This window comes from Aegilops tauschii, chromosome 6 (genome assembly GCF_002575655.3).
Source record: "Aegilops tauschii subsp. strangulata cultivar AL8/78 chromosome 6, Aet v6.0, whole genome shotgun sequence".
NCBI classification, from domain to species: domain Eukaryota; kingdom Viridiplantae; phylum Streptophyta; class Magnoliopsida; order Poales; family Poaceae; genus Aegilops; species Aegilops tauschii.
The window spans coordinates 63597259-63669347 of NC_053040.3; the positions used below are offsets into that span (position 1 = coordinate 63597259).

General features: G+C 48.2%; 1 protein-coding gene across 1 annotated transcript; it reads right to left on the reverse strand.

Moving 5' to 3' along the window:
- Positions 1 to 5225: 5225 nt before the first annotated feature.
- Positions 5226 to 8848, reverse strand: LOC109734324 (zinc finger BED domain-containing protein RICESLEEPER 2-like). Its single transcript, XM_040393933.3, has 3 exons — positions 8516 to 8848; positions 5934 to 8177; positions 5226 to 5691 (listed from the first exon to the last, which is right to left on the reverse strand). The coding sequence occupies exon 2, from the start codon at positions 8175 to 8177 to the stop codon at positions 6186 to 6188; it is 1992 nt and encodes a 663-aa protein (XP_040249867.2). The 5' UTR covers positions 8516 to 8848; the 3' UTR covers positions 5226 to 5691; positions 5934 to 6185.
- Between the last annotated feature and the right edge of the window lie 63241 nt (positions 8849 to 72089).

Genomic DNA, 72089 nt, shown 5'->3' on the forward strand with positions numbered 1-72089 from the left:
ACCTAAAAGTTAAGGGAGCCTTAGAATTCAGGATCCTGAGATTAAAAACATCACTCTTTTGAGTAAATGGGTATACAAACAACTCATTGAGAATGGAGTGTGGCAGAAAATCATTCGTAACAAGTATGTGGGGTCCAAAGCCATTTCTCACGCTCTTTGGAAAAGCCGGTGATTCACATTTTTGGAGTGACGTGATGAAGGCCAAAGGAATTCCTTTTCCAATTTGGCACATTCTTGGTTTGGGATAGTTCTCAGGTTTGATTTTGGGAAGACACCTGGTTGGGGGCCACTGCTACCTCTTGAGCACTGCGTTGGTTTTCCCTTGAAGAGGAAACGGTGATGCAGTAAAGTAGCGTAAGCATTTCCCTCCGTTTTTGAGAACCAAGGTATCAATCCAGTAGGAGACCACGCTCGAGTCCCACACACCTACACAAACAAATAAGAACCTTGCAACCAACGCGGTAAAGGGATTGTCAATCCCTTCACGGTCACTTACGAGAGTGAGATCTGATAGATATGATAAGATAATATTTTTGGTATTTTTATGATAAAGAGTAAAAGTAAAGATGCAAAGTAAAATAAACGGCAATAAACATAGCTAAGTGTTGGAAGATTAATATGATGGAAAATAGACCTGGGGGCCATAGGTTTCACTAGTGGCTTCTCTCAAGAGCATAAGTATTACGGTGGGTAAACGAATTACTATCGAGCAATTGATAGAATTGAGCATAGTTATGAGAATATCTAGGTATGATCATGTATATAGGCATCACGTCCGCGACAAGTAGACCAAAACGATTCTGCATCTACTACTATTACTCCACACATCGACCGCTATCCAGCATGCATCTAGAGTATTAAGTTCATAAGAACAGAGTAATGCTTTAAGCAAGATGACATGATGTAGAGGGATAAACTCATGCAATATGATATAAACCCCATCTTTTTATCATCGATGGCAACAATACAATACGTGCCTTGCTACCCCTACTGTCACTGGTAAAGGACACCGCAAGATTGAACCCAAAGCTAAGCACTTCTCCCATTGCAAGAAAGATCAATCTAGTAGGCCAAACCAAACTGATAATTCAAAGAGACTTGCAAAGATAACCAATCATACATAAAAGAATTCAGAGGAGATTCAAATATTGTTCATAGATAATCTGGATCATAAACCCACAATTCATCGGATCTCGACAAACACACCGCAAAAGAAGAGTTACATCAAATAGATCTCCAAGAGAATCGAGGAGAACTTTGTATTGATATCCAAAGAGAGAGAAGAATCCATCTATCTAATAACTATGGACCCAAAGGTCTGAGGTAAACTACTCACACATCATCGGAGAGGCTATGGTGTTGATGTAGAAGCCCTCCGTGATCAATGCCCCCTCCGACGGAGCGCCGGAAAAGGCCCCAAGATGGGATCTCACGGGTACAGAAGGTTGCGGCGGTGGAAATAGGGTTTTGGCTCCGTATATGATGTTTCCAGGGTATATGGGTATATATAGGAGGAAGAAGTACGTCGGCGGAGCAACGAGCACTACAAAAAAAGACACATCCGTGACATTTTGGGCCGAACGAATTTTTTTTCTGTCATACATATGACACTTCTATGACGATAATTGTGACAAAACCCGATATCATCATAGATGTGGTGGGCTCCTACTTCTATGAAAAAAAATCATGACAGAAAATGGGCTTTTCGTCCTGGGCGGGCCGGAGACGCAGCTGCATGACATTCTTTGGGCCGTCCATGACGGAAAAAACCATGGTAGAAGCGAGGGCGAGGAAAATTTCGGGGAGTTCCCGGTTACGGTGGGAGGTCGGGGGCCGAGTGATGCGCGTTTCTCTCATACACGTACGCGCGTGTGTGCGAGGCGTTGGCTCTAACTGAACCCGAGCGAGGCGTTGGGCTCTAACTGAACCCGAGCGATTGCACTGCAGGCTACGCGTTACTGAACCCGAGCGATCGATCGATGGCTGTTAACTGAACCCGATCGAGCGATTCCTTCACTACTGCTGCTAACTGAAGCCGATCGATTGGATGAACAGTGAGCGTTGCGGGGGGGGGGGGGGGGGGTTAGATGAACAGTGAGCGGTGGCGTTGCCTCTGGATGAACAGGACCCCGTGGTGTGGAGGGCTGGATGAACAGTAGATGGTGGAGGGGTGCCCGTGGAGGGGTGGTTGAACAGGACCCCGTGGTGTGGAGGGCTGGATGAACAGTAGACGGTGGAGGGGTGCCCGTGGAGGGGTGGTTGAACAGGACCCCGTGGTGTGGAGGGTTGGATGAACAGTAGACGGTGGAGGGGTGCCCGTGGAGGGGTGGTTGAATAGGACCCCGTGGTGTGGAGGGCTGGATGAACAGTAGACGGTGGAGGGGTGGTTGAACAGTAGCCGGTGGAGTAGCGCGCGGTGGAGGCTGGATGAATAGGAGCCCGTGGAGGCTGGAGGAGGTCGACGGTAGCCCGTGGAGGCTAGAGGAGGTCGACGGTGGAGATGAACAGTATCCCGTGGAGTCCCGTTTTGCGGTACGCCACACCCCTCCCGATGAACAGGACCCCCATTTCGACCGTAGGAGGTCTGTTTCGTCCATTTTGCGGTACGCCACACCCATCCCGATCAACAGGACCCCCGTTTCGACCGTAGGAGGTCTGTTTCCTCCGTTTTGCGATACGCCACACCCCTCCCGATCAACAGGACCCCCGTTTCGACCGTAGGAGGTTCGTTTCCTCCGTTCTATGGTACGCTAGGCCTCGTTTCCATCGCCTGTTCCATCCAAGCCCTCCCGATGAACACGACCACGCATTCCGTTCCGACCCAGCCGGTTGGCTCCCACGCGTTCCGTTGCCTCCCGATGAACACGACGCATTCCATTGTCTCCCCATGAACACGACGCATTCCGTTGCCTCCCCATGAACACGACGCATTCCGTTGCCTCCCCATGAACACGACGACGACGCTATTTCTCCGTTCTGACCCATCCATGTACACGAGCCCTGGCCGTACGTATGGGCGAGTAGGCGTTCGAGACCCCGCCCGTATGTACACATACGTGGCCGTATTTTCTTTCTTGCACCCTGGCCGCTGTACGTACGTGTACATGCTACATGCGCGCCTCTACTACGACACGTACGCGCCTCTACTACGACACGTGCGCGCCTCTACATCCAACAGTATATATGTACGTACACGTTCGCGACCAGAATGACAACGCTACGTACGCTTCGACCAGGTGGGTCCCGACTGTCAGGCACTTCCTTGCGTGCGAAGATGTAGCTGGTGGGTCCCAGCAGTCAGGGAGGCGAATCGTTTTGTTTTTTCCCCGGACGCACTTCCTTGCGTGCGAAGGTGTAGCTGGTGGGTCCCAGCAGTCAGGGGAAACGTTTTTTTTTGCGAAATACGGTGGCCCGTCCGGTGGGTCCCCGCTGTCAGGTGGAGGAATAATTATTTTGCACGTAATAAGGAGGCACTTCCTTGCTGCGGCCGTGGACCCAGCTGTCAGCCTCTCCACGTACAGTCCATGTCCGATGGAAGCCGTTCCTTGACCACGTTGACCACGCCGCGCCGAGAGCACCAGGGCGGTGGACGACGGCGAGGCCTAGGAAGGGGACGACGCGGAGCCGGGGAAGACGTGGCAGTGGATGCCCACGCATAGAGGAGTACGAGGGTTCACTGGTTCGCTGCGGTGTGAGGCTGCCGTCGCCGCAGAATAACAGGGGGTGTGGGTGAGTAGAGGATGGCCTGGCCAGCGGTGGGAGTAGTAGGGGGCGGTGAGGCCTCCGCCGCATCGCAGCCGGCCACAGGAGGCAGGAGCACGAGGCACGACCGGCGCTGGTTTGGGCGACTGGAGCAAGAATACCAGAGGTTGAAGAAGCACTACGGCCGTTGGATGGACATCGTACGGTCACTGGAGCTAGAATCGTGCATATTGACTAAGTTGACAAAGCCCTCCGTCCCCGTCAACTTAGTAGGCCCACAAGTCAGCCTGCCACTATACTGGGTCCCAGCTAACAGGGGGAGTATTCATTTTTTTGTGCGTAATAAGGAGGCACTTCATTGCGTGCGAAGATATAGCTGGTGGGTCCAAGCTGTCAGCGGCGGTAACATTTTTTTCGTGAAATACAGAGGCCCTTTCGGTGGGTCCCTGATGTTAGGTGGAGGAATCATTATTTTGCGCGTAATAAGGAGGCATTTCCTTGCGTGCGGCCGTGGACCCAATTGTCAGCCTCTCCACGTATAGTCCACTTCAGATGCATGTCGGTCGTTGACCACGTTGACCAGGCCGCGCCGAGAGCACCAAGGCGGTGGACGACGGCGAGGCCTAGGAAGGGAACGACACGGAGGCAGGGAAGACTCGGCAGTTGTTTCCCACGCGGAGGGGAGTACGACTGTACGAGGGTTTACTGGTTCGTCTGCCGTCGCTGGAGAATAACAGCAGGTGTGGGTGAGTAGAGGGATGGCTAGGCCAGCTATGGGAGTACGGTGGGGCGGTGAGGCCTGCGCGGCAGCAGAGCCGGCCGCGGGGAGGAGGGAGCAGGCAGTCCCACGGGCGCTTGTTTGAGCGGCTGGAGCAGGAAGAGCAGAGATTGAAGAAGCACGACGGCCGTTGGATGGACATCGTACGGTCACTGGAGCTAGAATCGTTCATATTGACTAAGTTGACAAAGCCCTCCGTCCCCGTCAACTTAGTAGGCCCACAAGTCAGCCTCCCACCATGGTGGGTCCCAGCTAGCAGGGGGAGTATTCATTTTTCTGTGCGTAATAAGGAGGCACTTCCGGTGGGTCCGAGCTGACAGCGGGGGGAACGTTTTTTTCGCAAAATAAGGTGGTCCGTCCGGTGGGTCCCAGCTAGCCCCGGGCGTTTGGTTTTTTTGGTTTGTTCAGTCCGGTCTTTTCGGTCTTTCAAAATTTCGGTCTCCCATAATTGAAGACCGATATAATTTCGGTCTTTTCGGTTATTCACTATTCGGTCTTCGGTCTTTACTATTCGGTCTTCGGTCCTGACCAAATAGACCAAATTAAATGCTAGAACCTAGATTTATGTTACTTCCAGTACCAATTGTATACAAACTACATAGAGTAAAGAGGTACATGTGTGCAGAAAGCTGTGTGTATAGAGATAACATATGTCTGTAAATTGGCGCATGTGTACATAAGAAAAATTCAAACAAGTAACACTTGTATGCAATCTGGATGGAATACAGTACACCATATGAAAATCTTTAAATAGAAAATTAGCACTATATATAATCACCACTTCACCAGCAACAAGATCCATGCATGCATACTCATTTATATTTGACACCAGAAAGTAAGAAGATCCAGTAACATCAGCGGATCAGCCCATGGAGTCGACAAGCAGCAAACACCATCACCACTTAGTACTTGACATGAAACAAATCAAGTTTAGTACATGCTTTCAATTCAGCAGCAAACAACAAACATTAAGGTCTCACACTCTCACTCTCAGTTCTCAATTCTCAAGTCTCGAGTCACAAATTAAAAGCAAAAGATGATAACTAAAACAACATACATTCAACATCATTTTAGTTCAGCCATGAGTAGACGTGGATGTCACTTTGTTGGTCGACTTGCACACTTGTTTGACTTGGCCATGGAAGAAGCAACAACACCACCATTGAACTTGCGCTTTCCCTTCACCTTGTCACCAAATTCTTCAATCAACTCTACAACAAGTCAAGTATTCAATCAAATTTCATAATCTGCTAGCTATGGTGATATACTGATAGTGACAAATGCAATGTGATTTTGTTGAGATCTACTAGCTAGGTCTAGTTAATGAAGAAGTTTGTCAAGTCATGCATATAAAGTTCTCCATGCATTGGTTTGGTACTGATGCATGTCATGCATATTAATATCTCTACAATAAAAAAAACAAATGTATTGACAAGTTGGCTGATTTTTTTACCTTTTTCTAGCACTTCTAATTCTTCCAAGTTCTCCTTGTTGTCGACCGGATCTGTTGACCTTCTCAGCTAGTCTTGCGTACAAACTAAAGCTTGCACCATAAATGGAGTTAGAGATGTCCTAAAGTCATCAAGTATGCGTCCACTTGTGCTAAAGGCAGACTCAGAAGCCACAGTTGTAATGGGGATAGCAAGAATATCACGAGCCATATTTGCCAAGATTGGAAACCTAGATGAATTCTCTTTCCACCATCCTAGGATGTCAATTTTTTGTCAGGGTCTTCAGAGTCTTCAGCAAGGTATTTTTCAAGCTCAGATTTACTACTTGCACTTCCTCCACTATTATTTTGCCTCAACCTACTTGCAATTAGTTCCTTCATCATACTTGCTCCTCCTCCTTCTATTGTTACTTGGCTAATGGCTGGTGTTGTTGGTTCTGGTGTAGTCAATCTTACTCGGTATTCTTCAAACAACTCGCGAACACATTTGTTGACAGCATACCACACCTTCTCTCCAGACTCAACACCAAATATTTCCAAAGTAGTGAGCCTAGTGAAATCAGAAAGCTTATACCTTGGATCAAGAGCTGCAGCAATAAAAATGAGCAAGTTGAGATTTTCCTTCTCCTTCTCCTCCTTCTCCTTCTTCTTCCCTTTCCCTCTTTCGTTTACAATAGGACCCTTATCCTTCACCTTTTCATTCTCATGCCAAGACCCCCAGTATTTGTCAAACTTTTCTTTCATCCTCTCTGCCATAGCTTTTTGCAAAGGATCTGTACTGCTCATCCAATTTTGAACCAATATGTGTATATTGCCAACCTCGAAAAGAAAGTTGTTGGAAGTGACATGAAGTGAGGATGACACACGAACAGTAAGATCATAAAAATGAGCAAGAAAGGCAGCCATTTTCCTAGCATTTTCCCAATCCATTTCATCTGGATACCCAAATCCTCCTTTTTCTTCAGACAAGTCCAACGCATACAATGGGTCATCCTCACAGTACCTTGTAAACACCTTCGCGTAGGTGATGGCAGCCTTCAACATTATGTAAGTTGAGTTCCACCGAGTGCATACATCTAGGTTCAAGAATGCTTTGCTCTTAACTTTTTCTTCCAATGCTAGCTCTTTGAATTTTACCAACCGAGAAGTCCCATTCTTGATGTATCGCACAGCAGCTCGGACACGTTTGATTGAAAGTTCAACTTCTTTTAGGCCATCTTGTACAATAAGGTTGACAATATGTGCCGCACATCTCATATGCAAAAACTTTCCAGCAGCTATGCTAGTTTTGGCCTCAACCATGCACTTTCTCAAGTGAACAATGCAGCCATCATTATTGCTTGCATTATCCACGGTGACTGTCATAACTCTCTCTAGCCCCCATTCCATCAAACATCTCCGCAAGTTCTTCCCAAGATCCTTCCCTTTGTGGCCCTTCACCATAATGAAATTAATAATCTTCTTATGATACTTCCACTCTTCATCAATGAAGTGTGCAGTCACTACCATATAGCCATCTTGCTGCTGAGAAGTCCAACAATCAGTGGTTACACACACACTTCCACAATTCTCTTTGAAAAACTTTTTCAACTTGCATTTCTCATCTAGATAGATTTTGACAGTGTCCCTAGTACAAGTTCTTCTTGATGGTGGACTAAAGCGGGGGCAAGCGACTGAAATGAACTTTCTGAATCCAGATTTCTCACCAAATGCAAAAGGCAGTTCATCCTCTATGACCATCATAGCAAATGCCTTCCTAACTTTTTCTGCATCATATCTCCAAGTATTGATGCCATCTCCTGGAGTTGCTTGCAAAGTGGTCTGATTTGGATCCATTTTCTTATTCGGACTGCGCTTGCATGTACCAAAGTGCCTGCGCATTGCTGTTGTTCCATTGATTGATGTAGTAGCTTGAATTGGTCGGTCACAATACTTGCATTTTCCTTCCTTTACTAACCCCTTGTCATCAAAAACTTTGGTAAAATGCTCCCAGATTTGTGATCTTGACGCCATTTGCTTCCGTCCTTTTGGCTTGTCATCTTGAGCAGCTTCTGGATTGGCACCTTCACCAACTTTTGCTTCGGCATCTTCATCTTCAATGATGCTACGTAAGAATGATTCGTCTCCTGCTTCTGCAGCCGCTGCTTCTGCATCTGCTTCTGCATCTACCTCTGCATCTACACTCATAAATGCATCATCTTTGTCCTTCAATCCCTCATCATGTTCAGATTCCAGTATAGAAAGCATCTACAAAAAAACAGGTTACTCGTTACTGAACCATTTCTTCATCTAATGGTACACAGGAACATACAAACTAACAAAAAGATACTACTTATAGCCTAGTTAGTACATAAAGCAGCATGGCACGAATCTGTCGTGAATATATACAAGCCAAAAAAGGCAAGCCACTATATCAACCTTAATTTGAACATCACAGAACTTGAACAATATAATTGATTCACATAAAAGAATGACAAACTAGACATCACATATGCACATAGAGAGATGAAGTATCTTGCTCGCCTTCAGGATTCAGCTGCAAGGTACAACACCGGAAGAACAGCAGGCGACGACCCAGCACCAACCTCAAAGAGGACGAGAGGTGGTGACGAACTGCAGCAGCCAGGAGATGGAGCACCGTCGGCGGATGTCCCCGTCACTGGCAGTGGAGCGACGAAAGAGGGTCGGGCTTGGCGGCGCGACGCAAGGGGCACGGTGGTCGCGGATGGTGGTCGGCTCGTCGTCACCGGTCAGGGCAGCAGCTCAGGGCGCCGGTCCTCGTCGCTCATCGGTCAGAGGCGCGCGGCGCTCCTCGGTCACGGCTGACGGCTCACGGCATCACGCCACCGCGAGGGACGGCGGCTAGGGTTCGTGGTGGGAGAGAAAAGAGGAATTGTGCAAAAGTGGGCGGCGGCTAGGTTCTGTGAATCGATTGCATCGTGAGGTGAGGACGAGGTGTGTTTGTGTGTTATCTCGCTTGTGACCTTGGGCTGGCCAGATGGGCTTTTCTAAATTCGGTCTATACGGGCTATTCGGTCCACAACATCAGATGACCGATCAGACCGTAACTAGTTCGATCATACAGTAGTGCAGACCATTTTTTATTCGGTCTTATTTAGTTCGGTCATTTCGGGTTCGGTCTCGGTCTTTTCGGGTTCGGTCTTCGGTCTTCGGTTTTTATGCCCGGGGCGAGTCCCAGCAGTCAGGGGCAAACGTTTTTTTTTGCGAAATACGGTGGCCCGTCCGGTGGGTCCCAGCAGTCAGGGGGAAATGTTTTTTCCGTGAAATACTGGTGGCCCGTCCGGTGGGTCCCTGCTGTCAGGTGGAGGAATAATTATTTTGCGCATAATAAGGAGGCACTTCCTTGCGGCTGTCGTGGACCCAGCTGTCAGCCTCTCCACGTACAGTACTTTTCCGATGGAAGTCGGTCGTTGACCACATTGACCACGCCGCGCCGAGAGCACCACGGCGGTGGACGACGGCGAGGCCTAGGAAGGGGACAACGCGGAGCCGGGGAAGACGCGGCAGTGGATGCCCACGCGCAGAGGAGTACGAGGGTTCACTGGTTCGGCTGCGGTGTGAGGCTGCCGTCGCCACAGAATAACAGGGGGAGTGGGTGAGTGGAGGGATGGCCTGGCCAGCGGTGGGAGTAGTATGGGGACAGTGAGGCCTCCGCGGCAGCACAGCCGGCCACGGGAGGCAGGAGCATGCGGCACGACCGGCGCTGCTTTGGGCGGCTGGGGCAAGAAGACCAGAGGTTGAAGAAGCACTACGGCCGTTGGATGGACATCGTTGACCACGCCGTGCCGAGAGCACCAGGGCGGTGGTCGATGGCGAGGCCTACGAAGGGAACGACGCGGAGCCGGGGAAGACACGACAGTGGCTGCCCACGCGGTGGAGAGTACGAGGGTTGACTGGTTCGGCTGCCGTCGCCGGAAAATAACAGGAGGTGTAGGTGAGTAGAGGGATAGACAGGCCAGGGATGCGAGTATGATGGGGCCGTGAGGCCTGCCCGGCAGCACTGCCAGCCACGGGAGGCGAGAGCAGGCGGTTCGGACGGTGCTGGTTTGGGCGGCTGGGGCAGGAAGATCAAAGACTGAAGAAGCATGATTGCCGTTAGATTGACATCTAACGGTCTGACGCTGATAGAGTCGATTGTTGACTAAGTTTCTTTTTTGAGAAACCTTGTGTACGCATGAACTTAGTAGGCCCACAAGTCAGCCTCCAAATCTGTGGCAGACAACATAAAGCCCATTTGCTATTTTTTATAATTTGCAGCCCATTTGCTAATTCTTAAGTAATTTATTACAGCCCATTTTCTGCCCAGGACCACGGTCAAAAAGTTCAACCTTATTTTGCATATTTCGGTGGAGTCCGAACTGTTGTAATCCCGAAATGATAAACATTTTTTTAAGAACTTATTGATTTGCCAAAAAAATCATTTTGTTTTTGTAAGAAAATAAGACGTGGGGCAATTGAGTTGGTTTAAGGGAAACCAGTGGTAAAAAAATCAGCGCTGGGTGGGAAAAAACAACAAAAATAAGGATGTAAATATGAAAAGGGAATTTTATGTGTTTTAAATATAATGATACGTGTATATGAACTAGTAAAACTATAGGTAGAGATTAGAAAACGGATGTAGGACATGCGTTTCAAGAGGAAAATAGAACTGGGTTGTGTGTTTGATTCAGTAAAAAAAACTGCCTGCGGATGTTGTAAGACAAAATATAACTAACGCTGGCGGGCCAGAGGCCAGTAGATACCTGCTGGATCTTTGTGCCCCGTTGTCGTCATGGGCTGGGCCTGTTAAAAACAAAACCAACCCTGGGCAGTCTACAGCCCAGTTGAAACTTGCTCGACCTGAAAAAACAATATACGTGCTCAATAAACAAGAGAATTCTGCAAGTACAGATTGATAACTGGGATGCAGCACGGATATTATTTTTTATCGTGATAATAAGTGCATGCACTTGTTTCAAAAAAATTGGAGAACTTGGAATTCGAACGGCGGGTGCTTATGCTACCCATCACATAAAAATCAGGTGCCTGAAAATTCGTTTTGAAACAAATGATTCAGCTTTATATCCACGTTGACCCTCGGCATGATGGTTGGAAGCAAATGCAAGTTCATACCAAAAGATCGTTAACAACAATACCAACTTGCGGACGACAAGGTAGTACAACTACCAATACCAAACTAACTTATAACCTTTTTACTCCTGGCCCTAGTGTTCGTCTGGTAGGAAATCTTGCAGAGGACCAGCTCCCGCTACTTCTCTTGCTCCAGGTCCCCGAGGTGGTACTGGTGCATCACCTAGTTGGTCCTCTGCTGGTCGAAGTTCTTGTTGGTGTGCAGCACCAGAACCTTTTTTGCTGCCCGTCTGCCGGCCGTTGACCATCACCGGCAAGGTATTGCCGGTCTTGTGCCACATCGCGTGCATGCCGCACTCCGACTGTATCTTGCGACGCGTCCACGTGCCCCTTTTGAATGCCCTGGAATTGCGCTGGAAGAAATGCTTCCTTAGGCCACTCAGTGTGATACCTGCAGTATTGTGGAATACAGGTTTTAGTGTACCTAGTTGGCATTTTCATAACATCTTTGGCATGTTGCAGTCACTTGTTTCACTTTTTATTAACTGTAAAATTGTAATTGCTTCACCAGGTCTGCGTCTAAAAAGAAAAATAGAGCTATAAACAAAGGAATATGTTTGTGCAAGTAGACGGCCGATCGGTGTCTTACCTGGAAGTTTCTCAGGTTGGGTGTAGCATATGCCGTGCTCGCTGTCGATGGTTGGTATGAACAAATCGATGAGAGACTGAAATCTCGCGCTGTCAGCACTCACTTTGGCCTCAAGGTGCTCGATCAGCTCCTGATCCGTGGGATCAAACTTGACGCCAGCCGGCAGCACCGGCCAATCCTTCTTCGACTTGCATCGGTAATTCCAGTTATATGGTACTCAATGTATGATCAATCGACTGTTTTAAGTGAATGATGAAAGATTTCGACAAATAAGTGGTACTCCAAATCTGAAGTCCAGAATACCCGAACACGCCGCCGAGATTCTTGTGTCACCTCACGCACAGCGTGTTGTCACGTCAATTCAATGTGTGGACATGATGAATAATTTGACCGGCGTATATGTTGGGAACGTAGTAATTTCAAAAAAATTCCTACGCACACGCAAGATCATGGTGATGCATAGCAACGAGAGGGGAGAGTGTTGTCCACGTACCCTCGTAGACCGACAGCGGAAGCGTTATCACAACGCGGTTGATGTAGTCGTACATCTTCACGATCCGACCGATCAAGTACCGAACGTACGGCACCTCCGAGTTCAGCACACGTTCAGCTCGATGACGTCCCTCGAACTTCGATCCAGCCGAGTGTTGAGGGAGAGTTTCGTCAGCACTACTGCATGGTGACGATGATGATGTTCCACCTACGCAGGGCTTCGCCTAAGCTCCGCAACGGTATTATCAAGGTGTAATATGGTGGAGGGGGGCACCGCACACGGCTAAAATATCGTATATCAATTGTGTGTCCTTGGGGTGCCCCCTGCCCCTGTATATAAAGGAGCAAGGAGGAGAGGGCCGGCCAAGGGGAGGTGGCGCGCCCAAGGGGGGAGTCCTACTCCCACCGGGAGTAGGACTCCTCCTTTCCTTGTGGGAGTAGGAGAAGGGAAGGGGGAAGGAGAAAGAAGGAAGGGGGCGCCCCCCCTCCCTAGTCCAATTCGGACTAGCCCATGGGGAGGGGTGCGGCCACCCTTTGGGGTCTTTCTCTCCTTTCCCGTATGGCCCATTAAGGCCCAATACGAATTCCCGTAACTCTCCGGTACTCCGAAAAATACCCGAATCACTCGGAACCTTTCCGAAGTCCGAATATAGTCGTCCAATATATCGATCTTTATGTCTCGACCATTTCGAGACTCCTCATCATGTCCCCGATCTCATCCGGGACTCCGAACTCCTTCGGTACATCAACGTACATAAACTCATAATAAAACTGTCATCATAACGTTAAGCGTGCGGACCCTACGGGTTCGAGAACTATGTAGACATGACCGAGACACCTCTCCGGTCAATAACCAATAGCGGAACCTGGATGCTCATATTGGTTCCCACATATTCTACGAAGATCTTTATCGGTCAGACCGCATAACAACATACGTTGTTCCCTTTGTCATCGGTATGTTACTTGCCCGAGATTTGATCGTCGGTATCTCGATACCTAGTTCAATCCCGTTACTGGCAAGTCTCTTTACTCGTTCCGTAATACATCATCCCGCAACTAACTCATTAGTCACAATGCTTGCAAGGCTTATAGTGATGTGCATTACCGAGTGGGCCCAGAGATACCTCTCCGACAATCGGAGTGACAAATCCTAATCTCGAAATACGCCAACCCAACAAGTACCTTTGGAGACACCTGTAGAGCACCTTTATAGTCACCCATTTACGTTGTGACGTTTGGTAGCACACAAAGTGTTCCTCCGGTAAACGGGAGTTGCATAATCTCATAGTCATAGGAACATGTATAAGTCATGAAGAAAGCAATAGCAACATACTAAACGATCAGGTGCTAAGCTAACGGAATGGGTCAAGTCAATCACGTCATTCTCCTAATGAGGTGATACCGTTAATCAAATGACAACTCATATCTGTGGCTAGGAAACATAACCATCTTTGATTAACGAGCTAGTCAAGTAGAGGCATACTAGTGTCACATCCCTAGCTTCTCGTATTGCACTAGGCTAGCTTCAGGTGTGCATCATGTTTGAATTTTGCAGAAAATTGAAATGGGGATTGCATAAACCCTAGCATCAAAGGAATTCACTAGGCTCAACTAAAATATTCTCAGTGTTTCCAAATGGCTTTCAAAAATGTTCATCATTTCTGGAAAATGTTGGAAACAATAACCAGAGGTGCTGCACATTTTTCCATGACATATTTGGGCTCTGGATTAAATCATACTCTATTTGCATTTGGGCATTTAAATGCTATTAAATATTTTAAATGCTCAAATAATCATAAACTAAAATGTTTACTGTAGGATATATTCCCAACAGTGATCATGAGTAGTTTCATGATTTTTGGAAGTGTCTAAGTATTTTTAATAAAGCCCTAAAGACTACAGAATATTAGAAAACAGAAACAAATAAAAAAAGAGAGAGAAAGGAAACCTACCTGGGCCACTTACCTGGCCCAGCTCCTCCAGCCAGCCCAGCCCACCTGGCAAGTGCCAGTCGTCTTCCACCTCGCGCCAATCGGACGAGGAGCGCGTGCCCGACGCGCGCGTGCCCGTAGCTCGCCACCTCCTGCTTGCCGCCGACCGCCTGGAGCTGGCTAAGGGCGCCACGCAACCCCTCTGGCCCTCTCTCACTCTCCCCGTGGCTCTCTCCCCTCTGCCCCCTTCCTCTCACCCGCGCCGAGCGCAGCCGTCGCCGCCGACGAGCACCACCGTAGCCACAGCCACCCCCTCGCCCCTCCGACGTGCCCATGAGCTCCGTGACGTCGTCCTCGTCACCTCTACCGAGCCAAGCAAGCCGGGAAGCACTGCAGTGACGCCATCATCATCATCTACACCGACGGGCGCCCGAGATCGCCGTCGTCAATCCGTCGCCTCCGACGCTTCCCCGAGCACGTTGACCTTCTCTACCGCATCTTTGTGAGCTCCTACACCTTCCCCCGTGCTCACCCCTCTGTTCCCGCTCTCTAACCCCATCCCCGCCATGGCCGAGCACTCGCTGCCGCCGCCGTGAAGCTCGCCGCTGCTAGCTGCCCCGCCCGACCAACCCAAGCATGGAGTCGTGCTCCGGGTTTCTCCAGGAACCCGTAGCGCGCCTTAGGTCGCCCGCTCGTGCACCGTGGCCCTCGCACCCGTGCAAGCCGCAGCTGCGCCGCCGCGGAACTCGACGCCGTCGACGTTCCCGGCCACCCTAGCATCGCCTGAGGCCACCAACCTACGCGCCTCCTTGCTCCGGTTCCAACGCGCCCAGCCACGCGAGCTCTCATCGCCGGAGATGGCCAGACGAGGAGCGCCGCCGCGTCCTGATTAGCACCGGCGGCTAAACGCCGGCTAGGTGACGTGGCAGATTAGGTTAGCCACTAACCCCATGGTTAGTTTAACCCAGTGTCACTGACACCGGGCCCCACGACGGGTCAAAGCTGAGTCAACGCGGGGTTAACCGGAGTTCAACACTGTCTCAATGACATGCGGGTCCCACCGTCAGGTTTGACCGTGGTTGACTGCTGACGTCGCTATGACACACTGCTGACGTCATAAATACATTTGCTGGGATTTTCTTATTTAGTAATAAATCTGAAAATTCCAGAAAATGTTTAAAACTTCAAAAAACCCATAGAAATTCAACCGTAGCTCCAAATCAAATAATTTATATATGAAAAATTATCAGAAAAATCCAATCTATCCATTTATGCTACTTTCATGCATGAAAAACCAACTTATACCTGCTGTATAAGTGAAAACATTCAAATGGCATTTTAAATGCTCAAACTAGAGTTTGCATTTGGTTCAAATGGACTCCCTTGCACTTGTTGCTAGCTGCATTAGGTCAATTCACAGCATATTTCCATGTCATGATCATGCATCATATTGTGCATTGCATTGATTGATTTCTTCTCTGTTGCCGGTATTTGTCCCCCCGGTAGACGATGTTCCGGCGTTGTGATCGTTGACACTAATGAAGACTCAATGCTATCTTCAGAAGTGCCAGGCAAGCAAACCCCCTTGCTCATTCCGATACAATCCCACTCTCTCGCTCCTGCTCTCTTTTACTGCATTAGGACAACAACGTTTCAACTGTTACATGCTGCGGTAGTTGAACCCCTTTCCTCTGCATGACCTGTCATTGCCACAGTAAATAGATGAAACCCACTAGCATGAGTAGGAGTTGTTTGAGCCCTGATGTGCCTACTCATTCATGCTTGTTTGTCATGCCTGCTATTGCTTAGAGTTGTGTCAGGTCTGATTCATCGGGAATGAATTGGAATATGGTGCACATGTCCTACTGTTGAGAGCTAAGTGTGTGAACACGATTTGGTAAAGGTAGCGGTGAGAGGCCATGTAGGAGTACATGGTGGGTTGTCTCATTGAAACCGTCCTCAGGAACTGAGTTCTGTGTTTGTGATCCATGAACAGTTACTACCACACATTGGGTTCCGGTAACTCGACCCCTCTCGGCTTATTAACCGCCTCGATCTCTGTCCAGGAGTTGCAACTAGTTTCTGGTGTTTGTAGGTTGTGTTAGTAGTCTACCAAGTGGTACCCGGTACAGGTGGGCTTGGGACAGACTAGGCACCGTGGCATGGTGTACCAAGCGTAGATCCATCCGTCGAGGTGGGCTTGGGAACCCTGTTCACATCGTTTGGGGCCATGAGCGACACCCCGGCCGGATCTCCTTGCGGATGGAACCCGAATAGGCGATAAACCTGGACTAGAGACTTGTGTGGTTAGTCAGGTCGTGGCCGACTCCCTCGCCAGGCTTCCGCTTGAAGGTTGCCGAGGTACACGAGGTGTACATGGTGGTAAGTGGCGAGAGCGTGTGTGACGAAGTACACCCCTGCAGGGTTAATATGATCTATTCGAATAGCCGTGTCCACGGTAAAGGACTTCTGGGTTGCCTGTACAGTTCATAGACAAGTGAAAGTGGATACTCTAAAATGCGCAAGATAAGCGTGAGTGCTATGGATGGTGTTCTCGTAGGGAGACGGGAGCAGATCCATAGTGGTGTATTGATATGGTGAATATGTGGACTCGTGTGCGCCACCTCAAAAGAGTTACTTGCAGTCATAGTTTAGGATAGCCACCGAGTCAAAGCTGGTTTGCTGCAGTTAAACTCCACCACCCCCCTTTGTTGATACCGATGCATATGTAGATAGTTCTGATGTAAGTCTTGCTGGGTACATTTGTACTCACGTTTGCCTATTTTATGTTTTGCAGAGAGACGTCAGTCTCGCTAGTAGTTCCGTGTGGACTTCGACGTTTAGCTTGATACCTCAGCTACGATCTTGTGCCCTCGGCAGGATCTAGTAAATAGTCAGGCTTCTCAGCCTTTTCCATTTGTAGATGTCTGTACTCAGACATGTTAAGCTTCCGCATGTGCTTTGACTTGTATGCTCTGAATGTTGGGTCATGAGACCCATGTTTGTAATATCTGGCTCTTCGGAGCCTAATGAATAAATACTCTGAGTCGTAGAGTCTTGTTGTGATGCCATGTTGTATTTGCACATATCGAGCATATTGTGTGTATGATTGAAATGCTTGGTATGTGTGGGATCCGACAATCTAGTTGTCTATCCTTAGCAGCCTCTCTTATGGGGAAATGTAGTCTAGTGCCTCCTTGAGCCATAGTAGTCCGCTACAGCCCGGTTCACCGGAGTCCTGCTAGCCCAGCACTACTGCTCTGGACACTTGACTGGCCGGCATGTGTTTCATATTGTTCCTGTGTCTGTCCCTTCGGGGAAATGTCACGCGGTGACATCCGGAGTCCTGCCTAGCCTGCTACAGCCCGGGTTCCCGGAGTCCTGTTAGCCCAGTGCTACAGCCCAGATTCGCACGCTGCTGACCGACACGTTCGATGTTGATTCATGTATGCCTGTCCCCGTAAGTTAGTGCCACTTTGGGTTCACGACTAGTCATGTCGGCCCGGGTTCTCTGTCATATGGATGCTAGCGACACTATCATATACGTGAGCTAAAAGACGCAAACGGTCCCGGGCCATGGTAAGGCGACACCCGTGGGAATACCGTGCGTGAGGCCGCAATCTGATATGAGGTGTTACCGGCTAGATCGATGTGACTTGGAATCGGGGTCCCGACAACTAGTGACACTCTGTTTGTCTATGTATTCACACATGTATTATGTTTCCGGTTAATATAATTCTAGCATGAATAATAAACATTTATCATGATATAAGGAAATAAATAATACTTTATTATTGATTCTAGGGCATATTTCCTTCAGTCTCCCACTTGCACTAGAGTCAATAATCTAGTTCACATCGCCATGTGGTTTAACATCAATAATTCACATCACCATGTGATTAACACCCATAGTTCACATCTCTATGTGACCAACACTCAAAGGGTTTACTAGAGTCAATAATCTAGTTCACATCGCTATGTGATTAACACCCAAAGAGTACTAAGGTGTGATCATGTTTTGATTGTGAGATAATTTTAGTTCAACGGGTCTGTCACATTCAGATCCGTAAGTATTTTGCAAGTTTTTATGTCTACAATGCTCTGCACGGAGCTACTCTAGCTAATTGCTCCCACTTTCAATATGTATCTAGACCGAGACTTAGAGTCATCTAGATTAGTGTCAAAACTTGCATCGACGTAACCCTTTACGACGAACCTTTTGTCACTTCCATAATCGAGAAACATATCCTTATTCCACTAAGGATAATTTTGACCGCTGTCCAGTGATCTACTCCTAGATCACTATTGTACTCCCTTGCCAAAATCAGTGTAGGGTATACAATAGATCTGGTACATAGCATGGCATACTTTATAGAACCTATGGCCAAGGCATAGGGAATGACTTTCATTCTCTTTCTACCTTCTGCCGTGGTCGGGTTTTGAGTCTTTACTCAATTTCACACCTTGTAACACAGGCAAGAACTCTTTCTTTGACTGTTCCATTGTGAACCATTTCAAAATCTTGTTAAGGTATGTACTCATTGAAAAAACTTATCAAGCGTCTTGATCTATCTTTATAGATCTTGATGCTCAATATGTAAGCAGCTTCACCGAGGTCTTTCTTTGAAAAACTCCTTTCAAACACTCCTTTATGCTTTGCAGAATAATTCTACATTATTTCCGATCTACAATATGTCATTCACATATACTTATCAGAAATGTTGTAGTGCTCCCACTCATTTTCTTGTAAATACAGGCTTCACCGCAAGTCTGTATAAAACTATATCCTTTGATCAACTTATCAAAGTGTATATTCCAACTCCGAGATGCTTGCACCAGTCCATAGATGGATCGCTGGAGCTTGCACATTTTGTTAGCACTTTTAGGATTGACAAAACCTCCTGGTTGCATCATATACAACTCTTCTTTAATAAATCCATTAAGGAATGTAGTTTTGTTTATCCATTTGCCAGATTTCATAAAATGCGGCAATTTCTAACATGATTCAGACAGACTTGAAGCATAGATACGAGTGAGAAACTCTCTTATCGTAGTCAACACCTTGAACTTGTCGAAAACCTTTTGCGACAATTCTAGCTTTGTAGATAGTAACACTACTATCAGCGTATGTCTTCCTCTTGAAGATCCATTTAATCTCAATGGCTCGCCGATCATCGGGCAAGTCAACCAAAGTCCATACTTTGTTCTTCATACATGGATCTCATCTCAGATTTCATGGCCTCAAGCCATTTCCCGGAATCTGGGCTCATCATCGCTTCCTCATAGTTCGTAGGTTCGTCATGGTCAAATAACATGACCTCCAGAACAGGATTACCGTACCACTCTGGTGTGGATTTCACTCTGGTTTACCTACGAGGTTTGGTAGTTAACTTGATCTGAAGTTACATGATCATCATCATTAACTTCCTCACTAATTGGTGTAGGAGTCACAGGAACAGATTTCTATGATGAACTACTTTCCAATAAGGGAGCAGGTACAGTTACCTCATCAAGTTCTACTTTCCTCCCACTCACTTCTTTCGAGAGAAATCTCCTTCTCTAGAAAGGATCCATTCTTAGCAACGAATGTCTTGCCTTCGGATCTGTGATCGAAGGTGTACCCAACTGTCTCCTTTGGGTATCCTATGAAGACACATTTCTCCGATTTGGGTTTGAGCTTATCAGGATGAAACCTTTTCACATAAGCATCGCAACCCCAAAATTTTAAGAAACGACAACTTTGGTTTCTTGCTAAACCTCAGTTCATAAGGCGTCGTCTCAACGGATTTTGATGGTGCCCTATTTAACGTGAATGCAGCTGTCTCTAATGCATAACCTCAAAACGATAGTGGTAGATCGGTAAGATACATCATATATCGCACCATATCTAATAAAGTACGATTACGACGTTCGGACACACCACTACACCGTGGTGTTCCAGGTGGCGTGAATTTGTGAAACTATTCCACATTGTTTTAATTGAAGACCAAACTCGTAACTCAAATATTTGTCTCCGCGATCAAATCATAGAAACCTTATTTTCTCGTCACGATGATTTTCTACTTCACTCTGAAATTCTTTGAACTTTTCAAATGCTTCAGACTTATGTTTCATCAAGTAGATATACCCATATCTGCTCAAATCATCTGTGAAGGTCAGAAAATAATGATACCTGCTACGAGCCTCAATATTCATCGGACCACATACATCTGTATGTATGATTTCCAACAAATCTGTTGCTCTCTCCATAGTTCCAGAGAATGGCGTTTTTAGTCATCTTGCCCATGAGGCACGGTTCGCAAGCATCAAGTGATTCATAATCAAGTGATTCCAAAATCCCATCAGTATGGAGTTTCTTCATGCGCTTTACACCAATATGACCTAAACGGCAGTGCCACAAATAAGTTGCACTATCATTATTAACTTTGCATCTTTTGGCTTCATTATTATGAATATGTGTATCACTACGATCGAGATCCAACAAACCATTTTCGTTGGTGTGTATGACCATAGAAGGTTTTAATTCATGTAAACAGAACAACAATTGTTCTCTAACTTAAATGAATAACCGTATTGCAATAAACATGATCAAATCATATTCATGCTCAACGCAAACACCAAATAACACTTATTTAGTTTCAACACTAATCCCGAAAGTATAGGGAGTGTGCGATGATGATCATATCAATCTTGGAACTACTTCCAATACACATCGTCACCTCGCCTTTTACTAGTCTCTGTTTATTCTGCAACTCCCGTTTTCGAGTTACTACTTTAGCAACTGAACTAGTATCAAATACCGAGGGGTTGCTATAAACACTAGTAAAGTACACATCAATAACATGTATATCCAATATACCTTTGTTCACTTTGCCATCCTTCTTATCCACCAAATAGTTGGGGTAGTTCCGCTTCCAGTGACCAGTCCCTTTGCAGTAGAAGCACTTAGTCTCAGGCTTAGGACCAGACTTAGGCTTCTTCACTTGAGCAGCAACTTTCTTGCTGTTCTTCTTGAAGTTCCCCTTCTTCCCTTTGCCCTTTTCTTGAAACTAGTGGTCTCGTCAACCATCAACACTTGATGTTTTTCTTGATTTCTACCTTCATCGATTTCAGCATCACGAAGAGATCGGGAATTACTTTCGTCATCCCTTGCATACTGTAGTTCATCACGAAGTTCTACTAACTTGGTGATGGTGACTAGAGAATTCTGTCAATCACTATTTTATCTGGAAGATTAACTCCCACTTGATTCAAGCGATTGTAGTACCCAGACAATCTGAGCACATGCTCACTAGTTGAGCGATTCTCCTCCATCTTTTAGCTATAGAACTTGTTGGAGACTTCATATCTCTCAACTTGGGTATTTGCTTGAAATATTAACTTCAACTCCTGGAACATCTCATATGGTCCATGACGTTCAAAACGTCTTTGAAGTCCCTATTCTAAGCCGTTAAGCATGGTGCACTAAACTATCAAGTAGTCATCATATTGAGCTAGCTAAACGTTCATAACGTCTGTATCTGCTCCTACAATAAGTCTGTCACTTAGCGGTGCATCAAGGACATAATTTTTCTGTGCAGCAATGAGGATAATCCTCAGATCACGGATCCAATCCGCATCTTTGCTACTAACATCTTTCAACATAATTTTTCCTCTAGGAACATATCAAAAATAAACACAAGGAAACAACAACGCGAGCTATTGATCTATAACATAATTTGCAAAATACTATCAGGACTAAGTTCATGATAAATTTAAGTTCAATTAATCATATTACTTAAGAACTCCCACTTAGATAGACATCCCTCTAATCATCTAAGTGATTACGTGATCCAAATCAACTAAACCATGTCCGATTAACACGTGAGATGGAGTAGTATCAATGGTGAACATCACTATGTTGATCATATCTACTATATGATTCACGCTCGACCTTTCGGTCTCTGTGTTCCGAGGCCATATCTGTATATGCAAGGCTCGTCAAGTTTAACCTGAGTATTCCTCGTGTGCAACTGTTTTGCACCCGTTGTATTTGAACGTAGAGCCTATCACACCCGATTAACACGTGGTGTCTCAGCACGAAGAACTTTCGCAACGGTGCATACTCAGGGAGAACATTTTATCTTGAAATTTTAGTGAGAGATCATCTTATAATGCTACCGTCAATCAAAGCAAGATAAGATGCATAAAGGATTAACATCACATGCAATCAATATAAGTGATATGATATGGCCATCATTATCTTGTGCTTGTGATCTCCATCTCCGAAGCACCGTGCTTGTGATCTCCATCTCCGAAGCACCGTCATGATCACCATCGTCACCGGCGCGGCACCTTGATCTCCATCGTAGCATCGTTGTCATCTCGCCAACTATTGCTTCTACGAGTATCGCTACCGCTTAGTGATAAAGTAAAACAATTACATGGCGATTGCATTTCATACAATAAAGCGACAACCATATGGCTCCTGCCAGTTGCCGATAACTCAGTCACAAAACATGATCATCTCATACAACAAATTATATCACATCATGTCTTGACCATATCACATCACAACATGCCATGCAAAAACAAGTTAGACGTCCTCTACTTTGTTGTTGCAAGTTTTACGTGGCTGCTACGGGCTTAGCAAGAACCGTTCTTACCTACGCATCAAAACCACAACGATAGTTTGTCAAGTTGGTGCTGTTTTAACATTCGCAAGGACCGGGCGTAGCCACACTCGGTTCAACTAAAGTGAGAGAGACAGACACCCGCCAGTCACCTTTAAGCAACGAGTGCTCCGAACGGTGAAACCAGTCTCGCGTAAGCGTACGCGTAATGTCGGTCCGGGCCGCTTCATCTCACAATACCGCTGAACCAAAGTATGACATGCTGGTAAGCAGTATGACTTATATCGCCCACAACTCACTTGTGTTCTACTCGTGCATAGCATCAACGCATAAAACCAGGCTCTGATACCACTGTTGGGGAACGTAGTAATTTCAAAAAAATTCCTACGCACACGCAAGATCATGGTGATGCATAGCAACGAGAGGGGAGAGTGTTGTCCACGAACCCTCGTAGACCGACAGCGGAAGCGTTATCACAATGCGGTTGATGTAGTCGTACGTCTTCACGATCCGACCGATCAAGTACCGAACGTACGGCACCTCCGAGTTCAGCACACGTTCAGCTCGATGACGTCCCTCGAACTCCGATCCAGCCGAGTGTTGAGGGAGAGTTTCGTCAGCACGACGGCGTGGTGACGATGATGATGTTCCACCTATGCAGGGCTTCGCCTAAGCTCCGCAACGGTATTATCGAGGTGCAATATGGTGGAGGGGGGCACCGCACACGGCTAAAATATCGTATATCAATTGTGTGTCCTTGGGGTGCCCCCCTGCCCCTGTATATAAAGGAGCAAGGAGGAGAGGGCCGGCCAAGGGGAGGTGGCGCGCCCAAGGGGGGAGTCCTACTCCCACCGGGAGTAGGACTCCTCCTTTCCTTGTGGGAGTAGGAGAAGGGAAGGGGGAAGGAGAAAGAAGGAAGGGGGCGCCCCCCTCCCTAGTCCAATTCGGACTAGCCCATGGGGAGGGGTGCGGACACCCTTTGGGGTCTTTCTCTCCTTTCCCATATGGCCCATTAAGGCCCAATACGAATTCCCGTAACTCTCCGGTACTCCGAAAAATACCAGAATCACTCGGAACCTTTCCGAAGTCCGAATACAGTCGTTCAATATATCGATCTTTACGTCTCGACCATTTCGAGACTCCTCGTCATGTCCCCGATCTCATCCGGGACTCCGAACTCCTTCGGTACATCAACATACATAAACTCATAATAAAACTGTCATCGTAACGTTAAGCGTGCGGACCCTACGGGTTCGAGAACTATGTAGACATGACAGAGACACCTCTCCGGTCAATAACCAATAGCGGAACCTAGATGCTCATATTGGTTCCCACATATTCTACGAAGATCTTTATCGGTCAGACCGCATAACAACATACGTTGTTCCCTTTGTCATCGGTATGTTACTTGCCCGAGATTTGATCGTCGATATCTCGATACCTAGTTCAATCTCGTTACTGGCAAGTCTCTTTACTCGTTCCGTAATACATCATCCCGCAACTAACTCATTAGTCACAATGCTTGCAAGGCTTATAGTGATGTGCATTACCGAGTGGGCCCAGAGATACCTCTCCGACAATCGGAGTGACAAATCCTAATCTCGAAATACGCCAACCCAACAAGTACCTTTGGAGACACCTGTAGAGCACCTTTATAGTCACCCATTTACGTTGTGACGTTTGGTAGCACACAAAGTGTTCCTCCGGTAAACGGGAGTTGCATAATCTCATAGTCATAGGAACATGTATAAGTCATGAAGAAAGCAATAGCAACATACTAAACGATCGGTTGCTAAGCTAACAGAATGGGTCAAGTCAATCACGTCATTCTCCTAATGAGGTGATCCCGTTAATCAAATGACAACTCATGTCTGTGGCTAGGAAACATAACCATCTTTGATTAACGAGCTAGTCAAGTAGAGGCATACTAGTGACACTCTGTTTGTCTATGTATTCACACATGTATTATGTTTCCGGTTAATACAATTCTAGCATGAATAATAAACATTTATCATGATATAAGGAAATAAATAATACTTTATTATTGCCTCTAGGGCATATTTCCTTCAGTATACTAGTACTGCTACTGTACTACTTACTAGTCGTATTTAGTGTCACAATTTATACATAGGTTTAACTAACAAGTACGCACTTGAAGCCTAACTGATATATATATGGCTTCTGCACAGTATCTCCATCATCATTATCAGTACATCCTACGCAGGTGAGTTAGGATGCACTTGATCCCAGGAAGGTATCTATCCTTCAAACCAGAGGAGTGCTTCAAACTAACAATAGTACATAATATCCAACAAAAGAGGGTCGTGCTTCAGCAGCAGAATACATGGCTCAGTCTAGATATCAGCACGAATCAAGTTGTGCATATTTGCTGTTGGCATGAACCACATCGCCGCATGTCGGGTTTGCAAAAGCCATCCATCGCATGGAAGCTTGATGCCTTTCACACACTGAAGATTATCTGGCAACAAGCCGTGTCGACGAATCTCTGGATATGGTGATTCATGAAACCCATGGTATGATGTATAAACACAGCCCCCCCTCGCGAATGGAAGTTGCATAGCTCAGTAATCATCGCCGGTGATATGATCGATGATTGGTTGGATGATCGGATAATTGAGCCCGAGGAACAAGGAGTGGTTGCCGAGGCTGTAAACCCGCCTCTAGTTGAATACGCCTGGCCCAACGGACCTGGGATCTTTCTCGAACACGAAGCAGCCATAGCCATCAATGTCACGAACGCCCCACGCATTGTACTGCATGTGGTTTGATGTAATGGTTTGGTCAATTTGGTACGTGCGAATGAGCATCAAATGACCGCCGTCAGTTGAACGAGCGATAAACCACCACCCATCGGCTGGTATGATTCCAGGTCCTGGAATCATGAAGGCCAGCGCATTTGCGTCTGCTGCAACAATTCAAATTAGAGACCAAAAGGACAAAAATAAACAATCATGTTCAGAGTATGTGTGGAATTAAGATTATTATAACAGTGACACATATCATAGACAGAGAACTGCAATGCCGTGGTCATAATCATACCCCAAGTTAAAAAAATAAGCCAATGGCTTTCATATTCTAGCAATATGTCATGGTTCAAACATCATGTAACAATGAGAGGAAAACAGCTATGACAGAGCCTACTCATATTCTACCATAGCACTTACTACTACTGTTCTCATATCAACTCTAAGCAATAACATGCGTTGTTATAAAAATCTTGTAAACGAGAGTAACATATAGCAATCATGATGTTATGCTCATAATATGTATTCTAACAATCATTAGATGCCAATTATTCTCATATCAACTCTAACAATAACATGTGTGGTCATAAAAATCTAGGAAATGAGAGGAACATATAGCAATGATGTGGTTATAGACATGCTATGCATTCTAAATTTGTAACAAATGAACATGCAGTTGTATTCATAAGGTAAAGATGAGATGAGATAGAACAATTACACGACGATAGATTCCACCAGTATAGGCAGCCAATCTGTGCGTCGACCGCGTAAACCACTACAGGAAACAGCTACTTTGCTGTCTGCCATGGCGGACGGCAAAGGCTCGCAAGGCGGACGGCAAAGGTCTTTGCCGTCAGCCGCGGACGGCAAAAGGCTCCGGCAAAGAAGGCTACGGTAAACAGCTGCTTTGCCGTCTGCTTCCTGGCGGTGGACGGCAAAGGCTCTTTGCCGTCTGCGGCGGACGGCAAAGAGGGCGGACGGCAATATTTGCGCTGTCAGTCCGTTAAGTGGCTAACGGCAGACCTTTGCCGTCCGCCGCAGACGGCAAAGAGCCTTTGGTCTTTGCCGTCCGCCTTATGATGTCATCTACACGTCACTAGATGGCAGGTTCTTTGCCGTCTGCCACTGATGGCAAAGTGCAGGTTCTTTGCCGTCTGCCACAGACGGCAAAGTCTTTGCCGTCTGCCACTGTAGGCAAACTGACCAAATGGGTCAGCTCCCAGGAAGCACAGTTGGCTGCCACGTGGCTTCTTTGCCGTCGGTGGCAGACGGCAAAGAGCCTGCATATTGTCTGTTTTTTCTGTTTTTTATTAAATCCCACAATTTGCAGCACATATCACATATATAAGTTTCATATCCAACACATATCTAGCACATAAGTTTCATATCACATATCACATCAGTTTCATCCATACACATTGTTCATACATAAGGAAGTTCCATCCATACACATTGTTCCATCCATATATATATTACAATGCAAAGTGTCATGAAGATAGCAAGCTAGATACAATGCAAAGTTTCATCAAAGGAAAAGCAAGCACTCCATCATAGCAAGCTAGCTTCCATCAAGTGAATGAAATCTGCAAAATGGTAAATAAGAAAGTTAGAAATAGGTGACTAGAACAAGAAGAAGACTAGAACAAGAAGTATATGTCATTTATGAGCTAACTTAGGTGAAATGGATCATATATGAGCTAACTAAGTTGAAATGGGTTGTTTATGAGCTAACTTAGTTGAAATGGATCATTTATGAGCTAACTTAGTTGAAATGGGTCGTTTATGAGCTAACTAAGGTGAAGGGCATCGTTTTTGAGCTAAGTAAGGTGAAATGGGTCATTTTGGAGCTAACCTAGTTGAAATGGATCGTTTTTGAGCTAACTTAGTTGAAATGGATCGTTTTTGAGGTAACTAAGGTGAAATGGATCGTTTTTTAGCTCACTTAGGTCAAATGGATCGCTTTTGAGCTAACTTAGTTGAAATGGATCGTTTTTTAGCTAACTTTGTTGAAATGGATCATTTTTGAGCTAATTTAGTTGAAATGGATCGTTTTTGAGCTAACTTAGGTGAAATGGATCATTTATGAGCTAATTTAGTTGAAATGGATCTTTTTGAGCTAACTTAGGTGAAATGGGTCGTTTATGAGCTAACCTAGGTGAAATGGGTCGTTTATGAGCTAACCTAGGTGAAATGGGTCGTTTATGAGCTAACCTAGGTGAAATGGGTCGTTTATGAGTTAACCTAGGTGAAATGGGTCGTTTATGAGCTAATTATGCAATTTTTGACATAAGTAAGCTAAGTACATATCGTTTTAGAGCTAACTTAGGTAAAATGGATGGTTTATGAGGTCAGTAAGCTTATTAAGTCATTTTGGAGGAAAAGAAGCTAACTCTAGGTCATTATGGTAAGCATATTGGAGGAAATAAAGCTAAGTCTAGGTCTTTATGCATTTGTTAAGCAAAACACTAGAGAAACTTACCGTAATCAGGGAGGTGTAGGAGCGGGCTGGCTAGTGCCGGTAGCTGGAGAAGGATCATGCGATGCGTTTCTGGAGTTAAGCTGCACCAAAGATCATTTCCAATGTCTCGTTAGCATTATGACACTCAAATGTTAAGACTAGCAAGTAATGTCCATTCAAATTAAACTCACCGTGGTCCCAGGAGCAATCACTGGCATCGGCGGAGCGGTCTGACCGGTCTTCTCGCACACAGACTGCACATTTGGTTTTGACGACTCAGTCATACTAGTTAGTAATGAGACAAACACTACATGAATGTTTTGGCTAATCTGCAGAAGAAACTTACCACAAGGAGCTCGTACATGGCCCTTGCCTGCATGTCATTCCGTGCCCTCTCCTCCTCCATCATCTTTGTCGTCCTCTCCTCCAACTCCCGCTGCCTCTCCGCCGCCTCCGCCAGAAGTTTCTCCGTTCTATCTCTCTCACTCTGTATAGCAGCCTGCAACACCACTCACATGACCATTTGTAATCATTGATGGAAGCGCACACAATGTAATGGAGAAAGATAGCTGAGTACGTATCACTAACCTTGATGGCGAGTTGCACTGGCCGTTCACGAGGCCTTATCTCAGGAGCGGAGCTCGACTGGCGCGCCTTGATCTCCGGGAGAGTGCTAGGACAACGGATAAGTCCATCTCCAATGGCTATGGAGCCATGGGACCTCCCGCCACCAGATATCATCACCAGCTCTGGATCAATGGGACCCTGGCTCGGGTTAAAGTCCTCCCCTTTCCTCGCCTTCCCCTCATCTCTATATCTCACGAGCTTGTTGTGGGAGGAGATGTTGGTGAAGTTGTTTGCATCATCGAGGTCAGACTGAGAGAAAGCCTTGACTTTCTTGTAAGAGCCAGTGTGGGCCATGGCATACAGGTCGTACACCTCTGGCACCTTATCCGCCTTATTGTGGCGTGCCTGAAAGAGAGAAACAATGAAAATTAGTAATTAAAGGGCTCAAGCTAGCATGATGAATGAATTGCATGAATCATGAAGCAAACCACATACCCAGTTGCGCCCGAACTGATATAAGTTGGAGCTGCCTTGATGGTGTGGCACACCTTCCATTTGGGCACGTTTGTCCTTGGCCTGGTTGTGGAGGGCTAGCCATTCTTGTGAGCACCACTCATCGACCAACACCTCCCAACAATCCATCCGATCCGCACACCATCTCGGAGGCGCCTAAGTTAGCAAATAGAAACCTGAGCGCTACGGCTATGAATTACTAAATGAAGGAACTTAAGTAGAAGGCCTTAAGAATTACCTTCATGTACTGCTCCTTACTCAGGAACTTATCGCGGCACGCCGGCTTGGGCTTCTTGATACCACGCAAGGCGTAGTAGTCTCGAACAGCCTGCACCCGAGCCTCGTGCCGTAAGTTCTGGAGTAGGCGCTTGCAGACGTTCTGGATAACATTTGCGCACTCCTCCTCGTATCCCTCCTCACACCTGTAGAATGTCTGCAATCAAATGAGACAATATTGATTAGTACAATTAATAACTAGCTAGTTGAAGATTTTGAAATGTGTAAAGGAGAAATTACCCAGAACGTCCTGATCACCATGTCTGCCCTCGTGTCGCACACGACACCGTCGATAATGACATCCGGCGGGGCCGGGGCAGCCACATAGTGCTCCCAGCTCAACCCAAGCTCTGGAAGCCGACCCTCACCAGGCAACGTGACAAACCCCGGGAAGTTTTGCCGGCAAAGAACTCCAAGGACGGAGTTGGGCCGGCGGACACTATGATGGTGGTCCCAACCCCTGCAGCATGACAAGGCCAACGCATTAGTTATTTGAAGAAACGTGAATGCAGAAGGTACAAAAATATTAAATGCACTTACGTACCTCTCCCCATCAGGGAAGATCAACCACCTCTGCTCGCGGGTCGCCGGCACGGACGGGAGCCGTGTAGCACCACGCTGGTAGACGGTGCCACCCTCCTCCTCAAGATCAGTCGGCTCCCCGCCATCATCAGCATGGCCACTCGGCTCCTCAGGCTGATCCGGCCAGGTAACCCATCCGGACGTGTGCTCCTCCGGGGTCTCGTGGGCCGAACTCTCGTGGGCCGAAGGCCAGTCGACCCGAGGCTCGTGGGCCCAAGACCCGTGGACCGGAGGCTCGTGGACCGGAGTCCGTGTAGCCTCCTCCTCGGACGAGTCCACCCTAGCAGTCACGTGCTCGGGTGAAACAGCTGGGGCTGGCGGCGAGGAAGGCTCCCTAGCAGTCACCCTACCTCCTCTCCCGCGACCACGTGCCCCACCTCCTCTCTTCCTACCTCGTCCCCTGCTGGGCACCGCGGTGGACGAAGAAGGGCCCGGCGGTGTGGACATACTGTCCAGCAACGCTCGGCGAAGAGGTACGTCTGGAATCGAAGACCTCAGACCACGCGCCGAGGAAGAAGGGGCCTTGGCGCGCTCCCGACCAGCGCCCACCATCTTTCAACACCTGCCATGACAAACAGTAAACGAAATTAGTACAACATAAAAAAAAAGACCGACATGAATAATAATATGTGTATCACTTAAGTGTATCATCATCAAGTACAACATTAAAAAATTTAATACCTGACACTACTAATAATCTCGATCAGTATCATCAATAAATGCATAATCATCATCATCACTATAATCAATGACGGGCTCATAGGGTTCAGTGGCATCAACATGTGCAAGGCCACCTTGACGTAATCGGTCAAGCAATGACAGGTCATCCGCAGCAGTAACCTCTTCTTGTTCCGGCTCTTCTTGTTCCTCCTCTGGGGTGATGTCGGATTCACTGTCACTGTCTACTTCAATGTTTTGGGGTGAAGTGTAGCGGTTCTTGAAACGCTTTTTGGAAAGACGTGTCTCCTGGAAGAATTCTCCTTCATATGTGTCTGGGTTAATGTGAGGTTCATAATCCTCTTCCTTTGGGGGAGATAGTCTAGCACGTGGCGGCACTTCATAAACGACATCCCAACCTTTCAGATTTGGATTAGTTTGGCAGGCCCACGGTAGATAGAATACTTGGGTCGCCTGTTGAGCCGTAATATAGACATCAGGAACATCTAAATGGGTGCTTTGGTTGATTTCAACTAGCCCTATATGTTCATGAGTTCTTCTAGTCTCCTTCGGCTGAAACCAATAACATTTGAAGACTACGACATTCGGTGGGTTTTCACCATAGAATAGAAGTTCATAAATTGCTTCAACTCTCCCATAATACTCGGTACCTCCTTCGCCGATAGCAGATACACAACAATTTGTAGACTTTCGGTCGGCCATAGATAGCTCTTTGCCATAGGTACGAAAGCGATACCCATTGATGTCGTATTTGTCAAATGAACGGACCTTATAGTCAAAACCATTAGCGACTTGTCTCAATTCGGCGTCCATAGACTCTGAATTAGCCTACAAGTTTAATATGAAAGGATTGTTGCATTACGCACAAATTAGCGAATGAAACCGGGATAGCCGCCTACAAATTAGCCTACAAGTCTAATAGAAATTACCGTTTGTTTGAACCAAGAGATGAAACCGGGATAGCCGCCACCTTGCTTTGCGAGAAGCTCATACTCTTCGACAGAATCCTTTTGGATCACCGCTCCATACGAGAATAAGGCGACGTATCGACTGTATGAAATATCCAGGAATAAGAGCAGTTCAAAGGAAATAGAAGTTGCGAAACTATGTACCGAGAACTTACTCGATGTACGGCCGCACTTCTATCAGGTTGTTGAAGATATACAACGAAATGGTCCGCCATTGTTCGTTATCCAAAGATACTGGATTTGAAACACTGGCTGGTGCGAGATTCCCTTTGAATAGGCTGAGGTTGGATCCACCCTTTTTAGGGTCGTCAGCATTGTACCGAGGCTTCGGATTATGCAAATGATGATTTTTGGCTTCGTAGTGTGCTGTCACGAAGTTTGCCGCCTCCTCAGTGATGAATGCCTCAGCCATCGATGCTTCAATTCGACGTTTATTTTTACATTTTTGTCGAAGCGTCTTCTGCATCCTCTCAGTTGGGTAGCACCAACGATTTTGCACGGGCCCCCCCAATCTTGCCTCGGTCGGGAGATGCAAAATCAAATAACACGCTAGGCGATAGTTCTTTCGCACAAAGAACACGGAAGAAATAGCTGAGTTCTGCCAGTACTAGCCATTCATCCTCAGGGATGAAGCCACGCAACATCACCGGCATTACCCGCTCAATCCATATGTGCCAATCATGACTCTTGAGACCAAATATCTTCAATTTATCAAGACTGGCTCCCCTCTGTAGATTCGCTGCATACCCATCGGGGAACATCAACTGCATTTTCACCCACAAGATAATTTCCCTCATAGCCGGCCTTCCAAGAATGAACCATGCCTTTGGCTTCGTCCAGTTCTGCTTTCCTTTCGGTTCTTTCATGTTTTGTAACGGCCTATCACATAGCGCCTCCAGATCGACTCTAGCCTTAGTATTATCCTTTGACTTCCCATCTATGCCGAACAATGTACCAAAAAGTGCCTCGGCGATATTCTTCTCAGTGTGCATCACGTCGATGTTGTGTGGGCAAAGGAGGTCTTTGAAGTAAGGCAGATCCCATAAGCATGTTTTGTGAGTCCAGGCGTGCTTAGAATTATACCCCTTGAAGTACCCTAGACGCTCGGGATCTGGCTCGAGAGCGTTTAACTGATCCAGGGTCTGTTGGCCTGTCAATGCATGTGGTGCAGAGTTTTTGACAACTCTACCTCTGATGAAGTTCTTCTTGTCTTTCCTGAACTTATGGCGAGGATTCAGGAACTCTATGCATGTCGAAGCAAGAAAACTTGCGACCGGCCTGAAGCCAACGAAACTCAAGAGCTCCCTTGCATGTGGGGCACGGGAACCTTCCATGCACACACCAGCCAACGAATAGCGCATACGCCGGCAAGTCATGCGTCGAGTACATGTACCAGACACGCATTATGGAGTTCCGTTTGCTATAGGCATCGTATGTCTTGAACCCATTATCCCAGGCTTCTTGCAATTCGTCCTTAAGCGGTTGCATGTACACATTCATATTTTTCCCCGGATAGTTGGGCCCTGGAATTATCAACGTCAGGAAAATGTTCTTTCTTTGCATAATCTGTCCGGGGGGGAGATTGAGTGGAAAGACAAATACGGGCCAACAACTGTATTGGGCTGCCATCATACCAAACACACTGAACCCATCCGTGCTGATGCCGACTCGAGGATGCCTCGGATCTGCCGCTTTGTCACCATGTAATTCATCAAACTTTTTCCACGCAACACCATCCGATGTGTGTACAATCATCAGATTCCCATCTGCATCTAGTTCGGTTCTTTTGCCCGTTTTGTGCCATGTCATCTGTCTGGCCGTCTCTTCGACCATGAAAAGACGTTGAAGTCTTGGTACGATTGGCATATACCAAAGAACACTAACGGGGATTTTGGTCTGTGTCTTCTCACCCATACCGTTGTCTACCACAACATACCTGGAAGACTTGCAAATGGGACAACAGTTCAAGTCCGCATAGTCAAGCCTAAACAAGACACATCCTTTCTCACAGGCATGTATCTTATCATAGGGCATCTTCAGTGCACGGAGGATTTTGTCCGACTGGTACAGGTTTGCAGGCATTACATGGCCTTTGGGTAGAAAGCGTCCAAATACTGTCATCATTGCATCGTAGCATTCTCTGCCCAAGTTGAACCGAGCCTTCAGAGCCATTACTTGTGAGATGGCATCCAACTGACAAAGCTCAGTGTGCTCATGGAGCGGACGTTTTGAAGACTCCAACATTTCATTGAAGGCCTTTGCAGATTCCTCCATCTCCTTGTCCGAATCCCGAGCATCATCAAAGTCTTGCACCATATTTTCCATACCGGTACCATGCTCGTCGGTGCGATGACGATCCACCTCAGCTCGGTCACGTTGGGCAGACTCACCATGAAATGTCCACACCGTATAATCGGGCGTAAAACTACTCTTCTGCAGGTGTTTGCCCATTTCAGCCTCTGTCCTCTTTTCCCAATTGCCGCACCGTAAACAGGGGCACCAGGTTTTCCTCTGGCCATTTGCAAATGCGGCTCGCACAAACCCCTTGGTTTTTGTGAACCATTCAGTGCTCCATTTGTTCTGACCAGTGTGACCGGTGTACATCCACGCACGATCACTCATCTTGACTTTCAGAGCTACTAGACACACAACAAATATATATATATATATATAATTCACCATGTATGTATTCATCAGTTGATCTACTTTGTCAATTTTATTACGTCCATGCAACCTACACTCTAATAGGTAATGATAGGTCCTAATCCCACCCGAGTATGTTTAGATTGGGTTCATTTTCCCATGCTATGCCCCGGATCCTACGCAAAATTTCGGCAGCACCTCCCCGCTGTTCTCCTGATACACGTCTCTGCAATAAACAGAGAGGATGTGTACCCGGAGAACAACAGGGGAGGCACTGACGAAATTTTTGCGTCGGATCCGGAGCAAAGCATATGGGAAAACGAACCCAATCTAAACATACTCGGGCTGTCCATGGATAGCGTTGGACAATTCGAAAGAATCAAGGTTATAAATATGCAAATGCATGCATATTTATAACTATGACGCTTTCGAACGGGAGACACATATTGGTTACGCATACTGATGATTCAAGACACATATATATCTAGCTATCAAGTTTCATCGGAATAGATCAAATAATTAATGGGGGAGGAGGACATGTCATTTGTGCTCACCCACGAACGAAGGGGCAGAGCTCGTCAAACGCACGGCGAGGTCGTCGAACACCAAACCTCGCAGCGATGAAACAACTGCACATTTAAAACTACCCGATCAACACAATTATATATGATGTTTTTCATAACAAAATCGAAAGATATATGACCTAACTAATAATTCACAAATATATGACCCCGTCGGCTTCTGGAAGGCCAAAGAACACCTTTTCGGGGTCGGGGTCTCGGGGTCGGGGTGTCGGGTCGGGGTGCCGGGTCGGGGTCGGGGTGCCGTATCGGTGTCGGGGTCGGGGTGTCGGGTCAGGCTCGGGGTCGGGGTGTCGGGGTCGGGGTCGAGGTCGGGGTCGGGGTCTCGGGGTCGGGGTCTCGGGGTGTCGGGGGTGTCGTGTCGGGGGTCGGGGTGTCGTGTCGGTCTCGGGGTGCCGTGTCGGGGTCGGGGTGTCGTGTCGGTCTCGGGGTGCCGTGTCGGGGTCGGGGTGTCGGGGTCGGGGTGTCGGGTCGGGGTGCCGGGTCGGGGTCGGGGTGCCGTGTCGGTGTCGGGGTCGGGGTGTCGGGTCAGGCTCGGGGTCGGGGTGTCGGGGTCGGGGTCGGGGTCGGGGTCTCGGGGTCGGGGTCTCGGGGGTGTCGTGTCGGGGGTCGGGGTGTCGTGTCGGTGTCGGGGGTCGGGGTCGGGGTGCCGTGTCGGTGTCGGGGTCGGGGTGTCGGGTCAGGCTCGGGGTCGGGGTCTCGGGGTCGGGGTCGGGGTCTCGGGGTCGGGGGTGTCGTGTCGGGGGTCGGGGTGTCGTGTCGGTGTCGGGGTTCGGGGTGCCGGGTCGGGGTCGGGGTGCCGTGTCGGTGTCGGGGTCGGGGTGTCGGGTCAGGCTCGGGGTCGGGGTGTCGGGGTCGGGGTCGGGGTCGGGGTCGGGTTCTCGGGGTCGGGGTATCGGGGGTGTCGTGTCGGGGGTCGGGGTGTCGTGTAGGTGTCGGGGTGCCGTGTCGGTGTCGGGGTGCCGTGTCGGGGTCGGGGTGCTGTTTCGGGGTCGGGGCTTCAGGGTGTCTCCACCTCCTCCTCCTCCTCCTCTTCTTCTTCTTCTTCTTCTTCTTCTTCTTCTTTCTCCTCCTCCTCCTCCTCCTCCTCCTCCTCCTCCTCTTCTTCTTCTTCTTCTTCTTCTTCTCCTTCTCCTCCTCCTCCTCCTCCTCCTCCTCTTCTTCTTCTTCTTCTTCTTCTTCTTCTTCCCCCTTCTACTTAACCTAAACTAACCTAAACTAAAAACCTAAACTAATTAAAACTAAACTATTTAAACTAATTAAACCTAAACTTAAACAGAAAAAAACAAAAAAACAGGAAAAAAAGGGAGGAGGGGCTCACTGTGGGGGAGGGCCGGGGCGGGGCCGGCGACGGAGGGCCGGGGCGGGGCGGTGGAGGAGGCGGGGCGGCGGGGGGCCGGGGCGGGGCGGTGGAGGAGGCGGGGCGGCGGGGGCCCGGCCGGCGGGGGGCCGGGGCGGCGGGGGGCCGGGGTAGGGCAGTGGAGGAGGCGGCGGGGGGCGCGGGACGGCGGGGGGCCGTGGCGGCGGTGGGGCGCGGGGCGGCGGTGGGGCGCGGGGCGGCGGGGGGCCGGGGCGGGGGGGCGGTGGGGCGGCGGGGAGCCGGGGCGGCGGGGCGACGGGGCGGCGGGGGCGACGGGGCGGCGGCGCGCGGCGGGTGGCGGCGGCGGCGGCGGGGTGGGAGGAGAAGGGCGAGGCGAGGACGAAGTGAGTAACGGGCGGGGGGTACCTGCCGTTAGGCAAGTGCCCTCTTTGCCGTCCGCCAGCCTTTGCCGTCCGCCCTTCTGCCTCTTTGTCGTCCGCTAGCGGACGGCAAAGAGGTGGGCCGTTAGGATTTTTTCAAACGAGCGGGGGGTGGGGCCCACCACACTCTTTGCCATCCGCCAGCGGACGGCAAAGATTCTTTGCCGTCCACTGGCGGACGGCAAAGAGCTGGCAGATGGCAAAGAGCTTCTTTGCCGTCAGCCTTTTCTTTGCCGTCTGTTTATGTGTAGCTGATGGCAAAGAGCTTCTTTGCCGTCAGCTAGCAGACGGCAAAGATCTGGCAGATGGCAAATTAGCTGATTCCAGTAGTGAACGATGCCATCGTGCACTATAGCATCAGACAGAAATGTTGCCTCAACATGATTGATGATGAGCCATAACCATGTATGGCGACCGGATTCCTGATAGACTAATCCCATGTTGAACAAGGCAATGAGCTTGTAATCCATGTAGTCTTCTGATGGTGTGGGCACTTCGCAGATTACAACTTTCTGCAAACAGAGGTCGAGCCAAAAGCTTGACGCGTCTCGTGCGTAGTAGGCAGGAGTGTCCGGCGGGCCGCAAGGCTCGATGGCGGCGGTATCCAACGATGGAAGGGTGATCTCTCGCTGGGTGTAGATATCCACGAGATGCCACTGACTACCGGTGTGGTGGATGAGGACGATCCAGTTGGCCTTCATGCCCGCCTAGTAGTGGCCGCGCATGAAGGACAGGTGGACGGGTAGTGGTAGCATGTCGAGGGGCACCACGGCAACCTCCGTAGGATCGTCAAGTCGGTGTCTGGGCCACCTGCGAGGATCGGGCATCAGCAAGCAGGGTGTCTTGAAAAGAGCCGGCCAGTTGCAGACGAGTAGATGGTACAAAGACACCGAGCATGCGGCCAGACGGACGGTGCTGAGTAGGTCCATACGACTACAGATCTGCTCCAAGAGAACATCGGGGAGGGAATTCCAATCGCGGCTCTGCGTGTCAGTCGGTTCTGCCATTGGAGTTTTCGGTGCCTGCGAGCCAGCGGGGAAGTGGATTCGGGCGGGCGAGTGAAGAAGCTTCTCCTTGTGTGGCCGAGCAGTGAGCGGGGGGATATGGTACGCGCGAGCTACCAAGGAAGATGGCGCGGGCAGGCGAGCAGTGAACGGGGGTAAATGGTGTGCGGCCGACGATGGGGAAGAGAGGAGGAAGAAGAAGAGAGGAGGAAGAAGAGTGGAAGACGGGGAAGAAAGTGCATTCAATCTCAATTCTACTAGTACTACTACCAGGATATACCGTCCTTCGGAGTGTAAATAGTTACACCGATGACATGTGGGTCTACCACAACAGGGCCCATATGTCAGTTAATGGAGGACAGAGGTGCGTAGGCGTATTTGCGGAAGCATGCTCTACAGGCAAACATGATGGCAATACTGGGTAAGGCTGATTTAGTAACACCAACACGCTGCTTCAGCTTATTAATTACGTGTCCCATCTGCTGCAGTGTGTATTGTTACTTCACTGCGAAGACTAGTTGAATAGTTCTCTCTGACCGAGATGGGGAATAATGGATCGCGAGGACTTCCTTTCTATAGTATCCCTATGCCTCTACGCTCACTTCACTCATTTTGCTCCGTACCTAGTCACTTGTTGAAATCTGTAGAAAGACAAATACTCCGTATTTGGGAACAGAGGGAGGCTTTTACTCCATACTATTTGGGAACAGAGGGAGTATCACCATATGGAGGGAACAGAGGAAGCTTGAAATATGAACATGTTAATGGGAGGGAGTAAGCCCCATGCATGCATGCAACATGCAACACTCACACGTACTTCCTCCGTTCCCAAATATAAGTCTTTCTAGATATTTCAACAAGTGACTACATACGGAGAAAAATGAGTGAATCTTCACTCTAAAATATGTCTACATACATCCGTATGTTGTATTGCATTTGAAATGTCTAAAAAGACTTATATTTAGGAACGGAGGGAGTACACATGGACGCACGCAACACTCACGCGCCCATGCGGCACACAACACACGACGCAACACACACGCTCACGCTCAAGTCCTCAACCTACTCCCTACGTCCGTGAAAGACTGTACATTTAGAGATTTACACATTGACCAGGGCATAATTAACGCCCAAAAGTAGCAGACTTATGTGTGCATGCGACCATTGAGATAAGAAGATTAAATGAAGGCCGTTGCATGCTGTAATTAAGGATAGACATGTAGCCTATACCTAAAGCACAAGTTGGTGCATTAGTCAATCAATATCGATTTAGATTAAAGGCTAAATGCATTGGAAGTGTAGATGTACATCATGTACTACACTCTTTGTTTTATAGCCGATGTACACTCTTTGTTGGAAGACCGAGGGAGGACACGTGCATGCACTCACATACACAGCCAGGGCGGTTCGCGCGCAAGGGTTGGACTCGTGTCGCGCCTGCGTAAAGTTTTGTTTAACTGATTTCTTTGCTCTGCCAACTGACAGGTGGGACCCAAAAACCAGGTGACAATTTAACCAGTCAACAAAGTGCCACGTCGACTATGTGGCCAGTCAGTAGGGTGCAATACGGTGCTCTACGATGAGCTAGTGATCGTATAATCACCGCAAAACTATATATAGTGACCGTAAAGAGCGTATTGTTACATACGTTGACCGCCAGTGTATTTTTCTCGTTTCAAATTAAGCCATATTAATCGGAAAGGACGCAGTATGGACTACTACTACTAGTACTAGTACTGCTTTGATGTGTCCCGTCAACTCGCCGAACGAGGAGAAGCTTGCTTACTACGCCTCTCCCTCGCCCACGCGCGCGGTGGTTCGTAGGACGAGGAGAGGGTTTTGACTACAGCGCCCTCTCCCTCTCCCTCTCCCTCTCCCTCTCCCTTGCCCTCGCCCTCGCCCTCGCGGTGGACGTGCAGCAGTTCAATCGGTGTTAGATTGCCAGAAGCATATTGTACTGTAGTATCATCATTATTGGACCTTCCGAAGAGGCGAAGAGCCAAGTGCAAGGTTCACATGAGTACGAACTGTTGAACCTCTCGAAGAGGCAAAGAGCCAAGCACAAGGTTTTATAGGAGTTGTCATCCTAGTAGGAGTGTACTACAACTATAGCGAACGATGCTACTGTATGATGCCGCCATGTCACGTATATCCAGAGCTGTGCCACCTTTTTTCTCAAAGAGCGTGTTGGAGCCCGTGCAACAACCACACAAGTTGCACGTACACATAACACATTTACTAGTAATAAATTCTAAAGGACAAATGCCAGTATGACACACAAGTTCATCTCCAATTCATGTGATAAATTTGTGCATGACTAGTCTACATATATTCACAGCGCTACCGTTCACAATTACCGTACTCCACTTACACGTTATAGATGGGCTACATGTCCTCCTCCAGGTTCCAGTCCCAGGTGTTCTTCATGGATGGCACGATCCATAGCGGTGGGCAACGGGAATCATTGTCGCAGCTTTCTAGTCCGGTTCCACACGATGGAGACTCATCCAAGCTGAAGCGGCATAAATCAGGGATAGCGTGTCCCAGCATGTCGTTCATCCGGCGGTGCGCACTGAAGACACAACCATGCTTCATGAACGGCAGGCCTTCCGTGTCGTGCACGGAAGGTGGCATCCGCTTCACAATGGGGTAGTTGTCCCCGATGAAAAGCGAGTACTCTCCAAGAGTGTTCCTCGGCACCCACGTAGCATCACGGGGGTCGAACTCGGCGCCCTTCATCTGGTACACGCGGCATCCCAGATCTGGACACATGGTGACGTACATAGTCAAGGTCCATGCATAATAATGTTGTGCTCAAATATGGCGGTCAGTAATACTGTGCAGCAAATAGTACTACTCCGGTATAGAGGAAGTAAAATAACCGACTTACTATATATAGCCACTCTTGGCTACATGGATGAGATAGTAAGACATGGAAAAACAAAAATGGTGGCAGCTACTGGGTTCAAGTCTTCAAGGGCCTAGCTAGCTATACGCGTCCTCCAAGGTAAAAAGTACTCCTACTAGTACTACAAAGTATACTACTAGTACAACAATGAAAGAGAAGGCGAGAGGGTTAAAAAATGGAATACCTGGGTAGATGGTGACGGTCCGATCGTGGTAGATTGTGTGACCATGTTGCACATCAGTGGTACCATGGGTAACGACTGCTAAGATAGTTGATCCCAATATGCCAAAGTCAGCTACAAGGTTCCAGGTTAGACCGAATCGCGGATGCAAATGCACATCCAGGATCGGCGATCTTATTTTGATCGGGGGATGACTGGTCCCTGCAAAATAATGGAGTACCGTTAGGGATGCAAATGATGGTTTGTGCATTCCGTTTGTAATCTCCCGTACCGTAGGATGGCAACCAGATGAAACAAGTCCCCTGGCTTGTCACCGCGAAGATGCGGCCTAGATGGCGCACGGCGTCTTCGAACGTGTAGGGGTACAAATCTGCCGCCGCCAACATGCGCCAGCCTCTGCCGTTACTGCCTCTTGCATTGATGGCAATCCTTATGTCGAACACCACGATGAGATAGTAATCGTCGTAGCCGCGTCACTTTGTCGGCGGGTCCGCAATTGCTATCTTCTTCAATCTCATGTAGGCATCATCATACGTATTCAAGCCTAGCCAGTCCGGAAGGCCGATCCCAATGGTGGAGAAGGGGTCTACCGGAACAGCCGCACTGCTGTGGATGTTGTGCAAAATGATGGTGGTATCTGGCCGGAGGTATGCAAGCCAATCTTCATTGGCACCGACCCAGACCTATATATAAGACGGTGAGCAGCGGAGAAATTACGGGATGGAAATGGAATAACTAAGTACTACATGATCAAACTCCATTACTGACCTGCTCATCGGACAAAATCCGACTACCTCTCAACGTCGGCAACTCTAGCGGAGTCAACGTGCAACCATGGCCAGGGAGCGGTGGACTGTTCGAAGGATTGTCCCATAGAAGAACCTTCTCCTCGAGGACGCATGGAAGACCAACAAGCATGGCCTTTTCCCAAGCCTATTTAAGCAGCGTCTTGAAAAAGTTGGTGCAGGAAGCACCGAGTCTTGCGGCGGTGAGGACGTCGGAGCGGCGTGCGATTTCTCCCAGAGGATCGTCGTCCAAGGTCTCCCAGCCCCGACGAGGAGGAGAACCGCCTGGCGAATCCATGGGTGCAGCGACGAACTGCCTTCTCTTCGGGGGGAGGGGAACTGGCGAGGAGGAGATAAGAGCGTAGTAACCGCAGGGCCTCGTCCCTTCCAACTGTAGATCGTTCCTCAGCGAAGGGGTGAGGCTATTATTTACTACTAGTACTAGCATTATGGAATGTTATGGGATTGCATTATACTGTAAATAATAACACTAGTAAGAAATTTTTGGCACTAGGTAGTAGTTTTTGGCGTGTGTCGTGGAATTGTCACGGCAGATGTCCTTGAGCTAGGACTTCGTCGTGGAGCCATCGCAGCTAGGAAGCTTGAAGGGGTTAATGCGGGACAAGGAACACGAGGGTTTATACTGGTTCGGCCCCTTACGGTGAAGGTAAAAGCCTACGTCCAGTTTGATGTGGTATTGATTAGGGTTTCGACAACCAGGGAGCTAAACTGCTATGCCCGGCTCTCGATGAGATTGTTGTCGCCCTTGAACTGCTGCCGGGTCGTCCCTTTATATAGGGAGGCTGACGCCCTGCAGCTCTCAGAGTCCCGGCCGGCTCATAAGAGTGTCCGGCTCGGACTCTCAATTATTCTTGCCTTACACTACAAGTTCTACCATAATAATGATTGTAACTACGGGCCTTAAGCCATATCCGGGTCTTAAGCCCATCTTTGGCCCACCGTCTTTAAGCTTGGCGCCGGGCTTCTGGCAGTGACCATATGAGTAACCCGGCCCCTCCTGGCGGGTGACTCTAAGGTCTATATCCTCAACATTAGGCCCCAGATTGATTTGAGCCGGCTCATGTCAATCTTCAACTCTTTCGACAGAAAAAATCTCCGGCTTACCATTCGTGTGAAGGCCATAACCTGGCGTGACGTCATCCTCTGGACTCCGGATAATCCGCCGTGACGTCATCTTCCATTAAGTCCGTTTTTTACTCCGCCAGATCCGCAACGGATCTTTTCCTTTACTGTCATCCCGAAAATCGAGGCGCTGCGTGGGGAGATAACCACGCCACGGTCTCCTTGATTCTCGCGCCCGCTTTACGAGCTCGCCTTATAAATAGGCCGGCCCGACGGGCTCTTCTCACGCTCCTTCCTCTGTCGTCTTCTTCCTCTCACTGTCCCGTGCTACTCAAGCTCCGCCGCCGTCGCCGCCGCGGGTCTCCTCGTCGTCACCAGCTCAGGCTGTTGCATCACCCTGATCTGACCAGAGAAACGCGGCGACCTCCGCGACTCTCCAGCTCTTGTAAGTCCTGCTTGTCCTGTAGAGTAGATCCGCCGTAGGATTCGTCCGCGTTCTTCGTGTTCGTCGCCATTGCCCGCAAGTTCCGGTAGTTCTCATAGTTACTGCCCCTGTTTGATCTTAGATCTGCATAGAACTAGTGCGGCGGTTGTTTGGTACCCATTTTACACGCAAGCAGCTCTCCTTTTACTGCATAGGAACTTTGTTCAAGTCCAAGAACTCCCTCACTTCTGTTTCTAGGTCTAGAAATTTTTCCTTTTGCCCGACCATTTTGATCCAAAAAAGTTACTGCAATATGTGAAACCTGTTTTACCACACTTAGTAAAAAACTGCAATCATTGAATCTTGGCGGTTTACAATTCCGGTTTAAAGAAACCACGCGCCGTAGAATCTTCCGGCTTAAAGAAAACCATGCTTCGTAATCCTCCGGCTTAGCTGTGATAAGGCCGTAGATAATCAATCTATTCTGAATGCCCCTGCGGCTTAAATAACCCGATGTACTTAGGTATATACCATTAGTCCCCTTCATAAGCCGCCACCTTAGCTTTGAACTGTAGATCTCCTCCGGCTTATCATTAACCCGGACATTTTTCCTTTTTATCATAGACTGCCAACTTTCACCATGCCTCCCAAAGCTCCCATTACTTGTAACTGGATGAGGTCCAATGTCACCAACGAGACCCTAGCGGATTTTGTTAAGTCAGGATATCTGCCCAAGAAAGACATCATGTCCTACCGTGCCCCTGACTCATCAGAAGAGAGGCCACAGCCAAAGGATGGGGAGGTAGTGATTTTTGCGGACCACATGAGCCGGGGCTTCGCACCGCCCGGCTCAAAGTTTTTTAGAGATGTTCTAAATTTCTTCGATTTGCGGCCTCAAGACATAGGACCCAACTCAGTGTCCAACATCTGCAATTTCCAAGTCTTCTGCGAGGTTTATCTTGGAGAAGAGCCTAGTCTGCTGCTCTTCAGAGAGCTTTTTTACTTAAACCGTCAGAATGAGTGCGCCAATGGGCCAAGTCTGGAGTTAGGTGGCATCTCCATCCAGCGGCGTAGGGACTGCCTTTTCCCTTACGCAGAGCCGCCGAGCCACCCAAAGGACTGGAACATGACTTGGTTCTATTGCCAAGATACGTCACCGGCTGATGAAAGTCCGCTGCCCGTCTTTCGCCCATCACGTCTGGAGTCAACACACCCACTGTCAGACAAACTGACTCCAGCGGAGCGCCAGCCTTTGCTCCCAACCATCAACAAGATCAAGGCTCTACTGGGCAATGGTCTGAATGGAATCGATCTGGTCCGGGTCTGGATCTCATGGCGGGTGATCCCATTGATCCGCCGCCCCGGCTTAATGTGTGAGTATACGGGCCGCAAAGACGACCCTCAGAGACACAGCCGCAACGATCTTCCTGAAGAAGTTGCAGAGGAGATGACCAAGGCTCTCTTGAACGAGAGCCTGGTAGACTGTGGAAGGACCGGGTTAGCCCCCTTCTGCAAGACCAACCCAGCCCCAGCGGTAAGCCGCCAATCTGAACATCCTATCTTCTTCTGTATATAACTCTCATCTGAATCGTTTAAAGAAATCACCATTGTATTTTTCAGGCTGACGACAAGTTCTGGCGGGTCAAATATGACCATGAAGCGGCCAAGAAGGCCAGAAAGGTGAAGAAAGCCGCCAAGAAAGCCTCCCCTCGCAGGAAAGGAAGCAGGCCTACTGCTTCAGAGCTGATGCAATTAAGCGACAGCTCCGAGTCAGAGGTAACCCCTGAGCCTTTAAGTCCTTGCTGTATTTGTTGTTCGTTGCTGTCCGCCTTATCAATACTTGCTCATTGACAGGATGACACCGGCGCAAGTAACCCGGTGGTTGAAGAGGTAATGTCACTTTCCTCCGACTCGGAGCCCTTGCCAAGGCTAAAAGTCCGAAGGGTAACCCGGAAAGTAAGCTTTTCACATCCCTTAGCTTATCAAGATCCTCAATTTATTTTGAAGCCATAGGTTCATGAGAGCCGGCGTCACACCCGGACCAACAAGGACACCGACCTCTCCGCCGGGTTACCTGACACATCAAGGAAGCGCCGAACTGAGGTTATTTCCCACTTGTACCCTTTTCACCCGTTGGCGGGTGTTATCCGACAGCCACTCAACTCTTCTGACTCCAATTATCAGGAGACCTCCCCCTCTTCGGGCGACTCTATGCAGTCGAGTCTTCCGGCTTTCAAGACCGCGCCCGGGTAACGATAATCATCTCATGTTGTTCTGATCTTTACTCATATTTTTTTACTAACCTTTGTTGTTCTTTCAGTGCCCAGGCAAAGCTCACCAAGAGGCTGAAGAAAACCAAGTCGGCCGGAGTGCCGGATTTGCCTGAGCCGGAGGTGACGGTCCAAGACCCGCCAGCTACCTCCGCCCCCGAAACCACCACTCCAATGGACACGGCGCCTGTAGAAGCTTCTGCTGACCCGGAGGCCTTCGGCTCAGCCCAACCAACAAATGACCCGGACGTGGTAATCACCCGGACAGAGTTCGTTGAGCCGGGGAGACCTACTGTGCTGGCCAAGTGCTCCGCTAAGGGGGAGTTGCTGCAGCCCCGCCGGGTGAACCTGGACCTCTCCGACTACACCAACCTGAGCATTGGAGAGCTCGTCTCTGGCTACATCAGCCAAGTGCACAAGAGCCGGGACGCCGAGGTTGCCATGGTAACCCAGATCCAGCAGAAGTCTGAGGTAACATCCTTTTGTCCTCTTATTTACTGCTTAGTTACCTGTACCATGCTAGCCCCCAAGTCGACGACTTATGACTGAGTATGTTGTAGACTTAGGTTCCGGCTTACTCCATTTGAACCGGCAATATGTAGATAGAAAACTTTCAATATGCATTAGCCCCCAAGTGCCAAGTGTCTTTGCTTGGAAAACGCTTGGGACTTTAAATTTGTAGAGTAATTGTTCATGCCATAACCTGGAAATTTATACAGGCTGCTGGCAAGAAGCTGGAGACTGACCTGGCTGATCTCACGAGCCGGCTAAAGATGCAAGAAATGGAGACCCGGAAGGCAAACGCCAAGTTTGTATCCAGCATCGCCGCTCAAGAGAAGCTGAAGACAGAATTTGATGTTGAGCGGAAACCCTGGGCCGAAGAGAAGGCCGCATTGGTAACCCGGGCGGAACAGGCGGAGAAGACTCTCTCCGAGAAGACCGCTGAGCTCTCCGGCCTAAAGCGCCAGGTTTCCCAGATGGTGGCCGCCATCTTCGGTAAGTCGCCTCACCGGCTTTCATCAAGTTTAAAATGTTCATATCTCATAACTCATCCTTGCCGCCGGCTTGTCTGATTCTGTTAAACAGGTCCCAGAAGTGCCAACCTCAACCAGAGCGTGGTCACCAAGCTGAAGGCCGTGTATACCCTGGTGGAGCAGCTCTACACCGGGTCACAGCGTGCCTTAGCTGTGGTGGCCCTATCCAACGAGGTGCCGACTCACCTGGCAGAAGTCCTGCGCCGGCTCGCCGTTCTGCCTCAGCGGATCCAAGAGCTGCGACGGGCCTCCACGAGAGCCGGAGCGATCGCCGCGCTGAGCCGGGCCAAGGCATTCCTGCCGGAGTTAGACCCGGCGGACATCGCCCTTGGCTATCCAAGCCTGAAGGAAGACGGCTCAACTTTCGATCAGAAGGACTTCGCCGCTTGCGTGAAGGTTGTACGCCCGGTGGCCACCCTTATCGGGAATGACACAGATCTAACCAAGTACCAGCCGGGTTACAACGCGGAGAATCAGAGGATTCCAACCCCTCGCTATGAAGCCCTCAACTTGATCCCGCCGGCTCGTCAGCACACCTTCGCCCCGGAGATTGACCTGGCCGGGTTAATTGACGAGGAAGCCCAATTCGAAGCTCTCAGCGGCATTGACTGGAAGTCATCAACTTTCCAAGTCTTGGGATCAGCCAGAGGAGAGGATAGGAACGAGCCGGAGACTTCAACTCAGCAAGCATCATAACTCGGCTGGCGGTTTACCAAATAATGCTCCCCCCTTTTAGACTTGATGAATTTTGTAATAGAGTAGGTGCAACAGTTTATCTCTGCCGTGCCATCGTGCACGTATTGAATGCTAAAGTCTTTTGAAGTTGTCTCTTTGATATTTCTCCGGGTCATAATCAATCATTTGCTTTTCTTAACCTCAAAAGAGGTGCCTTTAAGTATCCTGCATAGAAGGGAAAATCACAAGTCTCGAGGCGGCTTACCGCCCTGAGAATCATAAGTTTTATATAACCCGGAATATGAAAAAAAAAGATTTGTCTTCAATGATATCCTGAATACAGCCGTAAGAACATACTTAACGGCCTGCAATCATACTTCCGGTTTAGATAACCCGGATGAGAAAGTTGGTACCGCAACTCCAGTTTACCTGTCTTATAACACTCATTGCGTTCAGCAATACTGTAAACCAAATTTAAGCCGGCAAAGTGAGACCCGGCTGTACACACCTTGACATAAGCAGAGAAAACTTGTGATAAAGCAGAAGAACTTAGGGGCTTCCGGTTCGAATACGACCAGAGACCCGGCCCAAAGGGGTTGAGCTAAGATTCGGATACGATCATATAGCCCCCAGTGGGTGTGGCGATGCCAAACAAGAGGGTACCGACAGCTATGTTCTCTTTGGTTCGAATACGACCCATGTTTGAATAGGAAGCCCCCAAGTGATTTTAAGAATTGTTTAACGACACTGATTCGAATACGATCCACGTCGGTTCTCAGAGGGGTTACACTATGATTCAAATATGACCAAAGGCAATCTCCCAATGAGCTCGGCACTTTGCCAATCAAATGGGTATCGACAGCTATGTTCTCTTTGGTCCGAATACGACCCATGTTTGAACAGGAAGCCCCTAAGTGACCTTATTGTTTACGGCTAAATTCGAATACGATCATAAGCCGGATCCTCCTTTAAGTCATCATGTAATCTTGCAATGAAAACAACACGTGCATATTTGGAGGAGAAAAAAGGACAGAGGTCCTGCTTTATTGCTTATCACAATATATACATGGCTGAGAAAAATATGTACACCACGAGAGCCGGTGGCTCAAGTGTAGTAAGGCCGAAGCTGAGCTATGTTCCACGGCCGATGGGTTTCTTCCTCCGACTTACGTGAATCTTTGTGCTCCCGAATGTCAATGAGGTAATATGACCCGTTGTGCAAGTTCTTGCTGACCACAAAGGGCCCTTCCCAAGGCGGGGATAACTTGTGTGCATCTGTTTGATCCTGGATGAGCCGGAGCACGAGATCGCCTTCCTGGAAGACCCGGGATTTGACCCGGCGGCTATGATAACGGCGCAGGTCTTGTTGGTAAATTGCTGAACGGGCTGCTGCCACATCACGCTGTTCGTCCAACAAGTCAAGAGCATCCTGGCGCGCCTGTTCACTATCCGTCTCAACATAAGCCGCCACGCGAGGTGAGTCATGACGGATGTCACTGGGGAGGACTGCTTCTGCCCCATAAACCATGAAGAAAGGCATAAAACCTGTAGACCTGTTAGGAGTAGTGTTGATGCTCCATAACACGGAGGGCAACTCCTCCACCCAACAACCCGGCGTCCGTTGCAAAGGGACCAAAAGCCGGGGCTTGATGCCCTTCAGAATCTCCTGATTAGCTCTCTCAGCTTGACCATTGGATTGAGGATGAGCCACTGAGGAAACATCAAGTCGGATATGCTCTCGTTGACAAAACTCTTCCATGACGCCTTTGGAGAGATTGGTGCCATTGTCAATTATAATGCTGTGCGGAAAACCAAAACGGAAAATCACCTTTTTCATAAATTGAACCGCCGTGGCTGCATCGCACTTGCTAACTGGCTCAGCTTCCACCCACTTTGTGAATTTGTCAACTGCCACCAAGAGGTGGGTCTTCTTATCTTTGGACCTCTTGAAAGGCCCAACCATATCAAGCCCCCAGACCGCAAAGGGCCAAGTGATTGGGATCATCCTCAGCTCCTGAGCCGGCACGTGAGCCCGTCGTGAGAACCTCTGTCAACCATCACACTTACTGACCAAGTCCTCTGCATCAGCATGAGCCGTCAACCAATAAAAACCATGACGAAAAGCCTTAGCCACAAGAGACTTTGAGCCGGCATGATGGCCACAATCCCCTTCATGGATCTCACGCAAGATTTCTTGACCTTCCTCAGGGGAAACACAACGCTGAAACGCTCCCGTAACACTGCGGTGATGCAACTCTCCATTGATAACAATCATTGACTTAGCCCGTCGGGTTATTTGCCTGGCCAAAGTTTCGTCCTCAGGCAACTCGCCCCGGGTCATGTAAGCCAGATATGGCATTGTCCAGTCTGGTATGATATGAAGAGCCGCCACCAGTCGGGCCTCCGGGTCAGGGACAGCCAAGTCTTCCTCTGTAGGCAACTTAACAGAAGGGCTATACAGGACATCCAGGAAGGTGTTGGGCGGCACCGGTTTTCGCTGAGAGCCCAGCCGGCTTAAAGCATCCGCCGCCTCGTTCTTCCTGCGATCGATGTGTTCCACTTGGTAACCCTGAAAGTGCCCAGCAATGGCATCAACCTCGCGGCGATAAGCCGCCATGAGAGGGTCCTTAGAGTCCCACTTTCCTGATACTTGTTGAGCCACCAAGTCTGAGTCACCGAAGCACCTTACCCGGCTTAAGATCATCTCCTTAGCCATCCGAAGACCATGGAGCAAGGCCTCGTAGTCAGCCGCGTTGTTAGTGCAAGGAAACAGCAACTGTAGCACATAATGGAACTTGTCACCTTTAGGGGAAGCCAACACGACTCCAGCCCCCGAGCCCTCCAACTGCCTGGACCCATCGAAGTGGATAGTCCAATATGTGTTATCCGGCTTCTGCTCGGGCACTTGTGACTCTGTCCAGTCATTGATGAAATCCACCAAGGCCTGAGATTTAACGGCAGTGCGTGGTACGTACTTGAGACCATGAGGTCCGAGCTCTATAGCCCACTTAGCTACTCTCACTATGGCCTCCCTGTTTTGAATGATATCACCAAGAGGGGCAGAACTGACCACAGTGATGGGATGACCCTGAAAATAATGCTTGAGTTTCCGGCTTGCCATGAACACACCATAAACAAGCTTCTGCCAATGCGGATATCGCTGCTTGGACTCAATGAGCACTTCGCTGACATAATAAACCGGCCGCTGAACCGGATGCTCCTTGCCCTCCTCCTTGCGCTCCACCACCATAGCCACACTGACGGCTCGTGTGTTCGCCGCCATGTATAATAATAAGGGCTCCTTATCAACCGGAGCAGCAAGGACTGGAGGCTCTGCCAGCTGCTTCTTCAAATCCTCAAAGGCGGTATTAGCTGCATCATTCCAGACAAAGTTATCAGTTTTCTTCATCAACTGATACAATGGCATGGCCTTCTCTCCCAAACGGCTTATAAACCGGCTTAAAGCAGCGATGCGACCCGCCAAACGCTGAACGTCATTTATACACGCCGGCTTAGCCAGGGAGGTGATGGCCTTGATCTTCTCTGGGTTAGCCTCAATGCCTCTGTCAGAAACCAAAAAACCCAAGAGCTTGCCTGCAGGGACACCAAAAACACACTTGGCCGGGTTAAGGATCATCTTGTAGACCCGGAGGTTATCAAAGGTCTCCCTTAAATCATCTATCAGGGTTTCCTCTTTTATGGATTTAACCACAATATCGTCCACATAAGCGTGAACATTGCGCCCAATCTTTTTATGAAGACAGTTCTGTACACAACGCTGGTAAGTCGCCTGTGCACACTTGAGTCCAAAGGGCATAGACACATAGCAGAAGGCTCCAAAGGGAGTGATGAACGCCGTCTTCTCCTGGTCCTTAACTGCCATCTTAATCTGATGATATCCAGAATAAGCATCCAAGAAACTTAAACGTGCACAACCTGCCGTAGCATCAATGATTTGATCAATACGGGGGAGGGCAAAAGGATCAGCCGGACACGCCTTGTTTAAGTCCGTGTAGTCCACACACATCCGCCAGGTGTCGTTCTTCTTGAGTACGAGCACCGGGTTAGCCAACCACTCTGGGTGAAAGACTTCAACAATAAACCCGGCCGCCAAGAGCCGGGCCACCTCTTCACCAATGGCCTTCCGCCTCTCTTCATTAAACCACCGAAGGAACTGCCTGACCGGCTTAAGTTTCGGATCAACATTGAGAGTGTGCTCAGCGAGCTCTCTAGGTACACCTGGCATGTCAGAAGGTTTCCATGCGAAGATGTCCCTATTCTCACGGATGAACTCGATGAGCGCGCCTTCCTATTTTGGATCCAGATTGGCACTGATGCTAAATTGCTGAGATGAGTCTCCTGGAATGAAATCAACAAGTTTAGTCTCATCAGCTGACTTAAATTTCATCGCCGGCTCCTGCTCCGTAGTCGGCTTTTTCAGAGAGGTCATATCTGTTGGGTCAACATTGTCTTTGTAAAACTTCAACTCCTCTGTAGTACAAACAGATTCTGCATAAGCCGCATCGCCTTCCTCACACTCCAGAGCCACTTTCCGGCTGCCGTGGACCGTAATGGTCCCATTGTGACCCGGCATCTTGAGCTGTAAGTACACATAACACGGCCGTGCCATGAACTTGGCGTAAGCCGGCCGTCCAAATATAGCATGGTATGGACTTCTTATCTTGACTACCTCAAAGGTCAATTTCTCCACCCTGTAGTTGTTCTCATCACCAAAGGCCACTTCCAACTCAATCTTGCCGACTGGATAAGCCGACTTACCAGGTACCACACCGTGGAAGATAGTGTTTGACTGGCTGAGATTCTTATCAACCAACCCCATACGGCGAAAAGTCTCATAATAGAGGATGTTGATGCTGCTGCCTCCATCCATGAGCACCTTGGTGAACTTATATCCTCCCACTTGAGGAGCCACCACTAAGGCCAAGTGGCCCGGGTTATCCACCCGGGGAGGGTGATCCTCCCTACTCCACACTATAGGCTGCTCAGACCACCGCAAGTAGCGTGGGACCGCCGGCTCAACAGCATTCACTGCCCTCTTATGAAGCTTCTGATCTCGCTTACACAGACTGGTGGTAAACACATGATACTGTCCACCGCTAAGCTGCTTTGGATTGGTCTGATAACCCCCCTGCTGCTGTTGATGACCCTGGCCAGACTGCTGATTAAAGCCCCCTTGACCGTTCTGAGGACCAGAATTTGAGCCGCCGCCCGGGCCATGAAAGCCGCCGGCGCCTGAGCCGCCGCCCGGGCCATTGTAATTCTTAAAGGCCTTCATGATTGCACAATCCTTCCACAGATGAGTCGCTGGCTTCTCTCTAGAGCCATGCCTTGGACAAGGTTCATTCAACAGCTGCTCCAGCGTCGGACCTGACCCGCCGCCTCGGGGAGGGGGCCTCCCTTTGCGTCGCTGGTTATTACCTTGTGAGCTGGCGTTGGCTACAAACTCTAGGCTGCCATCGGCCTTGCGCTTGCCTCCTCCTTGGTTCCCCGGGTTAAACTGAGGACCCTTGCCATTGCCGTTCTTCTTTCCCTTCCCTGTCCTTTCATCATCTGAAGGGGGATCCTTGGTACCATCAGAATCGGCGTACTTGACAAGAGCCGCCATTAGTGTACCCATATCACTGCAGTCGCGCTTAAGCCGCCCGAGTTTCCTCTTCAGGGGCACAAAACGACAATTCTGCTCCAGCATTAAAACCGCTGAGCCGGCATCCATCTTGTCTGACGAGTGTATGATCTCCTTAACCCGGCGAACCCAATGTGTCGTAGACTCACCCTCCTGCTGCTTACAGTTAGTCAAATCCACAATTGACATAGACTGCCTACAGGTATCTTTGAAGTTTTGGATGAACCGGGCTTTCAGCTCAGCCCAAGACCCAATGGAGTTCGGTGGTAGCCCTTTCAACCAAGTGCGGGCAGTCCCATCTAACATCATGGTGAAATGCTTAGCCATGGCCGCCTCACTGACCTCCAGCAGCTCCATAGCCATCTCATAACTCTCGATCCAGGCTGCAGGCTGTAAGTCAGTTGTGTAATTAGGCACCTTCCTAGGGCCTTTGAAGTCCTTGGGTAGACGCTCATTGCGGATAGCTGGTACTAAACAAGGGACACCCCCAGTCCTGGTGGGGATACCCACGTCGACGGAAGTCGTCGGATAAGCCGGGGGGGTCTGGTAAGCCGTCAATTGAGGCATTTGCTCCGCCTCTTGCCGTGCTCTGTCCTGGTCTGCTGCGTGAAAGGCTCCATTATGAACCGGGCCGTGGCCAGGGGGCGGGTCATGGCGTCGGACGTTACTTGAGCCGGTTGCTGAGACCATGTGCCGGTTGTAACTCGGGCTCTGGCCTGGCCGAGGGGTCGAGTGGATCCTGTCCCGGCTGTAGGAGTACGCCTCTTGCTGCGCCAGTGCTGTCTGAAGGAGTTCCCTGACCCGGCAGGTTTCAATAGCCGTCGGAGAGTCGTCGTTGACTGGGAGAGCCGCCAGCCGGGCTGCCGCAGCGACCATGTTCTCCAGTGGGTTATTATAATGACCCGGGGGTATTGGCACGTACTGAGGCGGGGCAGGGGGCACCTGGGGAGGCCCCATCACCATTGGCTGAATAGGGGTTCCAGACCCGGGCACTATGACCCCTGACGGGTTACTAGACCCTGCACCTGGCGTGTTGAAGAGATTGCGTGGATCATAAACCGGAGGGAGTCGAGATTGGGTCTTTTGATGCCTCCTTCTCATGACCTCATTGGACGCGTTCTGATCCATCGTGAGTTGGAAGGACCGCACCTGGATCAACTGAGTTTGGGCCTCGAGAGCCGCCCTCTCTGCAGCCATCCTGATCCCTTCCGCTGCAAGCTCCTCCTTAGCTTTCACTAGATCCAATTTTAACTGTGCCACCTCCGCATCATGCTGAGCTTGATCTGCCGGGTCAACCGTGGCGGTTAACAGGGCCGTCATCTTGTCTGTGAGGTCCATCAGCACCTGAGCCGGAGAAGGCACCGGGTTTCCTGCTCCAGCAGCGGGGTTCTGAACAGGCTGCGCGCCAGCCATAAAGACCCCAACCTGACTTGGCGGCTCAAACGGGTCCGGAATACTGTCACCATCGGAACAACCCATGAGCCTGCCATCTTGAAGTTGATATAACGAGTTTGACTCATCGGTGGCTGACTCGCCGTCAGAGCCGGCGGCCGCCTCATCACCAGACCCAGATAGATCAGAGGGCCCTCCATGGATACATCCCACAAACGCGCGCCTTAAGGCAGGCCGGGCTCGGGCGGGTTGTGCACGCTGAGCCGTCTCAATGAGATCGGCGCAGAGACCCGGCTCAGGGCCCGGCTCACCAATCTTGCCAATGAAAACATGAATTCCGCCGAAGGGGACCCGGTACCCGTACTCAATTGAGCCGGCGTCGGGGCCCCAGTTTGTATCATCGATGTTGAGCTTGCCGCGACGACTCTTGGTCATCCGGCCCACAGCGTATCCCTTGAGCCCTTTGAAGCTGCCCTTCAAGAACTCAAATCCACCATGCGCTGGCCCCACGGTGGGCGCCAACTGTCGTGGAATTGTCACGGCAGATGTCCTTGAGCTAGGACTTAGTTGTGGAGCCATCGCAGCTAGGAAGCTTGAAGGGGTTAATGCGGGACAAGGAACACGAGGGTTTATACTGGTTCGGCCCCTTACGGTGAAGGTAAAAGCCTACGTCCAGTTTGATGTGGTATTGATTAGGGTTTCGACAACCAGGGAGCTAAACTGCTATGCCCGGCTCTCGATGAGATTGTTGTCGCCCTTGAACTGCTGCCGGGTCGTCCCTTTATATAGGGAGGCTGACGCCCTGCAGCTCTCAGAGTCCCGGCCGGCTCATAAGAGTGTCCGGCTCGGACTCTCAATTATTCTTGCCTTACACTACAAGTTCTACCATAATAATGATTGTAACTACGGGCCTTAAGCCATATCCGGGTCTTAAGCCCATCTTTGGCCCACCGTCTTTAAGCTTGGCGCCGGGCTTCTGGCAGTGACCATATGAGTAACCCGGCCCCTCCTGGCGGGATTAAGAAATTTTGGGTATGTTTTTGCCATTTTTTGTACACGCCAACTAGTGTCAAAAAACGTCTTACATTATGTGACGGAGGAGTACGTACTCGTACTGTAGCAGTACTAGTACTACTTTTCTCAACTAGTAGTGCGATGTAGTGTACTTCTAGTCTAGTCTAGTATAGTGCACCAGTTTTGAACTCTTGAATCTCAGGGCCAAGGAGCTACAGTTGGAAGTGGAGGGTACTACTGTTCTCTAGAACCATCGTTGTACTATCAATGCAGGGGAAGTACACCTGTGTAGTGGCCTAGTGGGTACTCTCGGTGCTCTATTCAGCCGCTCCTCTCACGTAGCTGGCCTACTCAGCCGCTCCTCTCACGCACACACTAGCAGCCTGTTTATCAGCGACGGTTACTGCGGGGGCAGAACATTTGAGTTATTTGATACAGCGAGACTAGGCTTTTCGCTTCCATCTGTGGAGGTGTAATGGATCTCGTCGAACTTTGTTAGTAGTTCCTTCTTTATGAATGAGATGAAGCAAAGCTTTTGCCTCCGTTTCAAAAAACACACGTCAAGAGGAATTTCTTTTATAGTAGAGCCGATAATGGAGTGAAGTCCATGCGTGCAACACCACAAGCTATAGAGTAGTAGTAGAGCACTTTACGTACAGAGCCATATTGCACAGTTCCCAATGCCCCGCCGGGCTTTTCCGGCTCCTCGGGCTTAATTGGGAGGCGCTAGTTTAAATATGCTACTAGCTGGAAGCTGCAAGCGAGGTGCGGCTAGGGCGAGCACGCGAGCCATGGGATGCTGGGAAGGAAAACCCGTTCACGTGGCTAGGCTGTCCAGTGCACCCAGATTGTGGGGCCGCACGTTCGTTTGACTTCAAAACTCAAACTACCCGTGTAAAATATTGGCTCGCAGTGAAGTGTAGTAGTACTATTTTTTTTTAAAGGTCACCGTGCGTTCGGCCGGGATCGAACCCACAAAACGAGGTATACACTCCCGCGACCACTAGTAGTACTCGCTGGAGTACAACGCAACCTAGAATCGCCTTTTGTCGCTAGTAGTACGTACATTGTTCTTACAAGAAACCCCTAAGAGCATGGTTAATAGCATAGCCAGCTGCTGGCTATAAGCCAGTGCCATGTCATCTACAGCCCATCTTATAGCCAACATGTACAATAATAGATCAAAAGAGTGTACTACTTTTTTATTGTGTGGCCCACTTCTCATTCTCACAAAGTGCCTAGGAGCACGTGCTAGAGCTGGCTCTTCACGAAGAGCCCGCTTACCTTCTCTCTCATCTTCTCTTTCCTCCAACTAAGCAGAAATATACTAGTTTATTTCTTATAGCCCGCTGACTCAGCTCTACTGTACTTGCTATAATAATGCAAAAACCACTAAAATGCCTAGAAACTACTACCACTTGCATACGTGGCAGACTTAAGATAAGACTACCTTATCAACCATTGTACATGCTCTTACCAACAAAAATCCTCGAGTGACCTCCTACCTCCGGCCCGTCCACCTAGTCATCCTCGGCCATGGGACGCAGCTACCGCCGCCGGCAGAAGGCGAGCTCAAAACCGCCGGCGGTGCGGAGCCCATATTGCGGCAGCCCGGATGCCAGCTCCGTCCGACGCTCGCGGCCGCTAGCTAGCCAAGATAGCTCCGTCCAGCTGCTTATCTGCAAGGTTTGCTAGCTAGATTGGCACGGCAGCGCGGCGGCTTGCTTGCGCGCGCCGCGCTAAGGCCAGCCATCTGGCTCGAGCGAAGGCCAGCGCGGCGGCTTGCTCGCTCGTGAGTCACGCTCGGGCCAGCCTGCCAACCCGTGCGGAGGCCAGCGCGGCGTCCGGCCCGTCCGGCGGGGCGGCGGCCAACTCGCTCATCACCGGCGCCACCGATGAACACGTATCAGTACTATTTGAAGTAATGTTCAGGAAAAATAATGATTTGAGGGGGAATAACAGGATAGAAGGTCAGATGTGGGTCCCTCGTGTCAACGGTCAAACAAAATGCGTTGGTTTAAGCTGCCTCTCAGCACGGACGTGTGGGCCAACCCTGTCATAAATGGGTTTAAACGAACCTAATCGGTAGGAGTACTAGGTAGTTTTTGGCGTGGATTAAGAAATTTTGGGTATGTTTTTGCTATTTTTTGTACAATAGATTCTTCCTAGGGCTGGTTGAAAGTGGTAGTTTTTTGTTAAATACTCTACATATTGTAAGTAGGAGTGAAAGTTAAGCTTTGGAAGCCAATAAGCAAGGCTAGTTACATAGTGCATATGTGTACATGATTGAAAGTAAATATCAACCATGAGTGACTAATATCTTGATGGAAAACTCGAAACTATGGAATACTAGGAAAAAAATGCATGGTTGGAAATACTAGCAATGTTCATGTCCGTTGCAACGAATCATAACTAGAATAATACTTATTCACAAACTTGGTACAAAACACTCTAATTTTGATATACATATGTCACTAGAGATATATTATGTTTCAATTAGAATATATTCCTTGGGCTGTTTTGGTGAGGTCAGGGAGGGATGTGGTTGGTTTTAAGATACTAATTATGGGTTTTTCTGTAAATTGGTAGACAAGTGGGATGTTGGTGAGAAAAGGCAACAACTTACCTCACAATCGTTAGATGTAGATCTAATGGTCAGAAACGACGGATGGCAGACACACCAGCATCACCAACTTAGTCTTGTGTAGGAGTACTAGCAAGATCCGTGCATTGCACGGAACATCAAGATGCATTTTTTTTATAAAACACTTGTTGTGTAAAAACTAATGATATCTCGAGAAATATGAGATAAGGTGAAGAGGAGTGGGGTGTGGTGGTGGTTGGTGGTCGGACTGAGTGGAGGCATGGGGATTGACGACGCCGGCAGCGGCCACCAGGCCAGTTTGTTCTAGAGGCTTCCTTTCTTAATTGCTCAACAATGAGGTTCGTTGGAGATAAGGATGAACGAGGGAAGGCCTTGTCTGCAAATGTGGAGAGGGGTGCGGGTATCTTTTAGTTTAATTTCCATCCGTCAGATATAGATCGGACGGTCTATATTGCAAGATGGCACACGTACCATCATCACCAACTCGGTTTTTTATAAGAGAAGAAATATAAGTATGGAGATACAAACGTATTATCGATACTTGCTTCCGTAAACTAGCATCTACATTCTATTCAACGCCTCGGCATGTGGGGCCTTAGCACAATGACTTCTCGACTGTGTAAAACAAAGATTTTCCCGTCGTCGACAAGGAGGGGGTGACGGCGGCGCGCTTTTTGGCTTGCTCTAGTCCTAGTAGTCATACTAGGTGGTCTAAGCACGTGTAGATTTATTCTTTTTCATGTCTCGTGTTCGCCGTACTGCCACGACTATTGATGAATAGACGATAAGTTATTCACGGGGAAACCCTTGTTGAGCGTGTTTGCGAGAGAGAGAGAGACAGTGTGCGTGTGTGATATGTTAGAGACTGAGGCAATGATAACAGATTCTTTGTGTCTATGTGTGTGGAGGATAGAGAGAGACATGTACATGGGGCTTTGTGTTGTGTAACGTGGAGACACATATACATAATTAGAGAGTGAGTGTGTGAGATACACATGCGGACATGAGGAGAGATGAGGATCCAGATAAATGGGTGTTTGTGTGTGTCTGTGTGTGTTTGTGCACGCGTTTGTGTGTGAGAGGGAGAGAGTGTATGTGGAGTAGAGAGACCACTGATGATGTAAACCTAGTATAAGGGAAGGGGGAATGGTGTGACATGTGTAGTAGCGAGATAGCACGGGTGCGGGCGGGGGGGAGCAGACTATTTGGAAGAGAGATCGAGTGTGTGTGTGTGTGGGAGAGGGGTGTGAGAGCGAGAGAAAGAGAGAGCTAGCGACGGAGAGAGAGAGAGGAAGAGAGGGGGCGAGAGGGATCGTTTGTGTCCATAAATGGTGTATAGATAGGGAGACAATGTTGATGTTGCCCGAAATTGGCCTATGAACGGAGACGCAAGGGAAGCGAGTCATCGTGTGTGTGATAGGGACTTCATGAGAGATCTAGAATAGATGGTGTAGAGAACAATGTGCGAAATCGAGAACGATTATACATTAGGGAGCTATGCAAAGAGTCACGACATATATGTATACAGGGAAGGAGCTGGGGCGGGTCCGCATGTGGGAGAGATAGAAAGAGGAGAGTGGTGCACAAGGAGACAAAGTGTGCTTGTTTGCAGTGGGGATGGTGTGTGAGGTGAGTGCGCGAGAACCACATAACTAGGGAGATAGACGTTTGGGGGCGACGTTTTGTGTGTATGGGAAATATACACTCTACATAGTGCGTGTGCTTGGGTAAGAGAGATAGCGGGAGACCTAGAGAGTGAGGGAAGAGATGTGTGCATGCCCGAGAGACAAAGTGATAGAGACCTATGTTGGGGTCCGGACTTTACAAGAGAGAGGGGTGTTAATGTGCTCGTGTGTTGGTGTTTGGGGGAGAGGACGACTTCTCTATGTGTGTGTGTGTGTGGTGGGGGGGTTGACTTCAGATAAAGAGTGAGGTGTCTATATTTGAGGGACTTTAGCGTAATTGAGATGTTGTGCACTCATGGTTGATCAATTTGTTTCACAGTTTGTACTATGAGATAACGATACTTTTGAACATGCGTGATATACCTTGATGTACCAGAATTACAAACCTAAGATTGCAATTTTGGAATTCGACTCCATCATTAGCTTTTGTAATTCATTTAAACAGAGGTACATTTTTTAAGCCGGGATTTCGTGATTTCAAATTCATATATCAAACCTAGAGATATACACATACGGGCATGTTCAAACTTTATAATCATCCACTTTATTCATACACATACACATTTTTGCTTTTGTCATCATATTTAGGATAAACACATTTGGAATTTCATTTGAATTGGACCGTATGATGGCATTTGCTTGTAGTAGCTCAATGATCCATATTTGAATTGAATGGACAATCTAGGTTTTGAGTTGGAGACATTGACTTTCAAAACTTGCACCTTTTTTTTGCGTGCAAAACAAACAAATTGTCGGCCATGATATCATAGTCGGCCGTACGAGAGAAGAATACTTATAATTTAGGTGCCAAAAGCTTTCAAACTTCCCGCTCACAGCGAAATATCAGGCGCCCGAAAGTTTAGCCCTGCGATATTCCTGTTTTACCCCTGCCACATGAACGGAAAAGGGCTGCTTTGGTAACTCCATTGTTTTCCCCTCTTTGCCCCCAACATTCTTCCCTAGAGCCCCTTCCCCTCCCCGACCCCCCCAACCACGGCAAGCCGCCGAATCTAGTCCTCCGCCGCAGCGGTGGACCTCACACCCCGCCGGATCTACCTTCCGCACCTTGGAACCCCCAACTGCCAACTCACCACTTCACCGGAGCCGCTTCAGCGACTGGCTTGTCCACCGCTCCAGATCTCCTTGGCCACCATCATGGTCCACCGCACCGGATCTGCTTAACCGGCGCCCTCGTCCACCACAGCGTAGGCCCTTCACTGACTCCCTCGTCCGCCCCTTCGCTGGCCCTTCATACAAGCCCTCGTCCGCCGCAACAGATCCGCCTCACCGAAAGCACTGTACAACGCGCACGCCGAAGCCTTCGTCCACTGCACCGGACCCGCTCCATGGATGCCATATTCAACTCCACCGGCCCTGCTTTACCGACGCCGCAGCCTCATCAGGTTATTTCGATTTGTACTCCTTCGGTTTTTCTCTTTATCGTGCAACTGTTCACTTACCACAGATGAGTTTTCTTGTATGTCGACAGGCGCCGCAACTGTAGCACCGGAGCCTCTTCAGCGACGGCGACAGCCGGCCCAAACTCAACTGCAACACGAGCACCATCGACGATCCTTAGCTATCAAGTATGACAACGATACCCATACGCCGCCGAGAATCAGGTATTATTATCCAACGGCCGGCGCCTACGTTCACTTTCCTAGCATAAGCACCGCACCTTTGAATTTCTTCAGGGCATCATTCAGTTTTTCATGAGACGCGTTATTCTGCTTGCACCTGTAGGGCCATACTTCTGGCAGTGAACATGTTACATGTGCTAAATTACATATCAGTGCACATATAGTTAATATGCTTTAGTTTTGTTCTGATGCCACCTGTTGGTTCCATCAGACTGCTTAATGTTCTCTATGCTTAATTACACATCAGCAAACTAGCATGTGGTTCCGCTGCTTTTTGTTCATTTTACCCTACATTTTCTGATGCTAGCTATTACATCACTGCTCCGAGCCTCTGTTCATTACTTGTTTGTGTGTTCTTGATCTTCCCAAGTTGCATGACTAATTTGATGCTTCTATTAATTATGGAGCTACCAACCCCATCAAGCAAAATATTTGTTCTTTTGGGGCTGGCACCTCGAACAAGCATAAAAATAGAGGGAAGCAGATATATTGTCGTGTATGCACACACCCTTCTTTCATTAGTTTAGATGAACCATTTATGATCAATTCGGACCAGTGCATGTGATTAAAATTAATTTTACCTAAATAGATGGTGCAGAATAAACTACAACAACTAGATTTGCAACCACGGGATGCTGACGATATCTTCAAAGAACATTGCAACAGCAACTAGGCTTCACAGCAACATATGGTAAGCCAGTGTGTTTTAGTACATGTGAAATGTAATGCGAGTGGGATGCTTTCTTGGCTTGTGCCCTCAACGTGTAATCCTACTGAATTAAAAATAGTTCAGTTGTCTGCTTTGCTGTATTGCTTGATTCGATTGCTTATTTGTTGTTACGCTATACCTGAGTTGGCCAATATGTCAGCAGTGCCTACTGTACTATCGTAAATCAATGCATGCCTATTTCATTTGAGTCCTTAACTTTTCCTCTCAACTTCATCACAAGACTGTCTTCGTAGTTTATATGAGGCCACACTGTAAGTGCTTTCTCAGATTATTTCAACTGCTTAGATGCCTTGGCAACTTAAATATAGCGGTTGTACACTCCCTTTCAACTAGGGATGTCAACTGGGTCCCGTTTAATCCCGATTAAAGTCCACTAGTGGTATGATAGTTCAAAAGAGTTTTTGTTTTTTGAGAAAAATGAACTAGGGAGGTAGCAAAAACTAACTAGATGGGACTGGCGGATGTCGTTTATTTGCCACTTACATCCCTAGTTTCATCTTACCATTTTAATTTCTTTTCGACTGATGCTGCTTCGAACCATTTAAATATAGTTTGGCATGCTCGGCAATAATCCGTCCGTCGTTTACCATGTAAGCTTACTGCCTGGATCATACGATAACTATCTCTTACTGATGTCCAACAGAAACCTTTCAGGATGCCATTCACAGTAGGACACAATGTACAACCCCAGAATCTATTTGTGGAAGCAGTGCGCCATCCATGTTACCAAATGGTAGCAGTTCAGAGGCAACACCGCCGGAGAGCAGTCTGAGCACAGATATTATAGTGCTTGAGGCTCTACTAGAGGCAGAAAGAGATGGTGTGGCTGCCATGAATGAGGTAATCTTTATCTTGAGGCTGGAAATTACGGAATTAGCGGCACGCATTATGCAAGCAACCCAAGAATTTGAGGAAGTAAGAATGTTGCATTTGAAGACGGAGGAGGTCCTGCTGTTTCTGCTATCTGAAGCCCAAGGTAATCCCGGTTCTTCTTTAGATACCAGTTGAAATTTTCATTAGATTATTGTACTTGCATGTTGTGTCATGTCTCTGAATGGATTATGTTGCAAGACCCCTATGTTGTCCATGTGTTGTAATGATCCGAATTTTTTAGGCGAGGTAATCCTCAGTACTTGTATGATTGACATAAGGTGAACTGTTTTTCGTGTGAGCATATTGTATTGGATGAAATAAATGTTTGACTCAGAGTGTATCCAACCTACTGAATTCAAAGATCACGACATTTCTAAATCATAATCATATATAAAGGTGGAATAAATCTTTGTTGTGGTTTTGAAGAAATAAATAACAAAACGTATAATTATCTGTGGATATTCGTAATCGAATACAAATTGGATTTGAATTTAGTTTGCCAGGTCACAGGGCAAACGTGAATGCTAATTCTCCCAAGTTTTGAACGAAGCGGCTAAACACCCACTATAATTTGTGGGCTGCCCGAAGCAAGTGTTTGCGAGATGGAAATTACTGTCTACCCCTGACACTTGACATCCTTATCGATCGGATTTACACTGCTGTCGATAGGGGTAGACTAGTAACTTCAATCAGACGTGACACGACGGCCTCTGAGCCCATTCAGACACGGTGGGCGCCAAACGTGGGCGGCAAAACACATTTGATTCAAGCTCGTCCGAAAGACATGTGTCTCTTCCTCCATTTCCCCATTCATACACGGTGGGTGGCAAAACAAACTCTCCTCGTCCGAAATCGATATAGGCTAATATTTTAAATAGGGGCAGATGTGTAACTTCCATCAGACGTGACACAACCGCCCTACCTGTCAGCCTCGTTCATACACCGTGGGCGCCAACCATGGGCGGCAAAACACCCTCTCCTCGCCCGAAATAGTTACCGGCAAATATTTGGGAGATGCGAGATTACCGTCCTATCCCCAACCGACGCGATGTCCGAAATTTTAAATGGGGGATAAGTTCGTAACTTTCCCCCATTTCAGAGAAGCGCGTCCCAAAGTTTGAGATCCCCCCTCCCCTCCATTTCCCCATTCATACACCGTCGGTGGCACGACAACCTCCGCACTGCGGCCAGCCTCCTCCGTCCGCCACCCCATCCTCCACCTTGCCGGAGCCGCTACCTCTACCCTGTCGTCCACTGCAAGAGATGGACGTCTCTCATCCACGGCGCTGGACCAGGATCCTTTCATCGCCTCCTCTCGCTTCATCGGTGCCGTCGTCCACCTTGTTGTTGCCACTCCTACGACCGCCTCGTCCACGGCAACAGGATATATCCCTTGACCCGGCCGTCTGCCGTCTAAAGTCTTCTTCCCCGCCGCCGACAGCCATCGCACCCGCAGCACCCTCAACGTATCAGCATAGGCCTACACGGCGTCGCAAGAGAGGTGTTACTCTTCCATATGTGCTTAAGTTATTGATCTCACCCGAAAAATAGATTGTAATTTGTTTACTGTACTTTTCTTGTCCGTACCAAATCGTAGTGGCCAGTTGAAAGCAAACATTGGTTGCGAAGTAGCTTTGTCCGGTTTGCACCTTTAGATCCGCCATGGCACGGGCACTATACTCGTAAAGCTTATGGTTTCCCCCCTTTATATTCACTACCATCATCGTAGGTGCTTCGTGCGTGCTAGCACTGCTCCTCAAGACCTCAACCCAAAGCTTACGTGTTGAAATACGAATCTGATATGATGCTCATATCACTAAAACAGAGAGCGTTTAATTGGTCACCTAATGTTCCTATATTCGTTTCGAAAAGCATGTGCGCCACCCACTGGTCCAGCTAGTTCCACTTTCCTGATTTTTCTCTTGATGCTTAGGGTTTTCCCGTTTTATCTACTCTACTATGATCTGCGTAGGTGCTTTCTGTCATACTAGCATTACTCCACCCTTCAAGCTAAACAACACAACACTCAGAATTCGAAAGCTTAGTTTTTTTCAAATATGATTGTGATATGATACTGATATTAGTTAACCGACACAATTAATTGGTTAGCTAAAGGTCCCACTTGAGTTTCCAAATGCATGTCGCGGCATATAGAGAGATAGCATAATTGCATTTCTTTGTCACTTGTTGACCGTACTTTCTTGTCCATACCAAATCTTAGTTGTTATTTCAAAGCAAACATCGGTTGCTAACTACCCTTTGCGCGGTTTGCAGCTTCAGATCTGCCATCCCACTGCCACAGTCAACACTGTACTCATCATGCTTATGTTTTCCCCATTTTATGATGACCACAATCAGCCTACGTGGTTTGTGTCGTAATAGCACTGCTCCACCCATCGAGCTAAACAAGCTTAGTTGTACAAATTCATATATGATATTATTGCTGATATTAGTAAACTGAGAGATGTTTAATTGGTTAGCTAAATGTTCCTACTTTAGTTTCGAAATGCATGTGAGCCACATATGGAGAGACCGGAAAGAATAGTATTTCTCTGTGCGCTCTGGTTCATCATGGGTGGCAAACCGACATTGTATTGAAAGACTTGTAATATCTTCAATCTGCTTGCTCTTCTGCTCTTCTTTAAGATGATACTCTTCTCTTGCAGTCGACTGGTCAGGTCGAGTTGTTCTCCCTTAGTATATTTTGAATCTGTCAGGTCAGGTCGACTTGTTCTTCTTTACTATATGTTGAAGCTATCATCTGCGAAGTGTCATCACTTCTGGAGCTCTCATATTTTGAGTAGTAGGCCACATTATATTAATGCACACAACAAATTACAGCATGCATGGCATCTTTTAAAAGAATTGCAGAGATAGCACAAAGGGGTTTACAGGGAGGCAGTACTGGATTAGAATCACTTCTGCATTACAAAGAAAATCTCACTTGTTTTTATGTTTTCATGCATGTCAGATATTGAACATTATCAAAATGAATATGAGAATGGGCGCACGAGAGGAATATTGTGGAACGATCCACTGGCTAACAAACTTGGCATGGTGGAGGATGGCCTATCTTATTCACCCATCAAGGTGCTTGCTCTAACTTTGCAAAGTTGTATTGGTCGCACATATTTTGCATCTGACCTCTTGCATTACTTCTACTTTGTTACACCATCTGCTTAGTTTAAGCATCATATATGAGTATATGCCATACCTATCCATTTTCTGTACCTATTCCATGTGTCGTCACACTATGTTTTTCCAGTCAAATGTTGTTCTTTCGTAATAGATGTCCAAAAGGAAGAGGGTGAGTGCAGATCCTCAAGGAGTACAAACTAGGTATTTGGAAAAGGTAGTGATACCTGTTAAATCAGATAGATCAGCAGCCACAGAAAACACAGGCCCAACTGTACCACACTTTACCCCTACTCCAGTGGCCAAACCCCTATTAGAACAGCTGGGAGCCCAGCGTCAGGTACTGTCTATGATATCAATTCAAAATTTGAACTCCTAAATTTCTGCTTGTGCCTTACCTTCTCTCTTGTATGAAAACTAATTTCAGATGAATCTCCTTGCTCAAAGGATCATACGATCTCAAAACAATAATGGGCTCTGCATTGCTCTTGTCAGTACCTCTCTCCCTTTTCCCTTGTAACGTTGTACTTAATTAATTGCTATTTGATTATGTATCATCAGTCTGCACCTGAGCTTCATTATCCTCTGTTTCTTCCAATATTATTTGATCTATATTTACTCTTTGCAAAATGTAGAATAATGGCAACGCTTATAAAGAATTTTCTTTGGGGAATTTATTGAATTATCCTTCCATCAACGTGGAGAAGGGCTTTGTCCAGCCCGTGTTAACATGTAATGTAAGTTCATCCTTCTCAAGCCTTCAAACTTTGTTCTAGTATAGATTTGGATAGGCATCATTTCCTCCACTTCTGTTTGCTTTGCTGTTTACATCTGATTGGATGTTTGCAACAACTACCAGTTTCAAATTCTAGTTGTAAAAACATGTTCCTTATGCAGAACAGATCCATTTATTTACTTATATAATTGTAAAACCTGTTACGTGTCTCCTTGTTTCTCTTTCAGACTCGTATCTCTTACGCCAGGCAGAACTTTAGGGAAGATAGTGAGCCAAACCATCTTGAGGACAGCGAGATGACCCCAAGGTCCTGTCTTGATGAAGACAGTGAGTTGAAGCTACTCACCAGCAGGTGTGAGACAACCTCTGTGCAGTCGCTGCCTCAATCAGTTCGACTTCTTCAGTCTCAACTTAAAGCGGAAAGGCTTGCTTCAGCTCAGCTCCGACTTGAAGTCAAAGATGCAATGAAGATGTCAGAGGACTGCCGTGCGCACCATCATGCCTTAAATCTAGTGTTGATGCATCTATCGTTGACACAACTGAGGTCTACTCAGCTTCTTCAGCTGTTTGGGGGGCCCGACGTGGCTAGGCCTAGTGCCTTCTGAAGTGCTCTCAGTTTTGTATATTCTTTTGTCGGCGCGTTTATTTGCACTGCTGGCGAACTTTGATGCCCAGTGGATGTAATATGTGTGATAGTCGTGATAGCCTAGCGTAAGTTGCTTGCTTATTTATTTCCTTGTTGTCTTGTTTATTTGTTTGCTTGTAGTCATTGTAGTTCTTTTTCCGTGGTTGCTAGTGGCTGCAATAACCTATTTTTTAAAACTAGGCCACAATAACCATGGGCTAATATTTACTGTAGTGACACTGGGCCTCCTACGGGCCGTAGAAACAGTGGGCCTTCTACGGGCCGTATCATCAATGGGCCTTATACGGGCAGTATGATCGATTGGCCAAACATGGGCCAATAACAGGCCGCATTATGGCCGTAAACGGGCTAGAGTTGGAATCGTCCGTTCATGGGCCGACCATAACGGGCCATCGTTAATAGGCCGTATTTGATGACGCTATGAAAACGGCCCAACGTATTAACGGACCACAAACGGGCCGACTGTAACCACGGGCTGAATTTGGCCCACAAGCAGAAAATGACAGTAACGGGCCGTAAGTAAACGAATGCTGGAAATGAGCCCAAGAATAAATGGGCTCTGAGAAGGCCGAAAGATAACATGGGCTGGAAACGGCCCAACGGAATAACGGGCCGTTAATGGGTATAAAGTGATACACTATTCATTACGGGCCAGTTTCACCACGGGCCGTTAATGGGTGTAAAGTGATACACTGTTCATTACGGGCCAGTTTCACCACGGGCCGTTAATAGGCCAAGAGTTACATAGGGCCTCATATGGGCCGAAAGACGTCATGGGCCATACATGGGCGAGAAGTGAAAACGGGTTGGAATCATATTGGGTGGCCCAAATGACGCTACTGGGCCTAATTCGGATAGGGCGTAACGGGCCTTGGGTTAGCGGGCTGTAAATGGGCTATATGCGAACAGGCCGTTAACAGGCTTTACATGGGCCGGCCCGCCACCTTTTGACCAAGTCAAACGGGCCGGCCTTTTCACAGGAATGGGCCTCTGTTGGGCCGTGCCACGTGTCGACGTATCATAGGCGCCTTCTGTCCAATGAGTGGATGACATCTGTCCCAACGATGAGCCGACACGTGTTTCCTCCACCCAATGATGATTTTACACGTGGAAAATCCCCATTGGTCGGGGCTGTTAACGGGTTATCGGATCCAAAACCTGACCCGATAGCTTAACGGCGTTCCGTTACGGTGGATGCCACGTGTCGGTCACCCTTGACGAAAGCACTTCTGTGACGCGGGATTTATCGTCATGGAAGTGGACACTTCCGTGTTGATAATTTTGGTAATGTCATGGAACACTTCTACGACAGCACAGGTATGACTATCTTAATTCTGTCATAAAATCGTCATGGATGTACATGCATGACAGAAAATGCGACCTACTGTGACAAACACGTATCATCACGGAAGTGTATTTTTTTGTAGTGGAGGGGCCCATGAGGGTGGAGGGCGCGCCCAGGGGGGTAGGCGCGCCCCCTGGCTCGTGCTCTCCTCGTTGATTTCTTTACGTAGACTCCAAGTCCTCTGGATCACGTTTGTTCCAAAAATCACGTTCCCGAAGGTTTCATTCCGTTTGGACTCCGTTTGATATCCTTTTCCTTCGAAACACTGAAATAGGCAAAAAAACAGCAATTTGGGCTGGGCCTCCGGTTAATAGGTTAGTCCCAAAAATAATATAAAAGTGTATAATAAATCCCAATAAACATCCAAAATAGAATATAATATAGCTTGGAACAATAAAAATTATAGATACGTTGGAGACGTATCAGCCACTCCATTGATGGTGCAATACCCTAACTTGTATAGGATTGTCAGACATAAATTCGTCACGATCAAACAAGTTTTGGAACAAGAAAACCCTAATATTTTTTCCGTATGGACCTTTTTGGCCTCACCTTGTAGCATGAAATGAATTACTCATCCGTCTGAGGCCATTCCGTTGTCAGGCGAACCAAACAAGTTTTGATAGAATTTGCATCAGAACGGTAGCTTTTCAGTCAAATCCTTGTATGATGCATTGGTTCATAGTGATGTACCAGTTGATAACAAGAAAATTGTGGAAGCTCAAGAGTCCTCAAAAAGTGAAGACATTCCTCTGATTTCTAAACAGTGGGGCCATCTTAACTTGAGATAACCTAGCATGACGCAACTGACAAGGCAACAAGATGTTGGGGAGCGCAGTAATTTCAAAAAAATTCCTACGATCACGCAAGATCCACTACTAGAAAAAAGGCTGTTAGTGGCGCACCAGTTTTTGCTATTAATGGCGCACTATAGGTGCGCCACTATTAACACGCCACTAGTAACAAATAGTAATGGCACACCTCTGGTGCGCCATTAGTATCCCAGATAATAGTGGCGCACCACATAGTGCGCCATTACTATGCCCAACAGTGCGCCATTACTATGCCTCCTAGGGGGGCCATATTTACCTTCACATATGCCCCCAAGTGCGCCATTACTATGCCCCATAATGCGCCACTGGTATTTAGCCTTGGTGCGCCACTAATGCTCAATATGGTGCGCCACTACTGGGGGCCATATTTGCCTTAACCTATGCTCCAACTGCGCCATTACTATGCCCGATAATGCGCCACTGGTATTTATCTTGGTGCGCCACTAATTCTCAATATGGTGCGCCACTACTATGAATATTAGGAATTTTTTTTTGCTTTTCTGGTATTTGCACAGGTTACAAAATACGTTACAGCACAGAATATAAACATCACACAATAGAATTCATTGTTGGAAATATGCCCTAGAGGCAATAATAAATTGGTTATTATTATATTTCCTTGTTCATGATAATCGTTTATTATCCATGCTAGAATTATATTGATAGGAAACTCAGATACATGTGTGGATACATAGACAACACCATGTCCCTAGTAAGCCTCTAGTTGACTAGCTCGTTGATCAATAGATGGTTATGGTTTCCTGACCATGGACATTGGATGTCGTTGATAACGGGATCACATCATTAGGAGAATGATGTGATGGACAATACCCAATCCTAAGCCTAGCACAAGATCGTGTAGTTCGTTTGCTAAGAGCTTTTCTAATGTCAAGTATCATTTCCTTAGACCATGAGATTGTGCAACTCCCAGATACCGTAGGAATGCTTTGGGTGTACCAAACGTCACAACGTAACTGGGTGGCTATAAAGGTGCACTACATGTATCTCCGAAAGTGTCTGTTGGGTTGGCACGAATCAAGACTGGGATTTGTCACTCCGTGTAAATGGAGAGGTATCTCTGGGCCCACTCGGTAGGACATCATCATAATGTGCACAATGTGACCAAGGAGTTGATCACGGGATGATGTGTTACGGAACAAGTAAAGAGACTTGCCGGTAACGAGATTGAACAAGGTATCGGGATACCGACGATCGAATCTCGGGCAAGTAACATACCGATTGACAAAGGGAATTGTATACGGGATTGATTGAATCCTCGACATCGTGGTTCATCCGATGAGATCATCGAGGAGCATGTGGGAGCCAACATGGGTATCCAGATCCCGCTGTTGGTTATTGACCGGAGAGTCGTCTCGGTCATGTCTGCATGTCTCCCGAACCCGTAGGGTCTACACACTACGCTAGGGTTATAGGGAATAGATATACGTGGTTACCGAATGTTGTTCGGAGTCCCGGATGAGATCCCGGACGTCACGAGGAGTTCCAGAATGGTCCGGAGGTAAAGATTTATATATGGGAAGTCTTATTTTGGTCGCCGGAAAAGTTTCACGCATTATCGGTATTGTACCGGGAGTGCCGAAAGGGGTCCAGGGGTCCACCAAGGGGGTCCACCAGCCCCGGGGGGGCACATGGGCTGTAGGGGTGTGTGCCTTGGCCTATATGGGCCAAGGGCACCAGCCCCAAGAGGCCCATGCGCCAAGAGATAAGGGAAAGGGAGAGTCCTAAAGGGGGAAGGCACCTCCGAGGTGCCTTGGGGAGGATGGACTCCTCCCTGGCCGCACCCTTCCTTGGAGGAAGGGCCAAGGCTGCGCCCCCCCCCCCCCTCTCCCTTGGCCCTATATATAGTGGGGGGGAGGGAGGGCAGCAGTACCCTAGCCCCTGGCGCCTCCCTCTCCCTCCCGTGACACCGCTCCCTCCCGTTAGTGCTTGGCGAAGCCCTGCCGGGATCCCCGCTACTTCCACCACCACGCCATCGTGCTGCTGGATCTCCATCAACCCCTCCTCCCCCCTTGCTGGATCAAGAAGGAGGAGACGTCGCTGCTCCGTACGTGGGTTGAACGCGGAGGTGCCGTCCGTTCAGCGCTAGGATCATCGGTGATTTGGATCACGACGAGTACGACTCCATCAACCCCGTTCTCTTGAACGCTTCCGCTCGCGATCTACAAGGGTATGTAGATGCACTCCTTCCCTCTCGTTGCTAGTAAACTCCATAGATTGATCTTGGTGATGCGTAGAAAATTTTGAATTTCTGCTACGTTCACCAACATTCATCATGTTAGTCTCCAAATTCGAAATAGCGAACAAAGTTCAAACATTAGCCAAGTTTAGGTCTCGAGACATTAGCAAAGTTCATCATATTAGCCGAGTTTGTCGTCACATTACAAAGTCGATATCGATCATCTAAACTACCATCACATAGAAGAGAGCTGCGGTCACGATGAGCATCATCGCGATGAAACTGGTCTTCATCCGGTTCCTCCTCCGCTCCCTCCTCTCTCCCGCTAGATAGCGCGCGTATCTAGCTTCCGCCTCCCCCCTAGTGGTGTACCCTTTGTAATTGTTACCGCTGAAACGGTGAACCTGTCTCCGACACTCCTCCCAGTCGTCGTAGACTCCGGAAACCTTACCCTTGTACACGACATACGACGGCATCTCTATGCACTAGACAAACAAAACGTTAGTAGCAATTCACAGATAATATATAAGCAATATATAAGTATGCAACAAAAGGATCGGAAGAGAAAAGCAACACATTAATAGCACGATTCATGGTCCAACTAATAAATAGCATCGATTACATATAAGTTGAACGACTGTCCAAACTAAAGAGACATACAAGCTCATTAAAGTTTAATTACAAGATGAGCTAATCGATATTTCAGAACTACAGAGCATCAATACTTTTGACTCGACTCAGGGACCGGAGCGTGGATGAAGCCGCCGTCTTCAT

Bases quoted from the DNA above. Each gene is read 5' to 3' on its own strand.
- LOC109734324 (XM_040393933.3), bottom strand. From the start codon at position 8,177: ATGCTTTCTATACTGGAATCTGAACATGATGAGGGATTGAAGGACAAA.